We start from the raw sequence: 72,089 nt of genomic DNA, 5'->3' as shown, positions 1-72,089 counted from the left end.
ACGTGATCTGATGAGTTTAGACATAGATCATTCATCTATATATGTGATGTTAAAATTAGACCCCACTTCTATTTCTGTTTGGGTTGTATGTAGGTTATTAACTGCAGTAATGTCTACCAATATCTTCAGGAATTCTTTTGATCGATAACATGACATTTTGGCAATGAGCAGATGAACTCAACTGAACAGATGTCAATTGGACAATATAACCGTCAAGAAGTAGTTAGATCTTATGAGAACAACAACAACGGGGCCTCACTTTAGAAACAATCTGTTGTTCTTATCAACAATATTGTACCTTACTTAAAGATACATTATGTAAGATTTAGATAAAGAGCTAGCCATTCTTGCTATAATAGTTCGAAAAAAGATAATGTAAAATGAATAATTTGAAAATTTCATTCAAATTACTATATTGCGAGCGAAGATATTAGCCTTTTAATGTTCGACAAGACGTGTGCAATAATTTCAACCACCGTACTGGTTGTTCGAAGCTAAGTCTGGCTCCTCCATTTTTAGCTTAAACCAAAATATGGCTGAACTGTTCTAATCTATTTAATATCGGAGAAATTCGATGCCCTTGACGGTTCATTATGGCCTTGATATGTTAATTAATGTTTAATTAATAATTTAGATAACATTTCAGGCCCAAAGAAAGACCTGCAATAGGCCGAATTAGCTCTTGCATAATGTATCTTTAATCTATGATCATCCACGTTACGTATGAAAAACATGTCCGGCATTTCTGGCCTTCATCCTGTTGGTTTAAGCTAAGGATTAGATTTCAGAAATAAAACATCTTAATTAATTTCATTGTTTATTATTTCAGGTATTTATTAAAGAAAGGCGGCGACTACAGAAGTAAGACAGACAAAGGAGAAAGGCCGATAGATTTAATCGAACCGACAGATTTTCAAACCATCAGTGTCATGCTCGCTAAACCGAGCACCCTTAAAACCGAATCTGATGAGGAATTCGAAGATAATGACAATGAAAATGAAAATGACGTCAATGAAAACAGGTGACGCGTTTGAAAGTTTAGTGTTTACAAGTGCGTGTAATGACAATGAAAATGACATCAATAAAAACAGGTGACGCGTTTGGAAGTTTAGTATTTACACGTGCGTATGTTTATAATAAACTATTGGAAACAGGTGCCAAATAAAAGTGTTCTGAGCTTATTATACAGAAACAGTAATGTTCTTGGAATGAAAACAATAATAACTACATGTAAGTGAACAGTGGTACATATATATGGAACGACAATATCTCGTTAGTTTCGTATTTAACCGGATGACGTCATAGGTATTACTAATGTGGAACGACAATATCTCGTGAGTTTCGTATTTAACTTGATGACGTCATAGGTATTACTAATATTATATGAATGTACTGAACCAAGTTTTACCTCTGTTGTTCTAAAACCAAATATTTTGTTTGGAAGAACGGCAAGTTCCTGTATTATTACGTCGTTCACGGAGCTTCGCTTAAAGATGCAAAATATGCGATAATGAAATGAACATTTTCAGTCATAGACTAAGAATTCTTTAAAAAAGAAAACAATCTATGTTTTAATATAATTTATTGTCATAGAAATCCATCATCGTAGACCTACTCCGTTAGGCATTTTAATATCATCATCGTCCTTGTGTGCTACTTCTGGTTCATGTTATTTACTGGATAACCAAGAGTGTAATATTTAATCGAAATGTAATGTAGCGCTGTTTTACCTTGCATCCCGGTAGATGAAATGTAGCGTCGTTTAAATATATTGCATCTGGGCAGATGAATTGTAGCGCTGTTTTACCACGCATCCGGGCAGATCAAATGTAGCGCTGTTTTACCACGCATCCGGGCAGATGAATTGTAGCGCTGTTTTACCACGCACCCGGGCAGATGAAATGTAGCGCTGTTTTACCACGCATCCGGGCAGATGAAATGTAGTACTGTTTTGCCTTGCATCCGGGCAGATGAAACGTAGCGCTGTTTACCTTGTATCCGGGCCGATGAAATGTAGCGCTGTTTTAACTTGCATCCGGAAAGATGAAATGTAACGCTGTTTTACCTTGCATCCGGGCAGATGAAATGTAGCGCTGTTTTACCTTGCATCCGGGCAGATGAAGTGTAGCGCTGTTTAACCTAAATTGCATCCGGGCAGATGAGATGTAGCGCTGTTTAACCTTGCATCCGGGCAGATGAAATGTAGCGCTGTTTAACCTTGCATCCGGGCAGATGAAATGTAGTGTTGTTTTAACTTGCATGTAAAAATACGACAAAAATAGTCATTTTTATGTGTGCTACCTTTATCGAGGGATCTTACGGTTGATGTCTAGGGCCTGCTACAGAACAATGCTGAATTTATGAATGATATCAGAGGATGACCTTTAAGAAAAAACATTATCAGCTTCCTTCAAGCTGACCCTGTCAATCTTCTCTAATAGGCCAGACTAGTTCCGACGTTTCTCCTTTTCTGAATAGCGTCGTGACGTAAGATATAGCCTGACGTCATTTAGAGCTGGCCCCGAGTTCACAAAGCATTCTCAGACTAAGTTAAGAATTTACTCAACTTTCCATCACTGTTTATAAGAAATATCTTTGATCCAGAAACACAAAACTTTGCACTTAGTTTCTTATTGACGTATTTGATGCATTTAAACAACAAAAGTTTTATAACGGGCTATATTTTAGTTAAAATATGGCGAGCTATTTTGAGTAACTTCTTAACTTAAGTCTGAGAATTCTTTGTGAAATCTGAGCCTTATCTAGACTGACAGAGAACATCAGCCCTTTGGGATTTCTTATACCAGACAAGTTAAAGAGTTCTATTCAGCCATGTTTACCCCACCTTTCACTATCCTTTGGGTTCTTTTTCGTTGGGGTTATTTGAATATGTGTTTTATTACATTGGTTATTATGTCTTTAATGTTAATATTTATATTAATATGTTTAATTTGTTATCACTCTATACTCGGTGCCTTACGTCATATATTATAACTCAGGAATTTGAGAAATCTTCGAATAAAATCTAGTCCTTTCCTCACGTTAAAGTATTTTAAAAACATTTTTTAAAGTTGGAAATAATCTGATTTTATTGAGAATTATTTTAAAAGCACTTCGGTTTATACAAAATAACCAGTTGGTACATTCATCAAAGAGAGATCCGTGTACTTCATACTTCGAGAATAGATCTCTGCCCTAAATGGCCGCCATATCCAAAAATTAGTATAATGTTTTGTAATGAGGTTCTACTCCGTTTCACATTTGTCATACACACAAAGACTAAATAAACTTTTTTCAATTTTATTAAATGGAAGCAGAATAAATACTTAAAACAAATTTTTTGAAGTATTCTTAGTGTTTTCCACTAAAATCATCGATTTAGGAATTAAAATGTCCGTCAACTAGCTTAGTGTCTGTTATCAAGCTGAGCTAACTGTAGACAGACAGTGTAGGTTTAGTATGCAGTTGGTATTGTTATTGTAGATTCCTGATTCTGTTTCCTTATAAGGTAAACCATTCATTTGTAGTGATTATTTGTCGAGCTAACAGATCACTATTGGAGTTTAATATTGCACCAATTAAATAAATAGATCTATCAAGCGGCGATATACCAATCTGTTTTACAGAGGATTACAAAAGTCTTCTAATATATTCACTGTCGATCAGTATACCTTGGCAATGATTTGTTTGATGTTTTGGGTTGAGGGATGTGGGGGGGGGGGATTGCATGTTATGTCAGTCTCCACAGGTGAATAATCGCCGAAAATATAATCTTTATAGTCCGCTATTTTCTGATTAAATAAAGATGGTGTTTTACGTCCTCTTTTCTATGCCAACCGCGGCAACCAGACTAATGAAGACGGTCATTCGTCATGCAGGAAACTTCGGACCTTGATTAGTTACCCAGTGAACCACCGTGGCTCCTTTCGTAGTGTACACGGGGCCTTGTTTTTTCTTCCTATCGGAACGACTAAACGGTGTTCCTTGCCAGGGGAAACCACGCCTGAAAATCCCGAGAAACTATCTTCAGGGAACGAATCTGTAATTGCTTAGTACTTTTAAGTCAAATTAGACAAAAAATAATAATTTGTTACCCAATCGCCATTGCAACAATAGCTGTAAAATTTGTTATAACAGTTGGGGGCGCAGTGGCTCAGTGAGTAAGATCCTAACTGGTTTAGCTGAAGGTCAAGTGTTCGATCCCTGCTTTGGCCGAGAAAGTTCCTTGGGATTTTTCCAGCGGGGTTTCAGCATGTCAATGGTGCAGCACGGAGTGCCTTAAACGGGCAGATTTCTAGTCGTTCGGATGCGACGAAAAACCGTGACAGTTCGAATTCGATAAGAGTACTTCGTAGCTCTGCTGTCTGGGCAAAGTTTTCCCATAACACACTGTGGCGTATGCCTGTCTTCATTAGACCAGGACGTTAAACCCCATTTCATTTCGTTATTTCAATTGTTGACCAGACTCTATATATAACTCTGGTGCAGAATCATATGAACAGCCAATCTGATTAAAACACAGATCCTATTTCGTTTCGTTTTTTATAGCTCAAAATTTCGTTTTACTTGTCTTTACTACACTAGGGTCTGGAAGAGTGGTTATATTACCGGCGTTTTGGTTGAAGTCAGGGATTAGCCAATGAAACGGTCTGTTACGGCGAGTTCTTGACGTGCGATGCAAGGAACTGTCAACGCTGATTGATTAATCGATGTCTAACGTCATAGGGTCAAAAGCCGCCCGTACGACCCCTGGCGCGACCTTCCAGCACAACCTGTCAGATCTTCATGTAGTGTAGGTCATTGAAAGTAAAAGAAACGAAACGAAACGAAATATAGTTCTGTATTTTAATGAGATTGATGAACTATTCACCTTGTATGTATAGTTTGTTATTACAGTTAAACGTCGATTTTGTGCTACATTATAATCACATGCATGTCTCTATTATCAATGTAGATGATTTCATTATTAAAAGAAATAAACGTAGAAAAAATATTCTTTTATTCTTAACGACGCCTCCCGTACACAATTCCTGGCCCCGTCCCAACTATAATTTGCAGTGGCTCCCATTATAAGTATCAACACAACACTCAGTGTAATGTTCTGCATCTTCAATACATGGCTTGATCTCGCTTTAACAATGCACATCTTATCAAGGCCTTCACGTAATACCCTGCATATTACGGCACTAATTGTGAGCTTGTGAGCCTATCAGATTACTCGATCATCGAGAATACCAAGTCTCGCGCTTTCCAGCTAAAATGTCTACCTGTGATAAAGTGCAAAGTTCAAGGTTCGTTCAAAGTCCAGGTTTCCGCGGAGGTCGCTATGCCACAACCTCAGACTGATCGCTACTTTTCACGTGTATGCAGATAACGTAACTATAAGTTTGGGAATTGTAAAGTAATCTAGCAACGTCCAGATGTTTTAAAACTCGCAGTCGTTGCTTCAGGAACATGAATGTTCTGTTGCTAACTATGTATACAACTCTATAACACCAATCATGACGTAATGTGGCTTCTATACGTGTGCAATATTCGGCACAGACTGTAGAATTCTATAGTTAGATAGCAGAGGTCGACCGTAGCCATGTTTGAAAATGGTGTTTTGAAAAAAGTGTTAATTTTACGTCGTGTGTATTGACCGATGGGTCCCGAAAAATATATGTCATTTTTCTTAATCAAGCGGTCATGACCGGCATATACAGCCGACCAGGAACACCTGAGCTCTACATTCTGAAATCTGCCCTTACCCCCACTCCCTCCCCTCTACTTGGCCAAACCTGATTGGGAGAAAGAAAATCCACAATACGTCTTACAAGCCAATGAAAGTCTTAAAATCTTTGTTCAAAAGTATCTTTGTAAAAGTACAGCCATGTTTACAAGCCCGTGGACGGAATAAAATTATATGGATTTGATTACCTTTACTAAAATATCTTCGCCAGGGGAAATGAATGTGATTTTCGTGGGAATATTCAGAGGTAAAATCCAGGGCCGTAACTAGCTCAGAGCAACCAGGGGGGGGGGGGGGGCGAGAAGTGTTCTCAGGGGTGCTGTAAAATTGACGGACAATGTATATCAATTTTGTCGAAAAAATTTTCCCTGGGGGGGGGGGGGGTGCGGAAAAAATTTCCCTGGGGGGGGGGGGGGGGGGTGTCTGGTAAAACCTTTGAAACTGTGGGCCTATTACAAACAATAGTTACGTTTGGCGACAATATTGGGATGGGAAAGCTATTTTCAAGACCGATTTAGCTGAATAGATGAATTGGTCTGAAAAAAAGTCAACACAACCAATAGTATTTGCAATCTTCAAACAGCTGTCTTTCCTGGCAGTTTAACGAATGCTGGATGGCGAAACTTGTGTGGAGAATGTAGTATTTACTGCATGTAGGGGAGACAACTACATTAAGGAACTACGATTGTGCATATACATGTAGATTTACAGTAAAATACCGTTGGATTCCATTCCAGTCTTACTTAAGGTGAGTGAGAGAGAAAGAAATGGGGTTTAACGTCCACTCGACACTAGGTCATTTCTGAACTAACACATGGTTCAATTTTATTTCAATAATTCGCTTGCGCGTAGAGGTCTTTAGCAGTCGTAGGAAACCGGAGGACCCAGAGAAAACCTATGAGGTTGGACAGACGACCCTACTCCTTGTCACGTACAACCAGGGAATCAAAACTAGGCCAGTTGACTCAATGACAGACCTTACGATACAACGCGCACACGCTAACCAGTCGGCCATCCAACCCCCCTCAGTGGTTCCATGAAACAGCAAATTGACCTTCAGTGTAAATAACACCATGATCAACACAGTAAGAAAAGAAAGTCAGGGTTTAATGTGTAAGAATTATTTATTTATTTGTTCAACAGTATAGTTCACAGAAGTTTTGGCACAATGATAGAAAAATAGGAAATGTGGACATCATCATTTGAATATAACAATTATAAATATTTCACCATTAAATCCTTTAATTGGCAAGGATTCTTGAAAGACAAGATTGGTAAAATAATAAATATTTATATATATAAGTCGAACACGACAACAATAATTGGTAATTATTTATGGATAATTAATTAAAGGTTATGGATAATCAATTATAGATTATGGATAATCAATTATAGATAATCAATTATAGATTATGGATAATCAATTATAGATTATGGATAGTCAATGACAGTTAATCAATTATAAATAGTCAATTATAGATAGTCAATTATACATAATCAAATATAGATCATCAAATATAGATAACCACTAATCAATTACAGACAATTAATATTATGTATAATCAATTACAGATAATTGATAACAAATTACATGTACACATAATCATTGTCCCTTATAGATAATCAATCATAATCAATTATAGATAACTAATTATAGATTATAGGCAATCAATTATAGACAATCAATTACATAGATTTGTAGATAATTATTTGTAGACTTTTAGATAATCAATTAGAGATTAGTAGGTAACCAATACCACATTAGTAGATCAATTATAGATAATCAATTAGAGATTAGTAGGTAACCAATACCACATTAGTAGATCAATTATAGATAATCAATTATATGTAATCAATATACGTAATCAATATACGCAATCAATAACTAATCAATTACTGACAACCAATTATAGATTATCAATTATAATAATATATATTTTACTTGTGATAGTACTTATCACAATAACAACATCATATAATTTTATAATTTATAAAAAAAAAAATGAATTTGAATAATGGGGGATTATTCAGAAAAACACCAATCTTAAAATAGTTGAGAGGTTTTCTTGAATAATTTAATTTACAATAATAATTATATATTACCAACATTTACAAGTAACAATAACAATTTTGAGAAGAAAATAAGAAAGAAATGTCATTAGATAGAATAAGTGGTTATTAATGTCTATGCCTAGCGATACTCATAACTGGCCTCCCTGAAAAAATAATGGCTTGTCGTTCCTTTCCAAAAATAAATACAAATAGTAACATCAAGCTTTTAATATTCAAAAAATGGGTGAAAGATGAAGAGTTCCTACCAGGGGAGGGAGTGAAGGGGATAGTGGGTTAGCCAGAAAATGTGGAATTAAGATCACAGTTTTATCTGAAACTACATGTAACTTAGGGAACCCGTATTCAGATTTGTTTAATTGTGCAGTTTGGAATGATTTACGATTGTCGTTAAATTGCTTATATACCCCTAGTTTGGGAAGTGGGAACAGGTTTTTATCTTAAACTTAATTTAAGGGAACCTCTATTCCTCTTATCTTAATTTGACCGAATTTGGAATTATTCACAACAGATGTTAATTTGCTTTTACAGGTTACATTTTTCTGGTATTTCGAGTTTTTTTGGAGTGGTGGTGGGGGTGTATCATTTATTTTGGATAGACTATCTAACAATCCGAAATCAGTGCAAAATAAACCTAAGTCTGGATATTTTGATTATTTTTGGTGGAGGTGGGGTTTGGGGTGGGGTGTGTGTCTGTTCGAAATAACATGCAAGGTGGGGAAACAACTGAGCGCCAACTGTCATGGGAATGGCTTAAGATTAGAATTTACGAGATCACAGATTAAGGCATTGTCATTGAAAATATTATCAAGTTTGTTCCCGCTCTCCATTGTCTGTAGACGTTCCCCCACAATAGGTTACACAAAGTACACCAAGCAACAGACCAACACATATTTGAGTTCAGCTGGCGCTCATTCTAGGAATGCACTAATATAACATTAAAAAAAAAAGAACAACGAAAAATTATTGCACTAAAAAAAGAAAAAATAGCCAACAAGACGTCATGAAAAATATCTGCCAGAGAATAATAGTCAAAAATATCTGACAGAACAGTCAAAAATACCTGACAGAACATAGTCAACAGAACAGTCAAAAATACCTGACAGAACAGTCAAAAATATCTGACAAAACAAAGTCACAAGTATCTGTGATAGTTACAGAACATAGTCAAAACAAGTAGACATTATTAAATCAAACACTTAAAATCTCCAGCGACTCTTGTAGACTGGACAGCCTGCACTAAATGACATCAGACTGGTTCCTGCGTCACTCCTTTTCTGACTTCAATATTCTGATATCTATATGCAAGTCAGAAAAGGAGTGACGTAGGAGCGAGTCTTACGTATTAGAGCAGGTTATCCAGTCTACGCCTCTTGTACCTAAACAATAACAGGAGTGACGTAGGAGCGAGTCTGACGTCATTTAGAGCAGGTTATCCAGTCTACGACTCTTGTACCTAAACAATAACAGCTCAAATATACAATGGATTAGAAGCAAATGGTATTTGACGAATAACCAGCTTTACGGCTTTAAGCGTTTTAGCACTGACAAACTTAATATTAAATATTAATACAAAATATTATACACTTCTATTATATCTACAATCAATTAACCATGACAATGTAAAACAAAGTTAATTAACTAGAACAATGTTAAACAAGTCAATTAACTACAACAATGTATAATAATTTAATTAACTAGAAAAATGTTAAACTTGTAAAAAGTAATTAATTAGGGAAGGTAAATCTATTAATTAAATAACTATAACAACAATATGGGTGTTAATCCATTCATTAATTAACTTGGAACAATGTTAACAATGTTAATCTTTTCATTAATGAACTTGGAACAATGTTAAACATGTTAATCTTTTCATTAATTAACTTAGAACAATGTTAACAATGTTAATCTATTCATTAATTAACTGGGAACAATGTTAAACATGTTATTCAGTTCATTAGTTACCTGGAACCATGTTAATTAATTAACCTGGAACAATGTTAAAGATGTACATCTGTTAATTAATGAAGACAATGTTAATTTGTTAATTGATAAATTACGAAAAATTAACGAAGACAATGTTAATTTGTTAATTGATAAATTACGAAAAATTAACGAAGACAATTCTAATTTGTTAATTGATAAATTATGAAAAATTAACGAAGACAATGTTAATTTGTTAATTGTTAAATTACGTAAAATTTAAACATGCTCATCTGTGATTAAAGCCACTGATCATCATTGGAGTGATTTTGAATCGAAATGAAATGGGGTTTAACATTCTACTGTTCTCCCCCGAACTGGGCTAATGCAGACGGACATACCCCATACGGTGTACTATGAGGGAAATTTTGTCCAGACAAATTCCCACTGCCAAGGGATCTTATTAGATTGATTTTAGTGTTAAGCTAATCAAAATTGAAGTATCTACTAAAATTTGGATTTTATCTTAAGTTAAGATTTCAAGAAACAAGGCCCTGATTTGAAATAATGATCAGTGGCTTATATCTAAACACTGACATCTAAAGAAAAACCAAAAGATTATAAAAAAGAACAAGTAATACTACACTAAAATTTGTGACTATTAAATGCAAAGTCATAAAAAAACCTATATACAAATAAATATGTAGCAACGACATCTGGCTACTATTTAGCAACCATAATCAAGTACTATTTAGTAACCATAATCAGGTACTATTTAGTAACTATTACTCTACTATTTAACAACAATAATCGGGTACTATTTAGCAACCATTACTAGCTACTATTTAGTAACCATAACCAGGCACTATTTAGCAACCATTATTAGCTACTATTTAGCAATAATAACCGGGTACTATTTAGCAACCGTAACTGGCTAATATTCAGCAACCATAACCTGTTACTATTTAGCAACCATAACCTGTTACTATTTAGCAACCATAACCTGGTACTATTTAGCAACCAGAACTGGCTTCTATTATGTTAGCAACCATAAGCCACTACTTTTGGTCTGTTAGTTACAATTCTATGGCAACCTAGAAATGTTACAGTAACACCCCCATGGGTTCCTATGGTACAATATTTGCAGCAATAGCAAATGAGTATCCTTTGTGCAGTATGAAAAAATTTAAACATATATTTTAATTAGAACTGTATTTCTATTTAACCCCGCTAAGCAAGGCTCCTACTAGCCCTAAATAGAGCCATATATAGATAGAGTTTGGCCAACTATTGTCTTAGTTATTGGGAAACAAAATTTCTTTTTGCCTAATCTTAGTGCTGTGCTATTGCAGATTTTGCTTGTTATCCACTGGATTTTATACAGAATTATCATTCCGTTATTATATATCTGTTCTGTTCTAACAGTGAGCTATTAAACTTAAATATACGTTATGCAAGAGCTAAATCTGCCTATTGCAGGTCTTTCTTTAGGCCTGAAATGTTATCTAAATTATTAATTAGACATTAATTAACGTATCCAGACCATAATCAACACTCGATGCCATCGCTGGCCCGTGATATTTACTGGATTTGAATACATTTTGTGATGGATGATTTAACGTCAAAATGGATAATTGAGACTTTGTTCTTTTATCATACCAACGTTAGTAATAATGATCGTGGCTAGGCCTAAAATTCAATGGTTAATATCTCGGTTCTGAGTGAAGTAATTTGACTGAAATTTTCAGCACTGTCAGCTTACATCTAATATCCCATAATGCCCCTTTAACGACTGGGTAACCAAATAGTGACCATGGCCAGATTCTCTCTATATATTGCTCTGCCCTAAACTATAAAATCTAGTTTGTGCTCTTAATACACAACAATTCTTTACTGGCCTGGAAATAACAAAATGTCCGACACTACTGAAGTTATACAGGTCACAATTCTATGGAAGACAATTACTGCTTATTACTGAGCGACGTTTTGACTAGGCTTCTCTAGTCATTATCAAGCAATGATAAAATGTATATTTCCATAGGATTGTGACCTGTATACTCCAGTTCAATTACTAAATGCCATTGAAACAATTACTGAAGTTCTTTGTACCTGATATTGAAAACGAACCAAAAACTCTGGACAACTGGTCTTACTAAGAGATGTTTATGGTTCTACCTGATATTTAAAACGAACGAAGAACCCTGAACGACTGTCTTACTATAAAATGTTTATGGTTCTAGTATAAGCATTGTTTCAGACAATATATACATCATCATATGCTTATTATCATCAAAAACATTAAGATGACAAAGCAGATTATAATGATGATAAAGTCTTCATCAACAACACTTAGGTATAATTGTGATCATTATAGAGTTAAGAATCTTATCTAGTCTACCGGTAGTCAAAAAACTTATGGCTACATATGGCTATCTATAATTTAGATCTAGTCTACCAGTAGCCAAAAAACCTATGGCTATATATAGCTATCTATAGATCTTGTCTACCAGTAGTCAAAAAAACCTATGGCTATATATAGCTATCTATAGATCTTGTCTACCAGTAGCCAAAAAACCTATGGCTATATATAGCTATCTATAGATCTTGTCTACCAGTAGTCAAAAAAACCTCTGGCTATATATAGCTATCTATAGATCTTGTCTATCAGTAGCCAAAAAACCTATGGCTATATATAGCTATCTATAGATCTTGTCTACCAGTAGCCAAAAAACCTATGGCTATATATAGCTATCTATAGATCTTGTCTACCGGTAGTCAAAAAAACTTATGGCTATCTATAATATAGATTTAGACTACTGGAAATCAAGAAAACTTATGGCTACATATGGCTATCTATAGATCATGTGTACTGGTAATCAAAAATATTATGGCTACATGTATATGGCTAAAAATATTATATGGCAAAATACATATATGTATATGGCAATCAAATCAAATGTCACTATGGTTAATAAAGTACTTTGTTAACCCTTTGGTGCTAGGATCGTGTCCATAACTAGTTCTGCTAAGGTCACCTTAAACCACCCAAACCATATGAAGAGCTGCGATGCCTCCAGTAACTAGTACATGGTCCTACTAAATAGGAAGCTATTCATATGGCTGGTGGTTTGAGGTGGTCTATGGAACAGTAGTTTCTGACTGTACAAGTACCATTGTAGGGTCAAGATCTAAATATTAAGGCCATCTGAAGATTTCGTCATGGTCATGAGATGTAAACAGGGTTAGGGCACGTATTTGTTCCCGAGGATTGTGGGTTCAGGTTAGCGTTAGCCCTGTTTACATCTCATGACCTTGACGAAATCTGCAGGTGACCTTAATATTTAGATCTAACCCCACTGTAGTATCTGTATCAGAATTCAAAAAGTGAACCTATTGTATGCTCTATGGAATATGTCATCAGATAAACAAGTAAACCTTTACTCGTCTATATCAGGTAGATGTGTTAATATAAATAATTGTTCAACCAAAAGAAAGATGCAATTTTCTGTGCTGATTTTTTTTCTTTTTTTTAGTGGGATGACGATAAACCAGTAAGAGAACCTATAACATGGGATCCTATTGGATAAACCAGTAAGAGAACCTATAACATGGGATATCCAATTGGATAAACCAGTAAGAGAACCTATAACATGGGATATCCTATTGGATAAACCAGTAAGAGAACCTATAACATGGGATCCTATTGGATAAACCAGTAAGAGAACCTATAACATGGGATATCCAATTGGATAAACCAGTAAGAGAACCTATAACATGGGATATCCTATTGGATAAACCAGTAAGAGAACCTATAACATGGGATATCCTATTGGATAAACCAGTAAGAGAACCTATAACATGGGATATCCCATTGAATAAACCAATCAGAGAACCTATAATATGGGATAACCCATTGGTTAAACAAGTCAGTCAACCAATGTAGCTAGATATCAGAATTCAAAGATGGAATCTATCATAATCTGTGTATCATTTAATCTTGTGTATCTAGCGCTAATTTCTTTCACGTTCTTTCAATATTAAATCTTTTAAAAACTCGAAAAAATGGTTTAAAATCACCAAAAATCATCTAATTTGTACTTGTGTCCAGAACTTCTCGGTCACTGTTGGAAAATAATCAACGCAATTGATTATTGATGTATAATGATTAATTTTTGAACAGTGGTCAGAAAATTAAATACTTGTAAATTGGAGACGCATTATCAAAATTAATCACTCAGCTTTAAACTAGACGCAAGATTAAATAATATCCAGGTTACAGTGTTGCATTACATATAATTGTATCATGTGTTAAACCTTTACTCGTTTTGTTCCTGTAGATGTGGATGAAGATGTGTTAATATAAATAATGCGATATCTTTGTTCGACCAATAAGATGTATGTGACGTCAGTAATGACATGTAGCTGTTCTCTAAACTTCGCTCTTTTAACTGATAATCTAAACGATACTCCATTTCTGAAAAATACAAATGAAAACATCATTTAATGAATTTTTACAAGAGAGAACATTCTGCACACAGTCAACTTTCTACCTTGAGAGTAGATCTCTGTAATGAATGGTCACCATATTGAAAAATTGGTGTACTATTTTGTTATGTGGTTCTAATCCGGTTTACTTCTTTAAAAAACTAAATAAACATTTTCAGTTTCATTAAACATGAAATTTTAATCAGAAGACATACTTCTCAAAACTCTTGAAGTATACTTAAAACAGCATTAGGTAAGATTAGATAATGAGCGACAGTTCTCGCTATAATAGTTAAAAAAAAACCCCAGATAATAAAAAGAGAATATGCTGAAAATTTCAATCAAATTACTTCCCTTTGAGCCAAGCTATTGGAGATACAATTATAGCCTAGTCTCGACTGTCATTACTATCATTGTTACGATAATTAACAAAGTCTCGATTATCCATTTTTACATTATTTTCATCGACCACAAAACGTATTCAAATCTACTAAATATCAGAGCCATCTGATGGCATCAAGAGTTGATTATGGTCTTGGTAAATTAATTAATGTTTTAATTAATAGTTTATATAATATTTCAAGCCAAAAGAGAGAGAGAGGCAGATTTAGTTCTTGCATAATGTATGTTTAATGTATTGAACTAAAATCTGCAATGAAAGAATTTAAATGTTGATCAACTAGAGGGGGTAAGTTTCATATGAAGAGCGTTTCACCTGGTGGACGATTGGTACACACAGTTATGATGACCAGACCTAGAGTGTCCACAAGAATTTTCAAAGTGATCAAGGGCCATAACTCTAGCAGTAATTATCAGAAATCATTGACAATCACTGGGCTTCTTCGTCTCACGACCTTAAACACTGTGTTGAAATTTAAAGTCAATCGCATATTAACTTTGACCTCTAGAGCGTCCACAAGATTTTCCAAAGTGATTAAAGGCCATAACTCTGGCAGTAATTATTGGAAATCATTGAAAATCAACAGGCTTCTTCGTCTCATGACCCTTAACACTGTGTATATGAACTTCATTCCTCTAGAGCGTCCACAAACAATTGTGGACAGACAGACGGATGGGGGCGACGGCAATATATGACCACATTTCAGTGCCGTTAAATCCTGAACAGGAATTGAGGAACAGGCTAAGCTTATCAACTCATCTCTCCAAATATCACATATCATATGTGTATCTTTATGTTTTCAACGAAACACCCAACAAATGCACAAAATTCTTGTTAAGGGCTGTAGGGTTTTATGAAGCCACCCTCAAGGATTCTCGATCTAAAAGAATCATGCACAAAATAAATATATCGGTCATTTGGATTTTCTCAAACAGAACTTATAATTTCTGTAGTCAAATCAAACACCATAAATAAAAAGAGACCTGAAAATAAAATCTAATAAAAGCTAATCCCGAACACATAAACTACTCTACATATACTAAGGCCTTTCTGTGTTACCCAGATAGATACACCAAATAGGAATTTAAACAAAAGACCGAATTATCAACCGTCAATACACGTCATTCAGCTGTCAGGACCTGTCACATTTTTGCATTGCGTCTTTATTGTAATTGAATACTGCGTTTTCCTCTTTTTATTGTTGGGGGGTTGGGTGGCTGATTGGTTAGAGCATGCAAGTTGTATCACAAGGTCTGTCATTGAGTCAACTGGCGTGGTTTCGATTCCCTGGTTGTAGGTGACAAGGAGTAGGGTCGCCTCTCCAACCTTGTGGGTTTTCTTCGGGTCCTTCGGTTTTCTCCCACTGCTAAAGTTCCCTACGCACAAGCAAATTATTGAAATAAAACTGAATCATATGGTAGTCCTGACATGCCCTAGTTTGTGTCGAGTGGACATTAAACTCTTAAGATATCTTGACTGGAAACAAATCCAAAACATGATAATAATAATAAATCTACAAAAGTCTGTTTGTTTCCAACGAAAAACAAAAATTTGAGCACATGAATCATTTATGCAAAAAATGCACAATACTACATGTCTAAAAGAGCAGACAGTTGAAGAAGAAAAGGAAGTTTAAGTTTAATCAGCAGCCATATTCTCAGAAAAATGGAGTATAGTTTCAATTACAAGCCAATATCGCAGAGTCTAGTTTCAACCACTGGCCCAAACTAAAAATTTTGAGAGATCGGAGGCCTTGGTCACAAAAACTTACATCCGCTAAAATCAATCGTAATTTAAAGGCGCTGCGACTCTTAAATTCATGATTTTAGGGAGTTATGTTTTCGAGAATAAAACCTCCAGTCAGAAAGATGAGAATGTTCATTAAGGCCACACCAATTTTGTTCTTCAGGAATATCTATTAAATTTCGCTCGCTTCTTAGGAACAGAATAAATAAAATTAAAGAAAAATAATTGTTTGCTCTGCTCATAGACTTGTAGTTCTGATTATTAAGTTTTGAAATATTAAAGATACATTATGTAAGATTTAGATAAAGAGCTAGCCATTCTTGCTATAATAGTTCGAAAATAGATAATGTAAAATGAATACTTTGAAAATTTCATTCAACTTATTCTATTACGAGCGAAGATATTAGCCTTTGAAGGTTTGACCAGACGTGTGCAATAATTTGAACCACCGTACTGATTGTTTGAAGCTAAGTCTCTCTCCTCCATGTTTAGCTTAAATCAAAATATGGCTGAACTGTTCTAATCTATTTAATATCAGAGAAATCTGATGCCATCGAGAGTTGACTATGGCCTGGATAAGTTAAATAATGTCTTATTAATAAATTTAGATAAAGTTTCAGGCCTAAAGAAAGACCTGCAATAGGCAGATTTAGCTCTTGCATAATGTATGTTTAAGTTTTGAAATATTAAACTAAAAATTTATTCCTGAGACTCAAGTGGTAACTGGTTTATCAAGGACCAGAAGAACTGAAATTCAATTTGGCTTGGCCTACGTAAGCGCTTAAGAATAAATAAGACCCTGAGTACACCAAGAGTTGTCTTCCATTACCAAAAATAGTAATACTCGTCTTACCACAGTTTACACATTCTCTCTCTACGTGAACGGTTTTGGGTTTACTTCTTCTAATGACACATACTGCTGTTTGATAAATAATCAAACATTATAAACATCAACATAATTCAAATCTCACTGTCTGACTCCAATAATAATAGTTATTATCTCCCTTGATATTATACCTTGCTATCATTAAATAACAACATAACGTCATGCTATATGTACCTTAATGCCAATCTCCCTGTCTGACTCCAATAGTAATAGTTCTTATCTCCCTTGATATTATGCCTCGCTATAATTAAATATCAACATATCGTCATGCTATACATGAACCTTAATGCCAATCTCACTGTCTGACACCAATAGTAATAGTTATTATCTCCCTTAATATTATACCTTGCTATCATTAAATATCAACATATAGTCATGGTATACAATAATTTAAACCTGACTGACTCCAATATTAATAGTTCTTATCTCCCTTGATGATAAATATAGTGGGTGATCGATTCATAGTCCGGAACGTCCCGAATTGACAGAATTGCAATCGAGTGACGCGGAATTCAGCCCTGTCACAGTTCTGTCAGTACCAACAGCTGAGGTGGCGTGAGTAGAATTGTGACGTATTTTAAGCCGGCACATGCGTTGTACTCCGAAATTCTCCTTTTCACTCGATTGACACTATTTTCGGAATTGAGAGAATTTAATTCCGGAACGTTCAATCCAGTATTCCCATTGGGTTTGCTCGATTGTCAGTTCAGAACATCCCAAATAAACATAATTGCAATTGATACAGTTCTGTCAGTCCCGACAACGGAGGTGGTGTTAGTAGAATCGTGACGTAATTAAACTCAACGAGTATGTTTCAGCTGTCATAGTTGGTCAATATATTTTCTTATGCAGTCAGCGTATGCATTCTAGCCCCAAATTGCCATTTTCACTTAATTGTCACTATTTTGGGGATTTAGAAATTCAATTCCGGAACGTTCAGACGAGTATTCCCTACAAGTTGCTATCAAAATATATCAACATTTGGTGATCCCCGATTGTCAAACGGGAACACCTGGAATTGACAGAATTAAAATCGCGTGACACAGAAATCAGTCCTGTCACAGTTCTGTCAGCCCCGACAACGGTGGTGGTGTGAGTAGAATCGTCAAGCTGTCATGGTTGATTGATATATTTTCTCACATCGAAAAAACTGTGCTCAGTCTTGAATCTGGTTTTAGTATTTTTAAAAGGAATAAAGTTAGTTACAGTGAATATTTCCGGTTAATTTTTAGTTGTCGTTACAAATGTATCAATATTGTTTGTATGTCTGGTGAAGTGGAACATAAGTATAAAGTGTTTTAGTCAAGGAATTAACAATCAGCCTAGAGCAAAGAAGTATATGAAGAGCCCCAGGGAAGAACGATCTAAGTCATTTTTTCAACGAACCCCAGTTAATGGCACCATCTGGTAGCAAATTGTATAAGCTTTCTGTGGAACAATCAATTTCAGGTAAAAACGATCAGAGTCACATCTAACCAAGGCTCTTCTGAAATGGTCTCCCAGACAAATAAGTCCATCGTACCCTTTATTTGACCTTAATTTGGCTGAAAAGTGGAAGTCAGTTGTTGTTCTGGTAATTATGATTCGTATTAAGTTGTTCTCGAAAAGACAAAAATGTGACTTAGATCGTTCTTCCCCTGGACTCCGCATATATCTAGCTCTCTTATTACTGCAATCTGATTAAAACACAGATCTTGTTTCGTTTCGTTTTTTTATAGTTCAAAATTTTGTTTTACTTGTCGTTACTACACTAGGATCGGGAAGAGTTGTTATATAACCCACGTTCTGGATGATGTGAGGGATTAGCCAATGAAACAGTCTGTTACGGCAAGTTTTTTGCGTGAGGTCCACGGAACTGTGGGTAACGCACTAGAAACATCAACACTGATTGGTTAATCGAATGTCTGACGTCATAGAGTCAAATGCCGCTCGTATGACCCCAGACACAACCTTCGAGTACAACTGGTCAGATCTTCATGTAGTGTAGGCCATCGAAAGTATAAAAAAAAAAAAACGAAATATAGAACTGTACTTTAATCAGATTGTTATTACTATCCTCCTTACCTACTAACATATCATCTACCTGTAATTTCCAGTCCCTTCCCTGCTAAAATATTGATGTTTATTAGGCCTACCTGTTCAAACCCCATCCAACCCCTCCCCCACTAATATATTGATGTTAATTAGACCTACCTGTTTTATCTATATCTTTAGGATCCAGATATTCTACCTGTAATTTCTGGGCCTCATTATCAAATTTCTGTAGCATCTTTAACTCTGCGCTCAGTGCTTCCTCATCTTTGGATTTACGACCAGACAGCCATTTAGCTAACAAAACAAAATAAATTTTAATTGTATTTTAGGTAACAATATACAAGCCATGCTGATGTATGTCAATTTCAAGCAAAATAAAAAAACAACCTGAAATTCAAATTCCCATTATATTGTGGTTTTTTTTTAGGAGAGAGAGAGAGAGAGAGAGAGAGAGGTTTTAAACATCCACTCAACCCCAAAATAGGTCATTTTGGGAATAACATGTAGTTCAATTTTATTTCATTAATTCGCCTGCGCGTAAGTAAAAGGGTCTTTAGCAGTGGGAGGAAACCGGAGAACCCGGAGAAATCCCACAAGGTTGGACAGGCGACCCTACTCCTTGTCACGTATGACCGGGGAATCGAAACCACACCAGTTGACTCAATGACAGACCTTGTGATACAACTTGCATGCGCTAACCAATCGACCACCCAACCCCCCAACAATAAAAAGAGAAAAACGCAGCATTCAATTACAATAACCACGTTAACCATTTGGCCATCCACCCACCCTGTAATCTACAGATTAATCTAACTTACAAAAAGAGAACTTTTTTGATGATTGACTGCTGGTTTTCTCGGAGGCCGAGTCTGAGTCACACTTATCGTATGGATCACTAACTTCTTCGATCTTTAGAGATTTATTATTTATCTGTTCCTCGGACATGGTTTTTAACGCAGCGTAAGCTCTCCGTGTTAACTTGACGTATGGTACTTTCTTTGGTGAATTATAATGATGAATGGGTAAAGGCATTATGGTAGCATAGTGTTTCAATACAAGAGGTTCTAATCTGTAAGCCTGAAACATATAAAATATGATATTAATTTCACTCAGTAATTTAATATATTTATTAATAAATGGGTGAGGGGGGGGGGGGGTCGAAGCTGTATTTTGTGGTGTCTTTTTCTATCAAAAATGAAATGAAATGGTGTTTAACATCATACTTTTTTGCTCCGACTGGGCTAATGAAGACAGGCATACACCATACAGTGTACTATGAGGGAAATTTTGCCCAGACAGCGGCACTATGGCCTACTCTTATATCAAATTCCAACTGCTAAGGGATCTTTTACATGCACAACAATGTGTACACAGGACCTTGTTTTTTTGTCCCATCTGAATGACTAGACAGCTGTCCTTGTCAGGCCCTCCACCCTGCACCACTGACCAGGGAAAACCATGCCTGAAAATCTTGATGAACTTTCTCGGTCAACACCGGGAGCGAATCCGCAGCCTACAGTCTAGCGTGCCTGCGTGTCACCCACTTAGCTATGTTTATCTTTTGAGATGTATTGGTACAATCTGGCTGGTCATGCCATTAAGGTTATCTAAATCTAGAGCGAGAGACAGACAGAGAGACAGAGAGACAGAGAGAGAAATGGGGCTTAACCTCCACTCGACACAAACTAGGTCATTTCGGGACTAACACATAATTCAACTTTATTTCAATAATTCACTTGTACGTAGGGGTCTTTAGCAGTAGGAGAAAACCAGAAAATTCAGAGAAAAACCTACGAGGTTGAATCTAAATGTAGAGAAAATACTTACGACAGGATCAGAAGGATGATAAATATTAAAGAGACGTTTACACACCGACGATGGTATAATATGTTCCTGTGTTCCCGTTCCCTTTGGTCTCATACCTCGTAATGCTAAAAATACAGCAAGTGGTGAACCAAGGCAAAATAGGTTTTCTATCTGAAATTATATTAAAATAGGCTTTCTATCTGAAATTATATTAAAATAGGCTTTCTATCTGAAATTATATTAAAATAGGTTTTCTATATGAAATTATATCAAAAGATAGGTTGCCAGGCAACGTAACATACGCCCACAGCAGCTATATCTTCCGGGCAGTCAACAAGAGTTGTCACATATTTTTACTTTTTTCGGTAATGAAACATTTATAATACATTAAAATCTGATTAAGAGTAACAACTCATTAAGTAATTATCAGAAAACCATTAGAATTTGTTTGTTTTTTATAAAGTTCTGCCCCATGCTAACGTTTAGTATACAAAACTTTTAACATCATGGATTTAGCTGTTCAAGTCATAAAGATTCTTGAAAATCAATATACTTGTTCGTCTCAAGATCTTAAACACTGTGTATAAATTTAAAGTCAATCGGATATTAACTTTAGCCTATAGAGCGTCCACAAGCAATTGTGGACGCCAGACCGACCGACGGACTGACGGACGGGGGCGACAACAATATACAACCACATTTCAATGTGGGCGTATAAAAACCTATCAGAGATTATATTAAAAAAAAAATCTGAAATTATATTAAAATAGTTTTTTTTATCTGAAATTGTATTAAACTACAATCAATAATTCTTCATATATTTGGGTAAAAAGGAAATTAAGTTTAATGTTTTACCTTCTGCTCCAGTTTGGATAATGAAAACTTAAACACTGTGTATAAATTTAAAGTCAATCGGATATTAACTTTAGCCTATAGAGCGTCCACAAGCAATTGTGGACGCCAGACCGACCGACGGACTGACGGACGGGGGCGACAACAATATACAACCACATTTCAATGTGGGCGTATAAAAACCTATCAGAGATTATATTAAAAAAAAAATCTGAAATTATATTAAAATAGTTTTTTTTATCTGAAATTGTATTAAACTACAATCAATAATTCTTCATATATTTGGGTAAAAAGGAAATTAAGTTTAATGTTTTACCTTCTGCTCCAGTTTGGATAATGAAAACTCCATGTAGCCTACACTTATTTCTATTTCTCCGAAAGACTAGACACGTTTCGTTGCCAAGCCCTCTGCACCAATGACAAAGGGAAACCAGGCTGGGAAATCCCGGGAAACCTTCCCAAACAACAGCGAAATCGAACCCAGGAAACCCTAATTAGTGCAACAATGTCATCCTTATTAACAAGCCACTCTGGCTCTCGTTACAAATATAATAGAATAACTTACTGTAAAATTGAGCATTGGTGTAGATTTTTGTTTCTCACGGACTGAGGCTTCGAGTTCATTTACTCTAAAAATAACCAAGTTATAATATTTAATATCAAATAAATACTCTAGTATCTTTAATATACATGAAAGTAAAAAACCTGTGTATTGAGAATGAATGCTGGATACAGGAATATCTTTAATTATATAATAATATACATGCAAGTGGAAAACAATGGAGAGAGAGAGAGAGAGAGGGAGAGAGAGAGAGAGAGAGAGGGAGGGTTTAACATCCACTCAACATAAACTAGGTCATTTCGGGACTAACACATGGTTCAATTTAATTTCAACAATTTTACGTCCTTGTCATGTAGAACCGGGGAATCGAAACCACGCCATTTGACTCAATAACAGACCTTATGATACAGCACACACACATTAACCATTCGGCCCCCTCAACCCCGCACAATGGAGTGAGAATAAATTGGGATTGTAAAACTTGTCTAAGCACTACATTTGAGACCAACATGTTGTAATATGTGAGAATTGACTTGAACAGTGATTTTTCCATTGACCCTTCTACAAATTCCAGCAGTCAAGCTTTCCTTTGGAATGACTGCACGTGTACACGAATGAATCTCAACCTCAGTCGAGGCATATTTTACCCCACGCCGTAACAAAGTTAAAAGAGGGATGTTTCCATAGCATATCTCATAAACCGTTAAAGATATATTTATGAAACTTAGTACACAGTAGTTCTACCTTCTGCTAATTAGAAATTTTCTCAGATTTAATAATCTTTGTGTTTCTATGGAAACAGTTTTGATATACAAGCATGTGGGATGTTGATGACTGAAATGAAATGGGGTTTAATTCCCAACTTTTCAGCGCCGACTGGGCTAATACAGATGGGTATACGCCATGAAGTGTTCTATTAGGGAAATTTGGACATGCCAGCTGTGCTAAGGTCTACTCTTATTTCCAATAAGGATTCTTTTATGTGCACGTGAGGGTATACACAGGACCTCATTTATTTTTGTCCTATCCAAACAACTATACGTTATCTATTTCCAGGCCATCTGTCCTGCAATACTGACTAGGTGGAACCACACCAGAAAATGCAGTTTCTTGGCCAACACAGGGATCAAACAGGACATTTAGGTTAGCTAACGTCTGACTGTGTTATCATGGCTTCTGTACCTAAAGATATTTTTAGACCAAGTAATGATGCCTACCTTCTTCTAGCTTTGTCTAACTCTGCTATTAATTCATCTGAACCACATGGTTGTTGTCGCTCTTCATTCTATAAAATATACAATCAAATATTCAGATCAAATATTATACAAGATTTAGATCAAATATAATACAGAATTCAAATCAAATATTGTACTGGATTCAAATTAAATATAATATAGGATTCAGATCAAATATAACACAGGATTCAGGTTGATTATAATACTGGATTCAGATCGATTATAATACAGGATTCAGATCAAATATAATACTGGATTCAGATCAAATATAATACAGGATTCAGGTTGTTTATAATACTGGATTCAGATCAAATATAATACAGGATCCAAATCAAATTATAATACAGGATTCAAATCAAATATAATACAGGATTCAGATCAAATATAATATAGGATTCAGATCTAATATAATACAGGATCCAGATCAAATTATAATACAGGATCCAGATCAAATTATAATACAGGATTCAGGTCGATTATAATACAGGATTCAGAATGATTATAATACAGGATTTCGGGACTAACATATGGTTCAATTTTATTTCAATAATTCACTTATGCGTAGGTTTTTTTTAGCAATTGGAGGAAACCGGAGAACCCGGAGAAAACCCACGAGGTTGGACAGGCGACCCTACTCCTTATCATGTACCACCAGGAAATCGAAACCACGCCAGTTGACTCAATGACAGACCTTATGATACAGCGCGAACATGTTAACCATTCAGCCATTCAACCCTCCAAATTAAATAAAATACTGGATTCAAATCAAATATTGTCAACAACAAATCATATGTTTAGATTGTTTTTATTGTAAAAACCAGTATGAGTGCACTATATGAACTAGGAACTGAGCATGACGTCATCTCAGCAATCTTGGAATTATGACTTTTATCAAAAATTCGAAGTTTGTCAATGAATGCACAATTGTCCAAAGAACAAACTTACTATAACGGAGGTAACAAATTGGTCGTACATCTTTAATGGATTCCATCCTGTGATTATATCATAGGTTATCACACTTCCTGTATAATACACAAACAGACGTTCATTTAAATATATCACCATAAACAATATACACCACAGTTGATGGAATGAGGGGATTGGGGGAGTTGGGAGGGACGGAGGGAAAGAGTGCTAATGTCCACTACACACAAATGAATGATCTAAAGTGCACACATTAGAACCAGTAGTGATAAGCCCACGAGAGAGAGAGAGAGAGAGAGAGATAGAGAGAGAGAGAGATGGGGTTTAACGTCGACTCGACACAAACTAGGTCATTTCGGGACTAACATACGGTTTAATCTTATTTCAATAATTCACTTGCACGTAGGGATCTTTAGCTGTGGGAGGAAACCAGGGGGCCCGGAGAAAACCCACGAGGTTGGACAGGCGACCCTACTCCTTGTTACGTACAACCGGGGATTCGACCCACGTGAGAGGCAACCCACAAATACAAAACATGAAAAGGTCATATTTCACAAACAGTTCTAGGTTGTCTGTTACACACACCTGATATCATATGCTTTCAATTAAATAAATCAATAACTTACCTAAAGAATGAGCAATTATTGAGACTTTGCCTCGATTGGCCTCAAAATAAGGATGTCGTGAACAAAACATTTTGTAAAGTCGGTTTAGTTCAGACTGAAGGCTGTGGGTGATCTGAAAACCAAAAGATTTAGATAAAGAGCAGATCGTTCTTGCTATAACAGTTCCAAAATAGATAATTCAAAAATAATATATTGAAAATTTCATTCAAATTTCTTAATTCTGAGCGTCGTTATCACTGTTTGAAGTTATTATCGCAGCAACGTCACTTGTTAATCGAGTCTCAGCCTCGCTTCTCCATTGTTAAATTAAATCATTAAATGGTGGTCATATTTTAATCTGTTTACATCTGCGCCACCTTCTGATGACCTAGAGAGTTGATCTGAAAGAAATTAACGCCAAATACGCAGGATTGAATGATACTCTGGTCTCAGTGACAGTGGACTTGTATCATAAACTAGCCTCTGATCTATACAGTGGACTTACTAACCTCTGATCAATACAGCTGACTTACTAGCCTCTGATCTATATAGTGGACTTACTAGCCTCTGGTTTTATACAGTGGACTTACTAACCTCTGATCTATACAGTGGACTTGTATAATATAATATATCCATGGCACTAGAGTTTAATATATTTCTTACACCTTTCATCTTGTTAGGAGTTATATTATCAACAGTATCTACAAAAAAAAATAAAAAATTTAAACAAGATTCTATAAACGGAAATAAAAAAATTCGCAGGATTCAAGATAGTTGCTAATCATTTATCAGAGAGAGAGAGAGAGAGAGGTTTAACGTCCACTCGACACAAACTAGCTCATTTTGGGACTAACATATGGTTTTTTTTTAAATTTTATTTCAATAATTCGCTTGCGCATAGGGGTCTTTAGCAGTGGGAGGAAACCGGCGGACCTGGAGAAAACCCATGAGGTTGGTCAGGTTACCCTACTCCTTGTCACGTACAACCGGGGATTCGAAACCATGCCAGTTGACTCAATGACAGGCATATGATACAGCGTGCACATGCTAACCATTCGGCCATCCAACCCTCCTAATCATTTATCAAGACCCCAAAGAAATGAAATGCAATGGGGTATAACGTCGTACTGTTCTGTTCTGACTGGGCTAATGAGGGAAATTTTGCCCGGACAGTGGCCCTATGGCCTACTCTTGTATCAAATTCCAACTGCCAAGGGATCTTTTACGTGCATGTCACATTATCTTATCCTTGACCCCAAAGAATAAAAATTGATTTAGTTTGACCTAAAGTCTGTCTCACACGGGCTTGTGTATGGCTCACTACACAACACAGCTTCACAGTTTCTTTGTGAGTAGGGGGTCTTTAGCATTGGAAGGAACGGGAGGGACCCGGAAAACCCATGAAGTTGGGAAGGCAACCCTACTCCTTGTTACGGACAAGCTTGGGATTGAAACCACGCCACTGGACTCAATGACAGACCTTATGATCTAAAGTGCCATGCATTAGACCATAGGTTCAAAACCTGTTTTGGGTGGCGACCCCATTCCAGACCCAGGATCAGATCGCAACCCCTCGAAGAACAAAGTCACATTTTACTATGAAACATCACTTTTATTATTGTTTACTTATTAAAAGTCTGATAACAAATTATTGATTTTTTTAATCAGTGTGATGGTTGCACCTGTTTTTCAGAGAATAGAGAAGTAGTTATATCCATATATACCTTGTGTTGTGTTTTGTTATGAATCGATTATCACAGGTAGATATTTCTGTTGGAAAGCGCGAGACTTGGTATTCGCGATGATATTTTCTATCGAGGAATCTGAGAGGTCTAGAGCTGGGTCCTAGACCAATCGAAATTAGTGACGAAAAATGTAGATTGTAGAGTGTTATGTGAAGGCCTTGATAAGATGTACGGAGTTAAAGCGAGATCAAGCCTTCTATTGAAGATGTATAGATAGCATTTTTTAAAAAAGTTCTCAGACTAGTCCGCAACCCCAAGAAAAGTGCTCGCGACCCAGAGGTTGGGAAACGCCGCATTAGACCACTTGAATACCGAACCCTGCATGCTACAATTGGAAAAAGGAGAAGAGCCTTACAATCTGATTAAAACACCGATCCTATTTCGTTTCGTTTTTTGTAGTTCAAAATTTCATTTTACTTGTCTTTACTACACTAGGATCTGGAAGAGTTGTTATAATATAACCCACGTTCTGGTTGATGTGAGGGATTAGCCAATGAAACAGTCTGTTACGGCGAGTTTTTGGTGCACAGAAACGTGGGTAACCCATTAGAAACATCAACGCTGATTGGTTAATCAAATGTCTGACGTCATAGGGTCAAAAGTCGCTCATATGACCTCTGATGCGACCTTCCACTACAACCGGTCGGATCTTCATCTAGTGTAGGCCATCAAAAGTATAAAAAAAAAATGAAAAAATGAAATATAGATCTGTATTTTAATCAGATTAGTAAATCAATCTATTTTTCCCCGGCGTTATTTACTTTACCTCCGTCAAGTTTTAACGATGACCTCCATTCAACCGGCAAAAATTCAGCTCTCTGGTTGGTTGAATCAAAATCGGGAAAAAATTTATATTTTAAATGGTTGACTTTTGTACGGAGACTGAAATCAAACAAAAAATATCACTGTAATAAGTCAGATCTACACCTAATTCATCTGAGCAGTCTGGCAGTAATTATCAGAAATCATTGAAAATCAATAGACTTCTTCGTCTCATGACCTTGAACACTGTGTATAAATTTAAAGTCAACTTTAGCCTCTACGTATACAGCGTCCACAAGATTTTTCAAAGTGATCAAGGGCCATAACTCTGGAATCAAAGCCATGCCACTTGACTCAATGACAGACCCTATGAAGTAATGTGTATTAATTAACCTTACGGCCACCATATTGCTCTCACTAAATGCCCTTTAAAGATATCATTTGTAATGTATTGGACGTTTTTAATGTAATGTATAAATATTATCATGTGTAATATATTGGACATTAAATTGTAATAAACAACAACAACATATTGTATCAGAATTTACTTCATTTCAAGTTTAAAATTCATTAGATTTTGAGTGTATTCCCATTATATCAGAATTGAATTAATCAATTCATTCAAAGTTTAAAATTTTATTTAGTGTAATCCAACTGGATATTACATCATTTAAAGATTAAAATTCGTCAGATTATTTAGTGCAATCTAATTGTACATGTTTTGGAATTTACTTTATTTAAAAGTTTTAAATTCGTTAGATTTTGAGTATAATCTAAATGTATCAAAATTTACTTTATTTAAAGTTTTAAATTCATTAGACTTTGAGTGTAATCTAATTATATTAGAATTAATTTGATCAACAATGACTAATTATATTGATATGACTGAACGACACAATATAACAACCCACTTATTCTAAAACAATGGAAGAGAAATCATATTCTGTCAATCAGCTGTAAATTATATGTCACAGGAAATCATGCTATCTTTCCACCACCTACACCAACTACTTGAGATACTTCAACAAGAGTTTGTCCATTAAAGGAGGCAAGTCTCTAACTCAATATCATCCACAGTTTTCAAGGGTATATAAAATAGCTAATTAAGTCTCTAAATCAATATCATCCAGTCTTCGACATTGCAAACTCGACTAATTGGTGATCATGTTATCTTACTGTGAAAAGATGAGCTTCTGATATCTAAGTCAAGGAGTTCAAGGAATGCTTCAAAAAATACCATACTCTAGTAATTAGCACCTCAACAAGCATAGATATTTGATAATTATATGTTTCTGGTTATTTTGAGAATGAGGGTGATATAGTGTCCCTTTATATTATAAAGTATGTACAATACCCTTATTACAGGGGTTTTAAAGGTATTCAATGAATGTGTTAACCCTTGTCGGTGCACGTTGTGAGTATAACATATCAGGTATCAAGGGGTCCATATGGACCCCAGTTATAATTCAAAGTTTTTACGTACAGATACATGTATGTCTGAATTAAAAGGCTGGGGTTTAGTTTTTATTTGTATTCATATTTGACAAGTGAAAAACAACTAAATCATTATACAAAAACATTTTAGTGACATTTGGAAAAGATTTAATAATTCTCACAAAATTGCTACTTTGTGTACTATGTGATAAAGAGGTTAAATGGCTATTCACGCTTGATACAAAAACCATTCAATATTTGGAATTCATCATTTAATTTTTGGTATTTGTAACATGCAGGTGTTAAAAGAGAGAACACTCTGGCATACACAATATGGTATCAGGCAGCAAACACATTAGCAAAATCCCAACTGTTGTAAGTTAGGGGTCCAATAACCCCTTGTTCCCCTCAAGTTTTGGGCCTGATTTGCATGTAACATAACTCTGCATGTGAAAAGCAGATGAATACCAAACTCTTCGCTACGTGTAAAAATGTATAGGAGACAAAGTCACTAAATTTCAGAAAGCAGTGCCCATTAGTTATTACAAAACACTATAAAACATGTGCATGGGGTCCACAGAGACCCCACGTTCACCGACAAGGGTTAAACAATAATACACTCTTAAGTATCTTATTAGGTGTGTCCATTGTGAGTATGATTTAAAATTAATTACATTTTATTTACAATTCCTCTTTAACATTTATGTACAATACCCTAATTTAATACCCTATTTTTTGTGGTATTGATAGAGTTCAAGGTTATTTTGGGTATGATATTATATATATAAGAGTGTTAGTGTCTCTTTAAATTCTACGTACAATACCCTAATTATGGTCCTAGTTTTCAATTTAGTTGAAATTAGTTGTACCTGATAATGGCTTCTGTCTAGTGATGATGGGTAGAAATGAAGCTGATAATGGCTTCAGTCTAGTGAAGTCAACTAGAAGCCAATTAATGATGTTACATAAATGACAAATCTTACGACATCACGGCCATTTCATCTGACCAGAATTACCCACGGAAAAATCAATATAAATCTGACATATAGCAAGTGTCTGACCGTCCATTAATGGGATTATTACAGATATTTGATACAGTTAGATAATAGTTATCGAATGGTCATACTGACCAGTTACACCCAGAGGTTGCAGTCAGCAAATTAGAGAGAGAGAGAAAGAGAGAGAGAGAGAGAAAGAGAGAGAGGGGGTTTAACATCCACTTGACACAAACTAGGTCATTTCGGCACTAACATCTAATTTAATTTTATTTCATTAATTCGTTTCCCCGTATGGGTTTTTTAGCAGTGGGAGGAAACCGGAGGGGAAAACCATGAGGTTTGACAGGCGAGCCTACTCCTTGTCACATACAAGCAAGGAAGCAAAACCACACCACTTGACTCAACAACAGACCTTATGATACAACGCCCACACATTAACCACTCGGCCACCCAACTCTCCAGCACACAGAGGACTATTTACTCTGAGAATAGATCTCTGTCCAAAATGGCCGCCATATTCAAAATTTAGTACTGGGGTATTCTATTTTGTAAGGATGTTTTAAACCACCATTTTACCATCTTTCAAACACACAAAGACTAAATAAATAATTTTAAAAATTCTTAAAGTAATATACTTAGCAGAGAGAGAGAGAAAGAGAGAGAGAGAGAGAGAGAGAGAGAGATGGGGTTTAAGTCCACTCTACTCCATACTAGGTCATTTTAGGACTAACACATGGTTCAATTTTATTTCAATAAATTGCCTGCGCGTAGGGGTCTTTAGCAGTGGGAGGAAACCGAAGGACCCGGAGAAAACCCACGAGGTTGGACAGACGACCCTTCTCCTTGTCACGTACAAGTAATCAAAACGACGCCAGTTGACTCAATGAAAGACCTTATGATACAGGGCACGTGCTCACCATTCGCCCCCCCCCCCCATTCCTTGAAGAACATGAAGATCCGTAAATAAGAAGTAAATAAGAAGCTCCACGTAGTGCCTAAACTGAAAACCGCCATGATAGTGTTGTGTTTAGATGCAGACATAAAATTTTTTTTGTCAAGAATGCATTACACCCACCCTACCCTACCCTAAATTTAAATAATTAACTTACTCTCTACAACATTTAACGATGCTTCCAGTTTCCATTTTCTGTCCGATACCATGTATTACAAACACTAGGTGCGTTATGTCTGGTGGTTTATCATCCATTATAGCTTCATAACAATACGCCCGATGTAACCTAGTACCAGCTGAAACATAGTAACAACATCGTAATCATTATAGATACGTAACAATACACCCAATGTAACCTAGTACCAGCTGAAACATAGTAACAACATTGTAATCATTATAGATACGTAACAATACGCCCGATGTAACCTAGAACCAGCTGAAACATAGCAACAACAGCGTTTTAATCATTATATATAGCTTCGTAACAATACGCCCGATGTAACCTAGTACAAGCTGAAACATAGCAACAACAACGTTTTAATCATTATATATAGCTTCGTAACAATACGCCCGATGTAACCTAGTACCAGCTGAAACATAGTAACAACATCGTAATCATTATAGATTCGTAACAATACGCCCGATGTTACTCACTGAGCAATCTGATTAAAACATAGTTCCTATTTTGTTTTACTTGTCTTTACTACACTAGGATCTGGAAGAGTTGTTATATAACCCACATTCTGGTGTGAGGGATTAGCCAATAAAATGGTCTGTTACGGCGAATTCTTGGTGTGTGATGCATGGAACTGTGGGTAAACCACTAGAAACGTCAACACTGGTTGATTAATCAATGTCTGATGTTGTGGACTCTAAAGCCGCTTGTATGACCTCTGACGCGACCTCCCACTACAACAGGTCAGATCTTTATGTAGTGTAGGCCATCGAAAGTATAAAAATCGAAAAAAAATGAAATATAGATCTGTATTTTAATCAGATTACTCACCGAGCCACTGTGGCTCCTAGTAGTACTATATCTAGATTGCGAAGATGGGTAGCTATAGTATATATATGGGGAGATAAGTTGATCGACTTTCTTGTCTTAAAGATACTTACATTTCTGCCAACCAAAGGAATGGGTGACTTTTCTCATAAATTTGGAGGAAGCAGATTCACTGAAGAGGAAGACTTCATTGGCTGAATTCCAGTCAATGTGAAATTCATGAAATTTTATGTTGTGTATCACTGAAATAGAGCAAATAAGTATAAGTTGTTATAGAGATGAAATAAAATGAAATGGGGGTTTAACGTCCTACTGTTCTGCTTCGAACTGGGCTAATGAAGACGGGCATACGCCATACAGTGTGCTATGACAGCGGCACTACTGCCTACTCTTTTGTATTTATCTTCCGTAAACCTAGAAATAATTTTACTTTAGGTTATCTTCATATATATATGCTTCATTTGAGTTACCATAACTAACAAATACTTACTGTACTTTTATATTTATATAGGAACCACATATTGCCATATGACACAGGTTAAAATCAATGACCTGTTGTCCTCTAATATACATGTAGGTACAGGTCTAGAGCATTAAACAACTTATATGACACAGGTTAAAATCAATGACCTGCTGTTTCTCTAATATAGATATCTATATAGGTCTCGCGCATTAATCAACTTATCATACGACACAGGTTAAAATCATTGACCTGTTCTATAATATAGGTATCTAAAGGTCTACAACATTAATCAACTTATAGTATGAATAACAATATGAAATATAAATTGGCCATTATTCAACCTGTCATCTATTGTCTGGTTTCTAACTACCACATAAAGATTTTTATTATCAGGAATATTCCACAGTGTTCTCAAGAGAGACTGGGTGACAAAATAAAACAGGACAGATAATATAGATGAAAAGAGAACTCAAAAGGGAATTAGAACTTTCGAAATCTTTGACAATAATATCTGAGTTGCCATAATATGACATAAAATTGATAATATAAATGAAATGAAATGTTCTGCCATAATCCAGGGGAAGTTGTCCGATATGCGCAAGTATCGAAAGGAACCCAGTTATAAACATATATTTTAAATCTTATCAAAATCAGATAAAAATTGTCCACAACCTTTTTATTACATACTTTTACACTATTTGCGTACAGGGAGTGGCCATTTTGTTGGCCCATTTCGATCTGATTTTCACAAAACTCTAAGTCAACAGTCTTTATGGTCTAATGGTGATATAATCGGATGAACAGGGCGACAACAATGTACATCCACTTGACAATGTGGGCGTATAAAAATTGTACCATACGCTAGTCCTGAAAATGACCTACCAGTAGTTTTATCTAAATCTTACATGACGCATCTTAAAGATTGTCTCAGAAATTGAGGGAGCTACGAGGGCTAAGTGAGTAAGAGGCGCTGTTCGATCCCCGCATTGCCCAAGAAAGTTCATCGGGATTTTCCTGCGTTGTTTCCCCTTGTCAGTGATGCAGGAGGGAGGGTCTGACAAGGACAGCTGTCCTGTCATTCAAATGGTTCGAAAAACCGAGGTCCCGTGTATACATTGGCATGCACATAAAAGATCCCTTGGCAGTTGGAATTCAATATAACAGTACGCCGTAGTGCCACTGTCAGGGCTAAATTTCCCTCATAGCACACTGTATAGCATATACATGTGTTCATTAGCCCAATTGGAACAGAACAGTGGGACGTTAAAACCCATTTCATTTGTCTCAGAAATTGCTTAGGATTTATAAGAATACATGTATATTAAAACTCTATTTTAGTAACAAATACTTCAGTCGGTGTATTTAATACAAGTTAATTCAAATCAAAATAAAAAGTGTCATTCTAAAGGGTTATTGCCATGGTTACACTTTCTTATCTTCTGGGCAAATTCTCATAAAACTCTAGAAATGGGGAAAAAACTAGACAAGGTTTGGTGTTTTTATCTGTAAATGAATCCATGACAAATAACTCTTCATTGTGTTCAATATATATTGTAAAATCTGTCTCAGTATATTCTCAGATAGAGAAATGAAGCCACTCAATATCATTTAGATCATTTAATGACTAACATGTGATATATTTTTATTTAAATACCCAGTACTTTGTTTGTCAATAGTGTCTTAAGTAGTGGGAAAAAAACTGGAAGATCAATAATGTTATGTACATGTAGCATCCTCCATCCTACTCAGGGGGGTTGGGTGGCTGAATAGTTAACAAACGGTCTGTCATTGAGTCAAGTGGCGTGGTTTTGATTCCCCACTTGTACATGTACGTGACAAAAAGTTGGGTCAAGCCTCGTGGGTTTTCTCTGTGATCTTCCAGTTTCCTCCCACAGATAAGACCCCTATGCGCAAGCGAATTATTGAAATAAATTAGAACAATATGTTAGTCCCGAAATGAGCTAGTTTGTTACGAGTGGACGGTAAACCCCATTTCTCTATCTTTCCCACTCTATTCCATGTCACATGTAGACACCTGGTTTTGAAACCACACCACACGACTCAATGACAGCTGAACCATATGATCTATGTGATATTTGACCAATCGGCCACCCAACCCCCTAAAGCCCTCATCACACCAAACTAGTTCTCACAACGTTCTGGGAAAGACCATAGAAAAGCATATTGTGTTTCTTGCTACCCAGAAATCACACTGCATAGTGGCATAGGAATCTCCTGTTGCGAGATGACACAGTGTGATTTCAAGCTTCATCCCAACTACAGTCAGAACTAGTTTGATGTGACGGGGGCTTAAAGGTTTAATAATATATGATATATTACCAGGTTTTGTTCCTTTCCCACCAGGCACTGATGGTACATCAACTATTTTCTGTCCCATAAATTTAGCTAAATGTTCTGTCTCTAATTGTGTAGCATAACCTTCCTGTAATGGCTGCCATGTTCCATCGTAAAACCATGTTCCCCTCATAATATTGGATATATCACCTGAAATATAGAAATTTGTTCGTCAGTTATTTATTTAACAAATGTTTAATACAAATTAAACTAACCATGGACTGAAAACTGTATTCAAAATTCAAACTAACATGTATATCTGATGAGATAAAGTATTTCAAGCAATGCACAAGTGCACCCATTAGACCATTCGGTCACCAACCCTCCATGATGGTTAAAAGTAAACACCATAGTTGTAATATGTATAAGAGAGAAGGAAAGAGACAGAGAGAGAGACACACACACACACAGAGGTAGAGGGAAGAGAGAGAGAGAGAGAGAGAGAGAGAGAGAGAGAGAGGTCATAAGTTTGGACAGAAAACCCTACTGCTTTGATCTTACTGATATTCACATACAAGCGAGAGACACACACACACAGGGAGAGGACAAGAGAGAGAGAGAGAGAGAGAGAGAGAGAGTGAGAGAGAGAGAGTTCATGAGTTTGGACAGGCGACCTTACTGCTTGCCACCTACAAGCTGGGAATTGAAACCACACCACTTGAGTCAATAATAGACCTAATGATCTACATGTAAGCACAGTATTAAACCATTCGGCCATCCTCATGCAGTTACCGTTATACACCTGAACTCACATGTACATTATTACTTTTACATGTACATGTTATACATGTATACTGTATGCTTCATGAAATAGGATGGCTAGTGGTCAGTATAAAATATATAACTTTATATGTACATGTATATACATATATTGTATGCTTCATGAAATAGGATGGCTAGTGGTCAGTATAAAATATATAGATTTATGTACATGTAACTTCACGTACACAAGGATAAGCTATCATATTTAATATTAAAATGGGACCCTGGCTAGTGATCAGTATGAAATATATATTTACCTATACAAGGTTTAGCTATTATGTACCTACAAGAATTAGCTCTCATGTACATATCAAGGTCTAGCTATGTACATGTACTTTTGTACAAAAGAGGTAGCTATCATATACCCATACAAGGTTTAACTATCATGTACATATACATATACCCATACAAGGATTAGCTATCATGTACATTACCCATACAAGGTTTAGCTATCATGTACATGTACCCATACAAGGATTAGCTATCATGTACATTACCCATACAAGGAATAGATATCATGTACATGTACCCATACAAGGATTAGTTATCATGTACATACCCATACAAGGATTAGCTACCATGTACATGTACCCATACAAGGAATAGCTAAGATGTACATTACCCATAAAAGGAATAGATATCATATACCTTTACCCATACAAGGATTAGTTTTAATTTTTAAGTAGATCCATCTACATGTATTTATAATGAGTAGTATATACAAGGATAAGCTATCTACATGTATCATTAGATATCAGCTACATGTATATACATGTATATCATTATAGTAGATCCATCTACAAGTACATGTATTTATAATGAGTAGTATACAAGGAATAGCTATCATGTAGCTACAGCTCCCGTCAAAAGGCAAAACCTAGTAACTCACATTTTTCTTATTTTGAGAAAACAAAGGAAATTGTAATGAATGAATATCAAATGCCAGCTCATCCACTGATTTGACTACTATTGAGTTACTAGGTTTTGCTGTGGTATACTAGGCAAATGAAGGAAGTTGCTAGGTTGTGTCATGGGTGTAACTGCTTACAAAATCAAAAGATTGGAATATCTATTACAACAACAGGAGGCACATACCCTAGTAACTACAAATTTGGTCCTAACTCAATTCTGATAAAAAAAAGTGAGTTACTAAGTTTTGCCTTTTGACGGGAGACATGTACATGTATCATTATATCAGCTAGTAGCTAATATGTCATTATTTCAGCTACATGTATATTAGTAGATCCATCTGTGTAATGACCTAATATAAAATCTGTGGTGATAAAACCAACAATCAGTGTTAATAGTTGTACAAACCATTAAATATAACATGAGTCATACTATACCTAACAACATGATATAAAATAACCTGAATGGTTAATTATTAAAGGTCATTTAGTCAATAATAACGAGCGAAGGATGTTGTTTCCTACAGGCACAATCCTACGGCCTTCTACCAAGAAAAATTTGTACTTTTGTCCAGACATGTTTAAAGATGAGAGAGAGAGAGAGAGATGGGATTTAACGTCCATGCGACACAAACTAGATCATTTCGGGACAATCACATGGCTCAATTTTTTTTCAATAATTCGCATGTGCGTAGGGGTCTTTAGCAGTAGGAGGAAACCGGAGGACCATGAGAAAACCCACGAGGTTGGACAGGCAACCCTACTCCTTGTCATGTACATGTGTACAATCAGGCAATCGAAACCATGCCATTTGACTCACTGAGAGATTTTATGTTACAACGCTGCACGCACGTATGTCCAACCCACACAGCCATCCAACCCCTCCATTAGATAAAGAGCTGGCTGTTCAAAAACAGATAATGAAAAATTAATCATCATTGCTTGATAACGGTGAGAGTATCCTCATTGAAAGGTTGCAGTTAAACATACATTATGCAAGAGCTAAATCTGCCCATATTTTAGGTCTTTCTTTAGGACTGAAATCTTATCTACATTATAAATTAGACATTAATTAACCTATCCAGGCCATAATCAACTCTAGATGGCAGTGCTAGCCTGTGATCTTTAGTGGACTGTAAGCCGATTTACTGCATAACTTTCCTTCTCGATTAAACAAATTAAATGGATAATCGAGACTATGCTGTTTATCATACTGACTTTAGTAATGATGACCGAGGCTTATGGGAATTTCAGTCGCTTAGTTCTCGGTTCATAGTGGATCAATTTGAATGAAATTTTCACCAAATTGCCTTTACATTATCTAGTTTTTAATTATTATAGTGAGAACTGCCAACTCGTTACCGAATCTCCCATAATGTATCTTTAATAAACATCCATAAAGCTGTCTGTTATAATATATCGCTTTCACTAAATGCCCTTTAAACATTAAAGATAGGAAGAATTAATATATTGAAAATTTCATTCAAATTACATTTTGGGAGGAAACCGGGGGACCTGAAGAAAACTCACAAGAAAGACCTGCAATAGACAGATTTACATGTAGCTCTTGCATAATGCATCTTGAATTGAGCATCTTTCTATTTTAACACAATGTCATTTAAAGCCCTAGAGGGGTGTTGGATGGCCGAATGGTTAGCACCTTGGCGCTGTATCATGAGGCCTGTCATTGAGTCAACTGGGGTTGTTTCGATTCCCCGGTTGTACGTGACAAGGAGTAGAGTTGCCTGTCTAACCTTGTGGGTTTTCTCCGGGTCCTCCGGTTTCCTCCCACTGCTAAAGACACCTATGCGCAAGCGAATTATTCAAATAAAATTGAACCATGTATTAGTCCCGAAATGACCTAGTTTGTGTCGAGTGGACATTAAACCCCATTTCTCTCTCTCTTTTTAAAAGCCCCAAAGCTCTTGTCTATCACTTTAAAACCAGTGTGGCTTTATTCTATCTAAAAACAATCATTTAAAGAAATGAAAAAAAAAAAGAAATGAAATGAAAAGAAAAACGTCCTACTTTTCTACACCAAATGGGCTAATGCAATGGCTAATGTACATGTCATGTAGTGTGTTACATTAATTGTACGAGGGAAATTTGGCTAAACAGTTTTGCTACAGGCTACTGCAGTACCATAGAGGGTCTAGTAGAGTCGCAGCTTGCATTCTCTTTTCTTCTTGTGGACAGCTTGTTTGTAAGGGCATTAACCAGTCATGGCAACCTTTTAAATCAATTTCCCTCATATCAAACTTTATGGCATATGGCATATGCCAATATTCATAGCCCAGAGTAGAACATTTCATTTCATTTCATTTGTTAAAGTAGCCAAGTCTCTAACTCAATTTCATCCAAAGTCTTACACGTTGATACAAATTATTTACCAGGAAAAAGTAGGCTTCTGATATCAAATATTTAAGACAAAATAAACATTTTACCATTGGTACACGAATCGTGTACCATAGTGCGTTTCAGCGTCATTTGTAACAAGTGACCAGAAAGAACGAGGCTAGACATATTCCACAACTCATGTCAAGCGGTGACACTATAACTTATCTAGAGAGCATGCGTAATAAACTGGAATAACCAGACGCTAGAAATTGCTATTCGGTTGAGACTCATGGAGTATTTCGCTGGACATAACTGATTTGAAATTAGAATCAAAACGGAAACAATTGAATGTAAATCAGTTTATATACAATCAGATTACATTATTATATGCATTGCGACCCATTCGTGTCAATTTCTAGGACCCAAATATTAGCGATTTAGCTCCTTTAAATACATGTAATCAATCTGATGATATCTAAGTACCGACTAAGCTGTGAAAAACTAGATATTGTCAAGATAAATGCCAATCAACAGCTTTAAAGACTCGTGTGTTTTCTAATATCTAAAAGTAAACTTGCATGTCCGTGTCACGTCTGATCCATCTGCTATCATTGTTTTCTCAAAATCAATAAAATTTCTTCAACGGCACAAAGCAGCATTAATAAAGTAGCTATATTTGTAAGTCTCTAACTCAATATCATCCAAAGTAGCATGAACTTATTTAAACATACATTATGCAAGCGCTAAATCTGTCTATTGCAGGTCTTTCTTTAGGTCTGAAATGTTATCTAAATTATTAATTAGACATTAATTAACTTATCCAGACCATAATCAAATGTCGATGGCATCGCTAGCCTGCGATCTTTAGTGGGTTATGAGCCGATTTACTTCACGATTTAACGATTAAATGGATAATTGAGACTATGTTATTTATCGTGCTGACTTTAGTAATGATGATCAAGGCTAGGCGGAAATTTCAACCACTTAGTTCTCGGTTCAAAGTGGATCAATTTGAATGAAATTTTCAGCAAATTCCCTTTACATTATCTAGTTGTTAACTATTATAGTGAGAACTGCCAACTCGTTATCTAATCTCCCATAATGTATCTTTAATTACCTACACAATATTCCACAGAATTATCTTATAGACATGACAAATCTTGTCGAACGTGTTTCATTGTTTGACAGTAAGAGAGACAAGTCAAATTATACACCTGAAAGGTATTCATTATAATTACATCCTGTTTTCTATAATCAGTCGGAACAGAACTGTAGGACATTAACCCCAATTTCATTTCTTACAATAATCACAGGAAGACATTATTGACAAGGAAACAGATATAGTTAAATATAGTAATTACCATGATCACCCCTCTCCCCCAATTTCATTTCTTACAATAATCATAGGAAGACATTATTGACAAGGAAACAGGTATAGTTAAATATATTAATTACCATTACTTGTTTTCTACATGTACTAACAATAATTATAGAAAAATATAAGTTGCCAGGCAAGACAATATTGCTTAAAGGTATTAATTTCCTATGTGTCTCTTACTTATAACCATAGGAAATATAAGTTGCCAGGCAACACAATATTGCTAAGACTTTTTCTGCTCCGACTGGGCTAATGAAGATGGGCATACAGCATACAGTGTGCTATGAGGGAAAGTTTGCCCAGACAGAGTACTACGGTCTACTCTTATTTCAAATTCTAACTTTCAAGGGTTCTTTTACGTACACGCATAGGTGTACACAGGACCCAAGTTTTTTTCCAATCCGAATGACTATACATTTTCCCTTTGCAGGCCCTTCATTCTACACCACTGATAAAGACGAACCATGTCGGAAAATCCCATTGAACTTTCCAAACAGGATCGAAAATGGGACCTCCAGGTTAGCGAGCCAATGTCTTATTCTTATTCACTGAGCCACTGTTACTCCCTTAGTGCAGGGGGGTTGGATGGCCGAATGGTTAGCACGCGCGCGCTGTATCATACGGTCTGTCTTTGAGTCAACTGGCAGGGTTTCGATTCCTCGATTGTACGTGACAAGGAGTAGGGTTATACGTGGGTTTTCTCCGGGTCCTCCGGTTTCCTCCCACTGCTAAAGACCCCTATGCGCAAGTGAATTATTGAAATAAAAATTAAACCATATGTTAGTCCCGAAATGACCTAGTTTGTGTCGAGTGGACGTTAATCCCCATTTCTCTCTCTCTCTCTCTCCCTTAGTGCAGAACAATAAAATGTTAACCACAGGATTTCATTTATTAAGGAATGATTATCCAGTCCTTAATCTTAATGAAAAATGACCATGCTGAGAGGAATATAATCTTGATAATAGAGACTACAATCAACATCACTTATCAAGTACGCTTGGGTGACTGATTTTATGAGACAAACATCAAATTGTTCCATATAATGATGTGTCGACGACAATTCCATTAATTAATGTTATAAATGTACAATAGTAGTAAATGTAGATCAACAAACAGTATCAAATCAAGTGAATGGATCCGGGGGGACAGCTGTAAGCGTTCCTTGCGCTGTACATGTATAGTCCTGGGCCTGTAAAAATACAGGCTTTACTCAAAATAAAAAGAAGTTGCTTTACAAAAAATATTTTATTGCGACCAGTCTTGAAGGTGGTCATCTTTTGAATGGCGATAGTACATGTATTACATGTATATCATGAATCATAAGCAGGCCTGGAAATAATGGTTTTACATGTACATTGTATGTACCTGACAAAATGAAATGAAATGAAATGGGGTTTAACGTCCTACTGTTCTCCTCCTATACTGGGCTAATGAAGACGGACATACGCCATACAGTCTGCTATGAGGGAAATTTTGCCCAGACAGCGACACTACGGCCTACTCTTATATCGAATTCCAACTGCCAAGGGATGTTTTACATGCATTTCAATATATACATGGGACCTCGGTTTTCATCTCATCCGAAGGACCAGATAGCTGTCCTTGTCAGGCCCTCCGTTCTGCACCACTTACAAGGGGAAACCACGTCGGAAAATCCAGATGAACTTTCTCGGCCAATGCAGGGATCAAACGCCCGACCTCCAGGCTAGCGAGCCAGCGTCTTAACCAACTAGCCACCGTGGCTCCCGCCTGACAAAATGTCAGACACTAATGAAATAGTACCTGACATTTTCAACTTAGTGCTGGACATGTATTAATAATATCAATAAGAAGGACAAATCAGTGCCGGACAAAATGACAGGCACCAGAGGTTTAGTGCCTGACAAAGCCTGAATCTGTGCCTGACATTGTCAGTGACAGATGCCTTACATGATTCTCAAGGATATAAATGATACCATTTATTGATAGATGTAATAGGGGGTGGGGTGGGGGAGGATGGCCAAATGGTTAGCGCATACAAGATGTATCATAAGGTCTGTCACTGAGTCAACTGCCGTAGTTTTGATTCCCCTGTTTTACGTGACAAGGAGTAATCCTGTTTTTCCAGGATTTTCCAGTACTGGAAATTAAATTTTCATTTTTCCCTGATTTTCAACGAGTGTGCAAACTTTACATACACCATGCACCACTTTATGCATCAATTGGGGGAAATTTTGACCATACGGCAGCGATACAGCCTATTCCAACTGTCATGGGTTCTTTTACATGCAATCAATGTGTACAATGGACACCTGAAAAGCATGACACCAAACAACCACAACCAGGAGTGAATCCTAAACCTACTGATTAGCAAGCCAGCACCTTATCCACTGAGCCACCACGTTACATGAATACCAAAATAGACATATACTTAACTATTGCAATACATCTATACGTGAACAATCAGAGAGCTGTGCTTAATATAACTTTAATTCATTCATACACAACCTCAATGATTCATACATATGACACCCTTACATTGATTTTAATCAAACACAGGATGTATATCATGTATGGCTAACCAAACCAGGATATTATTAGTATATTGTAAAATCTCCAGTCCTCTTATACTTATTATCTTTCTACTTGAGATATTTTCAGACAAACATCGATTTTATTTTACTGATGAGGAAAAGCTAAAATAAAACAGACTACTTTGATTTGTTGTCCTTTTCTCCCGGAAATAAAAAGAAACTAATTCAAAAAGAAAATGTAATTATTGTCTCTACTCAAGAGCTTTCTGTTCCAAATAATCAAGTCTGTAAACTTTTCATTTTAAATTAACGGGTTCTTAAACATGTTAACGTTCAGAGAATATGCTTCGAATTGTCGCCTAAATAAATCAGTAGCTGTTTTTCTATAAGTACATGTATGTGTTATAGTGTATTTATCTACCCAGTTACTAAATGCCACTTAAAGGATATAATTTCAGTATGTTCATATTCACAGGATCAAGGGAAGTTTCTTGAAAAGAAATGAAATGAAATGAAAAAAATGAAATGAAATGGGGTTTAGCCCGGATGCAACAAAACAGCAGGACGTTATTAAACCCCATTTTATTTCATTTCATTTCAGAATTACAAGCAAGCCTTCTAGTTGTTACAGCTCAAGAATGACATCAGTTTCCAATATAACACAACATGTATCTGGTCTTCTTGTAGTCAAATGTTTTCAGGCAATACCTGGTAATAAGATGACCTTACCATCAGGGTTATTGTTTAAAGGCAAGTTTACTGAATAAAAATGGTTAAACATACATTATACAAGAGCTAAATCTGCCTATTGTAGGTCTTTCTTTACAAATGTAGGTCTGAAATGTTACAAATGAAATGAAATGAAATGGGGTTTAACGTCCTACTGTTCTGCTCCTATACTGGGCTAATGAAGACGGGCATACGCCATACAGTGTGCTATGAGGGAAATTTTGCCCGGACAGCGGCACTATCGCCTACTCTTATATCGAATTCCAACTGCCAGGGGATCTTTTACGTGCATTCCAATATATACACAGGACCTCGGTTTTTTGTCTCATCCGAAGGACTAGACAGCTGTCCTTGTCAGGCCCTCTGTTCTGCACCACTGACAAGGGGAAACCACGTCGGAAAATCCAGATGAACTTTCTCGGCTAATGCAGGGATCGAACACCCGACCTCCAGGCTAGCGAGCCAGCGTCTTAACCAACTAGCCACCGTGGCCCCCCTGAAATGTTACATAAACTATTAATTAGACATTTATTAACAAAACAAGACCATAATCAACTCTTGATGATATCTTATGTGTTCGATTTTCTCTTGATTTGAATCTGATCTACTGCTCAACGCCAATTGATAATTACATGTAAATGCAAAAATGGATTATCGACACTATGTTTTTCTATCGTATCGACTTTAGTAATGATGAATGAGGCTAGGCCTAAAATTAAATCGCTAATATCTTGGTTCACAGTGAAGCAATTTGATTGAAATTTTCAGCATATTCTATTTGTGTTATCTACTTTTTACATATTATGACGACAACTGTCAACTCTTTTATCTAATCTCCCATAATCATGCTCCTTTAATTCAGGCTGAAAGACTCTTGCAAACCACTAACATGTATCATTTTCCTGTGCATCTTTAATTTCTGAAGCACTGTTATACTTTTCAAAGATATACAAATACATGTGACACAAACTACACTGTATGTCATTTCAGGACAAATACATGGTTTGACATATTTCCTATAATTCCCTTGCAGGTATCTGTCTTTAGCAGTGGGAGGAAACTTGAAGACAAGAAGAAAATGGCAGACAACATGATAATTACAGCCTTCAGCTGAAGTCTATAAATCAAAGTATATATACAGTATACGAGTTAATTGTATATCATATACATGTAAGGTGTCTTTATCCGTGGGAAGAAACCGAAAACCTACGAGATTAGACAGGCAACAGGCTAATTATAATACAAGTCAACAGGCATGTTTATCTGTGGGGGGAAACCGAAAACCTACGAGATTAAACAGGCAACAGGCTAATTATAATATACAAGTCAACAGGCATGTTTATCCGTGGGAAGAAACCGAAAACCTACGAGATTAGACAGGCAACAGGCTAATTACAATACAAGTCAACAGGCATGTTTATCTGTGGGGGGAAACCGAAAACCTACCAGATTAAACAGGCAACAGGCTAATTATAATATACGAGTCAACAGGCATGTTTATCTGTGGGGGGAAACCGAAAACCTACGAGGTTAGACAGGCAACAGGCTAATTATAATATACGAGTCAACAGGCATGTTTATCTGTGGGAAGAAACCGAAAACCTACGAGGTTCAATAGGCAACAGGCTAATTACAATACGAGTCAACAGGCATGTTTATCTGTGGGGAGAAACCGAAAACCTACGAGGTTCGATAGGCAACAGGCTAATTACAATACGAGTCAACAGGCATGTTTATCTGTGGGGGGAAACCGAAAACCTACGAGGTTCGATAGGCAACAGGCTAATTACAATACAAGTCAACAGGCATGTTTATCTGTGGGGGGAAACCGAAAACCTACGAGATTAAACAGGCAACAGGCTAATTATAATATACGAGTCAACAGGCATGTTTATCTGTGGGGGGAAACCGAAAACCTACGAGATTAAACAGGCAACAGGCTAATTATAATATACGAGTCAACAGGCATGTTTATCTGTGGGGAGAAACCGAAAACCTACGAGGTTCGATAGGCAACAGGCTAATTATAATATACGAGTCAACAGGCATGTTTATCTGTGGGGGGAAACCGAAAACCTACGAGGTTCGATAGGCAACAGGCTAATTACAATACAAGTCAACAGGCATGTTTATCTGTGGGGAGAAACCGAAAACCTACGAGGTTCGATAGGCAACAGGCTAATTACAATACGAGTCAACAGGCATGTTTATCTGTGGGGGGAAACCGAAAACCTACGAGGTTCGATAGGCAACAGGCTAATTACAATACAAGTCAACAGGCATGTTTATCTGTGGGGGGAAACCGAAAACCTACGAGATTAAACAGGCAACAGGCTAATTATAATATACGAGTCAACAGCCAGTTGACTCAATGACAGACCTTATGATACAGCAAGCACGTGCTTTCCATTCGGCCATCCACCCCCCTATCAAAGTAGCTGATTGTATATTATAATATTGTATATGGTTATTACATAATCTGTAAGTGGCATTTAGCGATTGGGAAACAGAACACGATTTCTATGGGAAAACAAAACAAAAGCACGATGTTTCAACAAGTAAATGGCTTCACCATGCATATCTTATATATTAAGCTCAAGTTTACTAAATGTCATTGTACTTGATAACGATAAGAGGATATTTGTCGAAACGTTGTGCTTTTAGAACAACACCAGTGATGTTTACCCATAGATATTGTGTTGCTAATGGAGAGAGAGAGAGAGAGAGAAAGAGAGAGAGAGAGAGAGAGAGAGAGAGAGAGAGAGAGAGAGAGAGATGGGGTTTAACATCCACTCGACAAAAACCAGGCCATTTCGAGACTAACATATGGTTCAATCTTATTTCAATAATTTGCAGGAAAACGGAGGACCTGGAGAAAACCTACGAAGTTGGATAGATGACCCTACTCCTTGTCACATACAACTGGGGAATCGAAACAACGCCAATTGACTCAATAACAGACTTATGATACAGCGCACACATGCTAACCATTCGGACATCCAACCCCCCGTTCTGTTAATGGTAATTACAGCTTTTGTTAAAAGTTTATAAATCAAAGTATTACAGTACAAATCAAGGTTAAGTACCAAATTCCCCCGAATTAAAAAATCGTGTGAGTCAGTGAATCAATGTGCTCTGCCCATGCTCTAAATTCCGCGAATTTGAGTAAACCGCTGACCACTGCGATTTTTTAAAACCACTGCGGAAATTAACACAACAGATCCACCGCGAAATTTAAAAAGTCAGACTTTTCACAGACGTACCGTCAATACATGTATAAGAATCGATTGTATACACCATTGAAGGGCAAACATTTTAGGTGAAGGGCCCAACACAAAGTTTTGAAACAAAGTTGCGAATTGGGCAACTATGTGATTGAGTGACGCTGCAAGCTATAAATAGACCTACAAAGATTATTAATCCTACAAAGAGAAGCATCTGATTAGAGCTTGGATCTGATCCTACAGAGAGAAGCATCTGATTAGAGCTTGGATCTGATCCTACAGAGAGAAGCATCTGATTAGAGCTTGGATCTGATCCTACAGATAGCAAAGCCTGTTTAGTTAGAGTTTGGGTCCAACAATAAGAAATTTTGATTTTTTATTTCATTTAGAGATAAAATTACTCATAAATTTTCAGATGTAGTAGAAAGGTCTGGCAGGCCGAATAACAAGGCTTTGCAGGCCAGATTTGGCCCATGGGCCGTAGTTTTCCCACCACTGGTATACAGCTTATTAATGATCAGAAGTCTATTGTATTATCAATAGTGCCGTACCATTGTGTATTATACAATATAAAAGTACATGAAAGGTTAAATACAATGTATATTCACTTCCTGATCATAACATCAATAATTCATCATATATTGGAAATCAATCAACATCAAGAACAATATGGCATTACATGATGTTCATTGTAGGTTCTAGCCTTGCTCTAATAAATCTAATGAATCAACTACAAGTACTACATGTATTGCTCTCATATGATGTTCACTATAGGTTCTATTCTTCTAGAAAAAAAGAGGAAAAGAGAGAGAGAGAGAGTTTAACTTCCAATCAACACAAACTAGGGGATTTCGGGACTAACACATGGTTCAATTTTATTTCAATAATTCGCTTGCGCATGGGGGTCTTTAGCAGTGGGAGGAAACTGGAGGACCCAGAGAAAACCCACAAGGTTGGACAGGCGACCCTACTCCTTGCAGAGAAGAATTTTTGACAGATGGAATTCAATTCCCTGTACAGAGTATCTGGCGTGTGTCCGACTTCATTAGCCCAATTGGTACAGAAAAGTAGAAGTTAAATTAAACCTCCGTCCATCCTCGCTTGCTTTAATAAATTTACTGAAATCAACTGCAAATTTGTACTAAATGTTGCCAACAAAATAGCCTTTGATAAAACACATTTTCTTTATAGCGAATACAAATTACTACCCTCAGGGAATCGCTACACAGTGCCAAAAAAATTCAAAACAAAAAGATGTCAGTCATCGTTTATCCCCCAAAGCATATGTACTGTATACTAAATCAAGCAGTATCAGACGAAATGCAATAGGCTGTGATTTGTTAACATGTATCTATTTATTATTTTGTATCAAATTCCCCATCTCTTCTCTATGTCTATGTTTAAGAATTCCTGTCAGGTAATAAAGAATTATTATTATTAAATGAAATGGGGTTAAAACATTCCACCTGGTTAGTGATCTAGAACATTATTAACTGACTTACTTGGACGGCTTGATTTGTCTGCCCGTAGGCGAGTCAGTTTCTACCTGGGTGACAGAAGCTGACCTACATTGTACATTATTATTATTATTATTATTTTTACAGCATATTTATAGTGCACCCTTTCATATAACCTGTTCAGAGGCACTTTACAAAATGACAATGTAATCATAAATAAACAACAAGATTATGGACATGTTAACGATTGTATACAGAGTCAGTTAAAAGCCTATTAAATAAATGTGTTTAAGTTGTTTTTTAAAAAAATATAGAGATGTACAATATCTTAAACTAAATGGTAGATTATTCCATAAAACAGGTGCATGTATAAAACTAATGTGAGGTAGAAATTAACTGTAACATTCATGAAAATGTACCACCATTCATATTATCTTATACATTTAATAATATAATAATTAGAAAAATAGAAAGAAATGGGGTCGTTTTAATTTCAATACACATTCATACTGACCAACTTCAGACAGCGGCATACCTGTACGGAAGGTGCAACCAAAAATGTGGGCAAGAAATAAAATGAAATGGAATGAGGTTTAACGTCCTACTCTTCTGCTCCGAACTGGTCTAATGAAGACAGACATACACCATACAGTGTGTTATGAGGGAAATTTTGCCTGGACAGCGGCACTATGGCCTACTCTTATATCGAATTACAACTGTCAAGGGATCTTTTACCTGCACACCAATATGTACACGGGACCTCGGTTTTGATCCCATCCGAACGACTAGACAGCTGTCCTTGTCAGGCCCTCCACCATGACTCCCTAAAAATTGTGGGCAAACATTGCACTTCTATATATTCAGGTGAACACATTTTAAACATTAGAGCCATTTTTATCGACCACTGATTAAATAAAGTTATTTGCATTCAATCAAATTGTCATCTTTAACGTCCATCCACGCCAAATCAATCACCCTAATCAACAAAATTATCGACACCGATTTCTGAAGCGATTACCACAAATTGCCAAATCACCTCTAGGTGTGATTTGACAATTTTTTCAACTATGTCCAGCTAATTATTTACAGCTAATCAGCGCATTTAACGAACTCGTCAAAGTACTTTGAATTCGATTATACCGTCAAATGACATCTACAGTAAATTCAAAATAGATTTGGCAAGTTGATAAAAAAAACATAGCAGGGTTAAATTGAAACAAGAAGTTTTAAAACTAATATTTCAATCTTTTAATGTAGTACAAAGAATGAATGAAAGAATGAATGAATGAATGTTGTTTTATGGCAAATCAGCACCAACCAGTCTATATTGTGCCAAAATAGTACAAAGAATACATGTATTACTAATATATATAAGTAGAAAGGCAACCCCTTTAACCAGAGAAGATAGACGAACTCCTGGTAGATTATAAACTAATTTATTCTAAACATTTCGGACTAAAGGAGGTGTCCTTCCTCAGTATTTATAGGTAAAATGATTGTGACGTAATAAGAGCGTTTAGGGTTGGTAGTGAGTGAATTGGATTAATCCTGATCGGCTACATGTACTTTAGATCAACTTTACGAGAGTTGTTGTAGTCTTCTATCACTTATTAATATATATTGTAATAAAAACTGTGAAAGTCGTGATATTACAAAAAAAAATAATAAAAATAGTGAAAATCAGGTACATGTACCACAACATGTGTATCCACAGCCCCCCCCCCCTCACACACACATAAAGAACCAAATATTCCTGTAAGTCTTAACATGAACTGGGTATGGCGTCCATCAATTTTATCATCATGACATTTTAATTTTATATTTCTTTTGAAAGAATATTTGGAAAACAGGACTTCTTTACTCCATTAAATCAAAATGCTTCCCCATAAAAGAAACACAGTCTTAAGAAAATAGTAATTACTTCATTGTTCAGGAAAAAACTGAAAATCCGAAATGTACCTTTCTTTCATAAACAGACTAAAAGAGCAATTACTGCATTTTACAGGCAGTGAATAGAATATGTCGGGTTTTTTTTAAAGCTAAGAACAGATTTAATCCTTGAGTGGCTAGGGTTAGGGTTAGGGTGATTGAGCACATTAAAAAACACAACACAATTTATATGGAATACAATCACTACTACATGTGTATAAACCAGTGATTGTATTCCATATAAATTGTGTTGTGTTTTTTAAAAACAGATTACATGTATCTGACTTAATGTGTTTTTTAATGAATAAAGATTGTCCGACTTGTTGTTAGAAATCATACTTGCAGGTGGAGACGACGGCTTATTACGTGTTTCTCATGTCATTTCACATCAGAACGAAGTTTAAATCAAAAATCAATAATGCGTTTTGCACAAACAAATACATACATACATGTTGTACAAATGTTACCTTAACAGACTTTAATGCTGTCTTGAAGGTTACACTGTGAGTCATGTTCAAAAGAAGCATTGAATTTAATTAATTTCATGTCTTCGGAGGTTCTAAAAATAATCTTAAATTCAATTTAAAAACACAACAACAACGACTCAATCGTCAACATCCTAACCTTCAAGGAAAGCTTAAAAAAATAGAATATTTTAGAACTACTAATCAAAATTAAATTTATGTTACCTTAACAGACTTTAATGCTGTCTTGAAGGTTACACTGTGAGTCATGTTCAAAAGAAGCATTGAATTTAATTAATTTCATGTCTACGGAGGTTCTAAAAATAATCTTAAATTCAATTTAAAAACACAACAACAACGACTCAATCGTCAACATCCTAACCTTCAAGGAACGCTTAAAAAAATAGAATATTTTAGAACTACATGTACTAATCAAAATTAAATTTATGTTATATTTTGTGTATGGAACTCATCAAATTTGTGATCTGTTAATTTTGTTTTAAGTGTGCTTTTTATCTATGTTACATGTATAATATCCTTTCTTAAGCGCCACAAAAACAGTCAAACTGACTGAATGTTCAGCACTCTAGAAAATAAATCTTATTATTATGCTTTGGAAGATACTGGAACAGATAATTTCTGGATAATTGTCTAAGAATCTTGATGTAAGAGAGTATGTTTGTTTAGCATTACAGTTGAAAAAAAGCTCCCCATTATTTCAGTATATTTATTTTATTGTTGAGAAACACTGACACATCACTGTGTAACTGTGTATACTACATATAGTTATAGAAAGAGAGAGAGAGAGATGGGGTTGAACGTCCACTCAACACAAAATAGGTCATTTGGACTAACATATGGTTTAATTTTATTTCAATAATTCGCTTGCACGTAAGGGTCTTTAGCAGTGGGAGGAAACGGGAGAACCCAGAGAGGTTGAACAGGCGACCCTACTCCCTTGTCACATACAATCCGGGAATTGAAACCATGCCAGTTGACTCAATGACAGACAGACCTCATGATATACAATAGGATCTGTGTATTAATTAGATTGGTTATGACTTAATAGCTCTTGCAATTTTTTTGCGAGTGTGTTTGAAATTACTCTCGAAAAGTTTAGCCCAAGTTATTTTTATCACACTTGCACTTTCTATCAAAATGAAGCCATGTACATGTAGTGTTTGACAACTCATCCAATATTATTAATATTTTCAAGCCTCTTATTTTCACTAAGAGTGGGATCGAATGACAGACATAATGATATAAAGTGGTATACTAAACTTATGCTGTCTCTCTGCAACTAGAGAACAGACACTTAGCTACTTGACAGACATTTTAATTCCTAAGTATAATTCGCAATTTTGAGAAGTATTTATTTTGTTTCCATTTAATAAAATAGAAAAGGTTTATTTAGAACCACATAAAAAATAGCATTTTAATTTTTAGATATGGCCGCCATTCAGGGCAGAGATCTATTCTCGAAGTAGATAGTCCGCTGTGTGCAGAATGCTAAAGTGCATGCATTAGACCAGTTGTTCTCAACATTTTTTTTGCCAAAGGCACACCTTGAAACACATGAAAAAATAGCAGCACACCTGGCTAAATATATATGAAAAATATTTGAATTTTGCAAAAAAAACCCATGGCAAATCATAGACAGCATACAACCATAGACACAGACTACTGTATGAACCTTCCGATCTTATAAACGAATTTCTTCGATTATGAACAAACTACTTAACTTTGGTTATTATAAACTTACCTGTGTGTTTGAAATCAACTCCCGTTAAATAAAATCCATTGCACAACTAAATATCCTAGCAAATAAAAAGGTTCTCTCTTGTAAAATTGAACTCATCACACACTTGGACATCGAGAAATACAAACATGGAAGCTAATTACGTCACTTATCGGGATAGATCATTTCGTACAAGGGGGTCGCAGCAAGACTTGTTTATATCGTAACGGTATTTGGCTCTTTTCCGCCAATCCAAATTTGTGTATGAATACACTATTGCTCTCGGACCCATGAGTTTGGGCGTTTACAACCATAAATACGCCCGTAGTCCGTTATTTTGTTTTCTTCTTGTATTAATTATTTGGTTAGAGAGTTGGGTGGGATTATTTCTTTTGAACACAGGTGCAGTAAAAAGAAGAACGACATTCGTTTTACGGGTCTTGAATCTCACCCTTAAATATCTTTACTATTTCCTGATGGCATTTTGTAGATCGCGATCATGCCTCAGCCAATCAACGCTTTGAATTCTATTACCGTAAAAGGTACCATGCCATATGAGTTATTGTATGCTACACAGATGCAGTGAAAATGGTTAAATTTGGCATGAAACTTTCACAAGTTTTTCCCACGGTCTGCATAATTAACACACAATAATACACGCAATCTGCGATGCCTTTCTTTTGTTTTAAATACATTTTTATAAAGACGACAAACGATATTTAGACACCCCGAACTGTTCTTTTCAAGAATGTTTCGATTTCAGTATCTGTCGAATAAACAAAAAAGAGTAATTTAATCAGGAATATTATTGACATGAACATTCGGAACGTGAATTAAATATGGAAATTATTAACAAGCGGTGACCTTTTTTGTTTTTGTTTTCCCGGGTAATCATAAAATTTTATAAATAGACTAATAAAAAGAGAGAGAGAAATGGGGTTTAACATCCACTCGACACAAACTAGGTCATTTCGGGACTAACATATGGTTTTTAATTTTATTTACATAATTCACTTGCGCGTAGGGGTCTTTAGTAGTGGGAGGAAACCGGAGGACCCAGAGAAAACCCATGAGGTTGGACAGGCGACCCTACTCCTTGCCACGTACAACCGGGGATTCGAAACCACGCCAGTCGACTCAATGACAGACTTTATGATACAGCGCGCGCACGCTAACCATTCAGCCATCCAACCCCCGGAAATGGACTAATAACCACAGAGCATTAGGATTAAACCCTGTTATGAAATATGATCAATTAAAATTATGAAATAGAGTGTGTTTATTTGTAAATGTTAGCCACAATGTTGCCTATAATAATTGGCATGCAGGGATTTAATATAGTTTATGAAAATATACATGTAATATACAGGATACAGGGTATTTACAATTATGGGTCGATGATTATGTGAAAGCAATATTTACGAGTATACGTGTAATCAGTGATATATTCATTGTGAATAAAATTTAGTAGACTGACAATCAATTAATTGTTTCCGAATTAATATTATTGTCTTGAGTTCCTAATCTTGTTGCCCAAACTTAAACATTCGAAAAGGTTGTGTGCTGTTTTGATAGCAGCACATGTGATTGTTAAAATTTGTCAATCTTTACCCCCCTTCAAAATATTACGACGGATTAGCTCACCACGTGACATGTGCAATGTTGTGATGGAGACTGTCGAAAATACAAGCAAAAACATTGACTTTTCAAGAGAGAACTATTTTTTTCGTTAGGATATTTAATTGTTCCATGGATTTTATTCAAAGGGAAGTGATTTCAAACACATAGGCAAGTTTTTAATAACATTTATTCAGTAGTTTGTTCACAATCTAAGAAATCCGTTTATAATTTACCACTGTTCAGACAGTAGTCATAGACACATACATGTAGAATGATTCAAACTAAATAAAGAAAAACACACAGCTATGAACTTATTGGTAGACACCAGTGAATACTCAATTAGGATCATGTTTTTTTTGCATTTTCTCAATCTGATTAAAACACATCTTCATTTCGTTTTTTTACAGTTCAAAATTTCGTTTTGTCTGTACTACACTAGGATCTGGAAGAGTTGTTATATAACCTGCGTTCTGGATGGTGGCATTTTGCGTGCAATGCTCGAAACTGGATAAACCACTAGAAACATCAACGCTGATTGATTAATCAATGTCTGACGTCATAGGGTCAAAAGTCGCATGTGCAACCTCTAACGCGACCTCCCACTACAACTGGTCGGATCTTCAGGTAGTGTAGGCATTCGAAAATATAAAAAACAAACGAAACGAAATATAGACCTGTATTTTAATCAAACTGGCATTTTCTTAAAATGACTCAAGCTATGAAGTTACCAGTAGAAACCATTGAATACTCAATTGGGATCACACGGTTTTTTTTTGCATTTTCTTAGCGTGCCATTAAAAACCACTGGGTTAGACCATTCGGCCATACACAGCATACAACCATAGACACAGTCTAGTCATAGACACATAGAATGACTCAAGCTATGAACTTACCAGTAGACACCAGTGAATACTCAATTGGGATCACACGTTTTTTTTTTGCATTTTCTTAGTGTGCCGTTAAAAACCACGGACCATTCGGCCATGATATCAGTCATTGTTTTTTAAGGCGAGCGATCGCTCTCGAGCGCCTCCGCTCACCTGAATGTTGACCGATGGGAGGTTCTTTCCCTCTCCTTAAAATCGAAAATCACTCTCCTTTACAAAGTCATAGGGGGTTTATTATCATTTATGAATGCAGGAATGACCCCCTAACATGCAGTTATTGATCTTCAGAACCATTTCCCATACACACAACTAATCTTTCTCCTTAATATCAGATCACTCTCCTTCATTTCTAAATCACTCTTCTTATCGAAACTGGGAGAGCTTTTTAAGGGGAGCGATTTTTTCAATTTGTTGATTAAGGGGAGTTTTTTCGGCTCTCCTCTAAAATACAAACAACAACGACTGTGATATCAAATGATAAAATTTGCTCACCTGACCAATATACAGGTATGCATTGTTTACTGTCGACATCCACTTCATACAATCCACCACGCACTAAAATTCTCTCCTTTACGTCTATATCTTTACTCACATCGGATGAATTAATAGCCAGCGCTCGATATCGACACTCTATCCTCAAAGAATCGTAACCAATGAATGGAGTCCATTTTTTCTCACCCTCTTGTTGGTAAAACCAATTAATTTCTTCTGGACGAAGATGATCAACGTATTCTTTCTTGGGAAAAAGATATTTCTTGTGACTCGGGGATGGAGGCAGAGAGGATTTCGTTCCCCCACTGCTGGTTTGAGAATTATTGTCATCATCGTCATCGGTATCAATCGGATGAGTAAACGGTTCCAAAGATGGATAAATCTGATCCAGAGAATTAATGCTTGATGAAGAACTTTGTGACACATTCATGTTTCCATCCGAATTTGATTGATCTTCCATTTTCTCAAAATTCTAACACAACTGCGGACACTAAAAAATAACTGACTTAACTAAAATTCTTATGTCTAAATTGACGACTAGGTTATTACTTTCTTGATAACAAATCTGTACAATTCAATAAAACAAAAATTCTATAAATGCTAAATCTATACACAGGAACTTTGATCCTGATCTGCATGTCAATCAACTCAATCACTACATGTAACTCCCACCGTGCACTGTAGGCCTATAATAAGGTGACACCTTAATGCTGATACGTAATTAAATTCATCACTTTCATGTAAATAGATTTATTAATTTAAAGCTCATTGATTTTCCTACAGATGTGTTGGCTTTACACGACAGCTGCCATTTTCTTTGAACAGGATTTGAACCAGCTAATTATATTGTTATTTAATAAACTAATTCCTTTTTTTAATTTGAATTAATGGAATTGATAATTGAATTGATAATAAATATTAAATGTATGCTGGAGAAGAACAGTCATCAATTTATAATCAAATCATTCATTCATAATAATGAAATGGCATTGTCACGATAACTTGATTTAAATTGATGTTACACTTACAGTACCTCAACGTTAGATCTTTAATCAGTAAATAGGCTGTTTCGTTTACGATTGTTTTTATTTTTTAATAAGGTGCGATGTTTTCACTGCTTTAAATCTATATTATCACAATTTCTAAAGTAAATTAAGCTTGACAAGGACATCATCCTGTGTATTTCATTTCACGTTCCAGATGTTTACACCATTTCCGACTGAATCTACACCACTTCATGCAATCATATCAACCTGACATATCCTTCCAGTCACTGTCTCTGTTGATTATCAACTTCAACCTGGCACGTGACAGTCATGTGACATGATATGTTATCTTGCGGATTAAAAATGGACTATGAATCATTTTAGTTTCACTCATTAATATAGGGACAAAGTTTTCTAATTAGTAAAAACACAAAATTTCAGTATTCTGCAAATGGAATCAAACACGCTGATTTGATTCATAATTTCTCATGAATTGCCAAGATCCACCTGCAAAAGTGGTTTCTAGTTCTTGAGAATATCCGTAAATTGATATAACATACAGTCTTGATTATACAGACGTACTGATCGACTGAAATAAAATTAAATCATTTGCGTGGAATGGTTACACCTCATTTCTTAAGAAATTTCAAGTAAAGTATACTCACAACTAATAGGTACACCTATACATATGCCAAGTCGAATATAACTTTATTATTTTCAACATATTCCAATCCCGTTATTCTAGGTGACGTAATCGAAGTTATCTCCCCTGATTGAATATTTGAACCTATGGAATTAGTAGTGTGACAATCGGGGCTAGTAAAATGTCCGCAAGAGTAGCAGCAGTGAAGGGCTTGTCTATGTGGAAACAGGGATGGCATGAAGTCCCTGAACTTATGTTAACTGGCGTACTTACTGCTATGTCCTGTGTGGGTTTCGGAGCAGTTGTATACGTACACAAGAAAGCCGGGTTCGCTTATGCAAATCGTCATAAGCTCTCGTACACGATAATTCGACCGGAGGCCGTTGACAAATCACTTGATTACGATTCTTATTACAACTAAATCCTTACCGTCATTATCATTAAGTAAGTTTATCAAGTTAAATATTCACCGAAATCACTGTGTATGCTAACAATACAAATGCCTGTATCTTCTGATTGGTAGCTTACTACATTATGATAATGCTATTACTATTTATTGAATGATATTTGAAGGTCAATGAATTAGATTATTCCTTAATCCATTTGGAATTTTGTTCAGGAGATTATTTTATTTCATTGTTTTTTTGAGTGTCCTCAGCTAAATCACATCGCTCACATTGCAACCCATAAAACATTTGGAAATTTTCTGGGAAATACCTCCCACCCGTTCGGAACCATATTTCTCAGTAATGAAATTAACTACAGTAGGCTACAGTACAGTACATGTCATTAATACATCGATAGCCAATAGCAATATTGGTTACCAATATGTTTTTGTGAAGGACACAAAAAAAAGTATTTCTTGAACTAAATTCCAAACGGGATTAGATTATTCCATAATAGGCTTAATTAAAGGGTGTAAAGAAACTAGATCATTTCAGTACTAACCCATGCATGGTTCAATTTTATTTCAATAATTCTCTTGAGCGTAGGGGTCTTCAGCAGTGGGAGGAAACCGGAGAAAACCCACAAGGCTTTGCAGTAAACAATTTTTCTGCTAAGCCAAAACCAAAGTTGTAAAAACAAATATAAAGTGATAAATGTTATTCACATAATCAATCATATTATACATTTAGGCTTTGCAGTAAACAATAAGTGTCCAAGACCAAAATTGTGAAAACAATAAAACTATTCAAAATAAAACTGTGTTTTGTGGTAAACCCCGACTTTATCGAAGTATTGCAATACTGCAATAATTTTTGTCAAGTATCTCTATACATGTATATTGCGATACAATTTCTGGCCGCAATACACAGTCCTATTAAAAGATAATTTCTGGACATGCTTCAATGAGGGTTCTCTCGTCTTTATCAAGGAAAGAATCAACAAAATGATGGCAGAAATAAGTAACTTTAATTCAATATAAATATGTCATGTATAACTTCTAGGTTTGCTGAAGATGAAAAGTTAATATTGTATTTTTGATATTTACATGTAATTAATAATTTTTCTCGTTTTTTTTTTTCAGGTTGTGTATAATAGTTTCGGATTGTTATATTTTGTGTTTTTGTCTGCTAACTTCAATTCTGTGAAAATGTGGCCGGTAATAATGGGGTTTGTGAGAACTTATGCGGTCTATATAACGTGGCCTGTAGCTGCTGTAGTGGGAGTGATAGGTTATAATTTCGAAACTATCATACGAAAAGATAAAAATACACCATGGAAAACCAAGAGTATACAAGAGGAACGGGATGAAAGAAAATTAAAAGATTTTGAAGAAACCAAAGACTTTACGGAAGTTGATAGTTTAAAAGATAAAACTTTTGTTCCTAAAACTATACTTGGTAGAAATGGCTAGTTCTTACTGTGTCCTGATTTTATTAAATAAATTTTTCAAAAAATGTACTATTTGACAAACTTGTAACTAACGGCAACCATTTATATGGAAACAGTTAAATAGATATAATAATAAAAAACATTATTTGAGATTCATTTATAACTCAGTCTGATTAAAACACAGATCCTAACTTGTTTCGTTTTTAATAATTTAAAATCTTGTAGTTCAATACACACAGAATCTGGAAGAGTTACTAAATAACCCACATTCTGGTTGAGAGAGAGAGAGAAATGGGGTTTAACATCCACTCGACACAAACTAGGTCATTTCGGGACTAACATATGGTTCAATTTTATTTCCATAATTCACTTGCGCGTAGGGGTGTTTAGCAGTGGGAGGAAACCGGAGGACCCGGAGAAAACCCACGAGGTTGGGAGAAGAGAGAAAGAAATGGGGTTTAACGTCCACTTGACACACACTAGGTCATTTTGGGACAAACGTATGGTTTAATTTTATTTCAATAATTCGCTTGCGCATAGGGGTCTTTAGCAGTGGGAGGAAACCGGAGGACCCGGAGAAAACCCTCGAGGTTGGACAGGCGACCCCACTCCTTGTCACATACAATTGGGGTTTCGAAACCACGCCAGTTGACTCAATGACAGGCTTTATGATACAGCGCGCACGTGCTAACCATTTGGCCATCCAACACCCCATATTCTGGTTGATGTGAGGGATTAGCTAATCTGATTAAAACACAGATCCTATTTCGTTTTGTTTTTTTATAGTTCAAAATTTTGTTTCACTTGTCTTTACTACACTAGGATCTGGAAAAGTTATATAACAGTTGTTCTGCTTGATGTGAGCGATTAGCCAATGAAACAGTCTGTTATGGCATGTTCTTGGTGTGCAATGCACGGAACTGTGGTTAACCCACTAGAAACGTCAACGCTGATTGATTAATCAATGTCTGACATCATAGGGTCAAAAGCTGCTCATACGACATCAAAGGTGACTTTCCAGTCAGATCTTCATGTAGTGTAGGCCATCAAAAGTATAAAGATAGGTTGCCAGGCAACAAAACATACGCCCACAGCAGCTAAATCATCCGGGCAGTCAACAAGTGTTGTCGCATAATTTTTACTTTTTTTGGTAATGAAACATTTAAAATACACTAAAATCTGATTAAGAGTAATAACTCATGAAGTAATTATCAATCTGAAGTCAATCACAGATAACTTTAGCCACTAGAATGTCACAAGTTTTTTCAAAGTGATCAAGGGGCCATAAGTTTGTCAGTAATTATCGGAAAATCAATCGGCTTCTTCGTCTCATGACCTTAAACACTGTGTATAAATTTAAAGTCAATCGGATATTAACTTTAGCCTCTAGAGCGTCCATAAGATTTTTCAAAGTGATCAAGGGCCATAACTCTGGCAGTAATTATCGGAAATCACTGAAAATCAATAGGCTTCTTCGTCTGTGTATAAATTTAAAGTTAATTGGTTAACTTTGACCTCTAAAGCGTCCACAAGATTTTTTGAGGTGATCAAGGGCCATAACTCTGGCAGTAATTATCGGAAATCACTGAAAATCAATAGGCTTCTTCGTCTCATGACCTTAAACACTGTGTATAAATTTAAAGTAAATCGGATATTAACTTGGACCTCTAGAGCATCTACAAGATTTTTTGAATTGATCAAGGGCCATAACTCTGGCAGTAATTATCGGAAATCGCTGAAAATTAATAGGCTTTTTCGTCTCATGACCTTAAACACTGTGTAAAAATTTAAAGTCAATCGGATATTAACTTTGACCTCTACAGCGTCCACAAGATTTTTTGAAGGGATCAAGGGCCATAATTCTGGCAGTAATTATTGGAAATCGCTGAAAATCAATAGGCATCTTTGTCTCATGACCCTAAACACTGTGTATAAATTTAAAGTCAATCGGATATTTACTTTAGCCTCTAGAGTGTCCACAAGCAATTGTGGACGACAACAATAGACGACCACATTTCAATGTGGGTGTATAAAAAAACGAAATGAAATATAGATCTGTATTTTAATCAGATTGGGGATTAGCCAATTAAATGGTGCGTTGGGTTGAATTCTTATGACCTGGCAAGCGGAACTGTGGGTAGACATTTGCAGCAACGGAAGACAAGTCAAAGCAGATGTATTTCTGAATACCTACCTGAAACACCAACGCCGATTGGTTAATTGAATGAATGACATCATAGAGTTAAAAGTCGCTCGTATGACTCCTGCAGCGACCTTCTATCGAAAGTGGGAGCCACGGTGGCTGGGTGGTTAAGACGCTGGCTCGTTAGCCTGGAGGTCGGGTGTTCGATCCCTGCATTGGCTGAGAAAGTTCATCTGGATTTTCCGACGTGGTTTCCCCTTGTCAGTGGTGCAGAACGGAGGGCCTGACAAGGACAGCTGTCTAGTCCTTCGGATGAAACGAAAAACCGAGGTCCCGTGTATACATTAGAATGCACGTAAAAGATCCCTTGGCAGTTGGAATTCGATATAAGAGTAGGCGATAGTGCCGCTGTCCGGGCAAAATTTCCCTCATAGCACACTGTATGGCGTATGCCCGTCTTCATTAGCCCATTATAGGAGCAAAACAGTAGGACGTTAAACCCCATTTCATTTCATTTCTATCGAAAGTATACAAAAACAAAAAGAAATATATAGGCTGAATTCTCAGGTTGAAATTTCGTCATCCTTGCTCTTGCTAAAGTGGTCTATAAAATCGGACAATCAATAATCGTGGAATCATCACGTGAACAAAGTTTTCCAATAAAATTTGTAAACGGGTCAGAAATTGATAACTTTTTTCTTTATAGTGTGGAACCATATTTGCATACATATAGGTGTGAGTTGGATCCTGAACAGCGATTTTAAATTTGGCCAATCATTGGTCCTGCTTGAGGGGTATGCAGTCAAACGGTATGGGGTCAAGTGCCATAGAATTTGTAAACAAAGCCATGTGCACGATTTACTTTACAAATTGCTCGTTTACGAAACTAACAGAGATTTGATGAGCCAAATTAACAGCCCATTCATGTAGGGAAAAGGTGTAAGAGTCCCAAAAGATATTTTGATCGACATCTAACTCAATATCAATTTCATTGGTTTCAACAATGAGTATATTTTTACATGTCAAACATTTACACAAATCAGTACATGAAACTTTACCCTTAAAACAAATACAGCGTCCACTGTTGCATCCGGTTTTACAGTTACACTGAACGACGTCAAGTAAGGATTTGGGAGCAGGGTCCTTAGTCATCCATACATTTTCCAATCCATTATTATGAACATATTGTACAGTTCAACCATTATTGTTTGGCGATGCTTTTGCATCCACTGACAAAGATCTTTTGTGGATGCAAGCCTTATACTTGGCACGCAATAAATGCTAATCCAATTCATCACTTGTTGGTGACATATTTTGTTTGGATGCAGTTTTTATGCAAAATAATTTATGACCCGCTTAATTTACATTTTGAAGATTACTTAAGTTACATGTAAAGATACATTGCCATGAAAATATTTATTGGGTGGTTATTTCCAATAAAAGTATGGCAAATTTGGTATATATGGAAAGTATAGACGCCCAATCTTACTAGTAAAATACTAGAATACTCGAAAAAAACACCCATGGGGCAAGCACTGGGAAAAAATGTCAGGGTATCACTCACAGGCAACCCAACTGTTGTGTGACGGCTTACTTTATGATAGCTTGACTGTGGGAGTGGGAGCGATTGTTATTTCTTGATCAAATGGTTAGGTGGTTTGGGGAACATTGAGGGGTGTAAACGTACAAAGGACTCCGCAATTAAGTGGCGGAAAAAGAAGTTGACAGAAAATAATTCAAAAATTTACTTAGGCCTCAATATATATAGTAAATGGACAGTACATGTAAGTATTGAAAAATACATTCTGAGAAATTCCCCCCCCCCCCAATCAAGTTACGTGAAAACATGGCTTCTAAAAACAGACAAAATCCCCTCAGTCCGGATATTACATATTATCTGATAAAGCCAATAATTGTAGGAGTTGATGAATAATGGCCAAGTTTGTGTAATATTGTCAGTAACTGTGATGCACCGGTAAGATGTCTGGGATCTGTTTCACGAAATTTTTAACCAAGATAAAAATCCAAATTTTAGTAATTTGATTGGATAATATTAGATTGATTTTAGTGCTTAGCCAATCAAAATTGAAGTATCTACTAAAATTTGAATTTTATCTTTAGTTAAGATTTCGAGAAACAGGGACCATGTTGTTAAGCCAAGACTGAGTGCTTTAAGAGTTTTATTTTCTGCCACCTGATGCTAAATAGACTATATCTCGACATATAGATCGTATTTTGGGGTTAATATAGTCTGAAACATCCACCATTTCACTTAAGGTGGGCTCCTCTGATGATCCTGTGACCCATGAAATAAAATTAAATAGTTCCAAAGGTACAATATCCCGTGCACTTTTCATATTACGGTCTGAAGATGTTGGTGGCCATGAAGATGCTACTCCTGGTTTATCTGCTAATGACATACATGTATTAAGGTCTGAAGATGTTTGTGGCCATGGACATGCTACTCCTGGTTTATCTGCTAATGACATACATGTATTAAGGTCTGAAGATGTTGGTGGCCATGGACATGCTACTCCTGTTTTATCTGCTAATGACATATTAAGATCTGAAGATGTTGGTGGCCATGGACATGCTACTCCTAGTTTATCTGCTAATGACATATTAAGGTCTGCAGGTGGTGGACATGCTACTCCTGGTTTATCTGCTAATGACAAATTAAGATCTGAAGATGTTGGTGGCCATGGACATGCTAATAAAAATTTAATAATGAGAGAAGCATCAAATAGTGTCTTTTCCAGATTAACATCAAGGTCAACATCACTCTCATTAGTACCAGTTCTCTCTTCAGTTGTTGAAAATCGAAGGGTGTCCATGAAACTCTCTACTGGCAAGGCATCTATGTACACTAATTCACTCAAATTTTTTCTATGTTGAGAACAGAATGTTAGTTGAGGAAAGTCTTTCTTTATTTTATATTTTAATCGATCAGCCCTGAAAAGATTTGTAAATTATGATGTCACTTAACACATATTCTTTTATGAAACAAAGACCATACATGTAGTATTTTAAGCATTAAACAAGTGCCTATTGTACAAGAAAATTTCAGATAGCGATGCATAATATGTAATATACTCATAAGGTTTTAATTTTTGGAGACTGGGTCTAAGAGGGGCTGTCACCATGGAGTACCCCCCCCCCTCCATCCCTCGCTATGACACTGAACACATCTTGAGCATGCCCAGTCTTTATACATCTACTTCAGCAATAAAATAAAAGAGGAAAGAAATGAAATGGGGTTTAACATCCTACTCAGCTAATGAAGACGAGCATACACCATACAGTGTGGTATGAGGGCAATTTTGCCCAGGCCTACTCTTATATCGAATTCCAACTGCAAACCAAGGGATCATTTACATGCACGCCAATGTGTACCTGGGACCTCGTTTTTTGTCCCATCCAAACAACTAGACAGCTGTCCTTGTCAGACTTTCTGTCTTGCACCAATGACAATTGGAAATCACGTCGAAAATCCTGTTGAACTTTCTCGGCCAATGGAGGGGTCAAATACAAAAAGAGGAATGAAATAAATACCTGATAAACTTTGCATTTTCACCAATTTTATCTTTAACCATATTGTTAAACATCTCTGTTAACTTGGTCATCGGTAATATATCTTGATTATCTATCAGTTTCTTTTGTAACACATCTTCACAAAACATAGCATAGACATCAGAATAGAGTTGATCATGTTCATTAACAGTACTGAAATATAAAATAGACATCAGAATAGAGTTGATCATGTTCATTAACAGTACTGAAATATAAAATAGACATCAGAATAGAGTTGATCATGTTCATTAACAGCACTGAAATATAAAATATTGACATTTGAGTTATATTAACCACAAATAAGTACACATCATAATTATTAGAAACACTGTAATTGGTCAAGCATTATGCTCTTTACGTTCTTCACTTCCTTTGTGTCTACCTATGTAGTGAGTAAGAAAAGGTTCTTTCTAAAAACAGTGCCTAAGTGTGTAAGACACTGGCTTGCTAGTCTGGAGGTCACTGGTTCGATCCCACTGTTGGCCAAGACGGTTCATTGGGATTGTCCAACGTGGTTTTCCCATATCAGTGGTGCAGGACGAAGTGTCTGACAAGGACAGCTGTCTGGTCGTTCGATAGAACAAAAAAAACGAGGCCCCGTTTATACATCGGAATTTTATATAAGAGAAGGCCATAGTGCCGATGCCCGGGCAAAATTTCCCTCATAGCACATCGGCCACCTTCATTAGCCCAGTCGGAGCAGAACAGTAGGATGTTAAACCCCATTTCATTTCTTCCAAAAATGGAGAGGAGACAAAAAGATACATGTAGAAAAAAAAACTATAAAGCCTACCTGACATGTGGAGATTTATCAAATAGAAATCTACAATAATTTTTATAGCAAACACGATGATATTTTACATTAATAGCTATACAGTCGCTGTCTCTAATGTGATTCAGAATACTATCATCTTTCTTCTGTTCGGCTGCTTGAAGCAATGAACCTGTAAAATATATAAGCTTACAAAAGATATATGAATTCAAATAACACTTGATGTCATTAAAAGCTGATAATAGCACCAAGAATCGTTCTGATTATTCCGATTTCTTGAAACAATTATAACAGGTACGGTACTGTACATGTAACTATGAGAACGTAACTAAAAACGCCGAGATATTCTGAGGTGCTTGTTTTTAGCTATGATTGGATGCCTTTAACTTTAAGCTCCAAGTGGCAAACTCAATTTCTTTATTAATGCATGTACCATCTTAAAAATAAGCTAATTTTATACTATTAGTACTTATTACACATACACAGCCTAATTTACTGAAACAACATTCATTTATCAGCAAATATTGACAATAAAGTAAATCAAGCGTTGTTTTTATCAAAATTGATTCGGACCTTAATAATATTAGTACTGCGCAACTCTGATCAGATTAGTACTTTGATTGGCTATTGCACACCAGACCCCCCTTATGTGTTACAGACGTAAATTTAAAATGTCGGAAAAAGCAATCTACTGGCGCTTTGATTTAAAAAGAGGGGATTTGTACCCATTTCAGGTAGGATTATATGCTTAATTGCAGTTGAGTGTGGCAGAAATATTATGAATAACAATAATCAATCGTTGTTTTGATTAAAAATAATGTCAATTTTGTTTACAAATGCCGGGTGCGAATCGCTACAGCATGTGCTACGTTGAAGTTAATAGCACCATTTCTTATCTCGAAACACAGAGGGTTGAGAGATAAGGTTTGTTATCTACTGTACATGTAGGCAATCAAATCCGACACTTATTACCTCCCTTGACAAATACTGGCTCAGATTGCATTTATATTATAAGTCTAAAGTTACAACACATTTAGTAGTTAAAATAAGGCTAGTTTTTTCACCAGATTTATCAATCAAAACAGCAGTCTAAGTGTTATTGGTGCTTCAAATAAAATAATACCGTACATAATATCTAACCTGCTGTTTTTGATTCGCACTGGACTAGATTGTCCCTCTTTTGTGTGGCCCCAACTCGAACATACTTGGATTTTTTCTTGCAAATTATACAGATATCTGGTAAAACTGACTTCCCTAACTCTGATGAAGTACTAGTAGTAACAAGTACTGCGCGATGATGTGATTTTAATTTCTTTGGTGGGATCATTGAAGGTGTAGGTGGTGAACGAGACACACTTTTAGTTTTTAAAATTAAAGTTGATGAAGGAGGCGTAGTAGGGGGCGTAGTAATACTAATAGCAGTTGTAGTTTCGGTTTGACAGACTGTAGATGCTGCCTTCTTCTTACTCTCTAGTTTTGCTTTTTTCTCGCATCTTTTAATTGCTTTTAAGAGCCTTGTTTTGTCCGTAAAACGTCTATAGCACGTTGGGTGAAATCCGAAACCACTACCGACTGTATCTTCAACATCTTTTGTAATCAATCCATTTGTATCAAAAAATGCTGCGATGCACTGGTCATTTCCATCCAACTGTAACCATTCTTCAGCTACGTCACGACATTTGTCCCATCTTGTCTTTGTAAAGGGTTCTGCGCCTTCGTTCTTAACACTATCTAAGTGAAGAATACAAGTTAATTGAGCTTTTGTCGCCATTTCGTTTAGCGTGGAGCTTCGTTCGTTCATGCGGTTCAAGGAGCTCGCCATTTGGTGTTTATCAACAACACAATTAAGCGAATGACATGATTGGTCGATTGTGGAAAAAATTATCACGTGACGCGGCGAACGACTTTGAACTCTGTCCAGTGACCTTGCGCACAATGAATTTTACTATTAATAAATAATCCGGATTTCCAAGAAGAATATCATCGCTGAACTAATACTATTAAATTTTGTGTTGAACAACATGGCAAACGAATATCACTTTATTAACTAAACACTGATAAAATTTCATTTAGACCGGCTTTGTAGGAGCGAAAACATATTTGCAATCTAGTGGTACTTATAGGGGCAATTGGCCTTATCAGTATTCTGGGTCCATATTCAAAGGTTTTTATTTTTCCACTTAACCAAGTGTCTTACCGTAACTCGGTATTCAAGGGTTCTATTTTACATTTACTTGGCTATGTCTCTTATCAAAAAGTCCTACAGAATACCATAGGCGTAGGAGCCGGGGGGCAGGACCCCCGTCCCCCCCCCCCCCAAAAAAAAAATTATTTTCGGGCAATGAAAAATTCGACGACCTTTTTTTTCTATTTACGTTTAGAGAAAAAATATAACTAACTTATTTCTATGAGATCCACACTGCCCGAAAAGTATTTTCTCGTCTTTTTCTTGTCCACTGCAAGCCCGAAAATATGCCCGAAGCTCTCTTATGATAGGTATGCCCGAAAAAACGGTATTGCCTGAAAATAGGTATTGCCCGAAAAACGACAGAGGAAACGAGCCAAATGGAAAACTGCTAGGAAACAGCCGGTTGCCAGGGTGGATTCGCCCGTTTTCGGTGGTGCGGCAGTGACCAAAACACTATATCAGCTGATATAGTGACCTTGCCTGACTATTTGAGAAACTGGACGAAATTGTGGACATTTTTGCTGGACGTCATGGCCGTGCCTCTCACTTTTTCTAAAAAGACTATTGGACTACTTGAGAAACTGTACGAAATTGTGAACATTCTGCTGGACGCCGTATGGACGTGCCTCTGAATATTTCTAATATGTTTTACTTTTGTTCCCCAGTCCTCATTTGTACGATCAATCTTGTGAGACGATTATCTCTGAATATCAAAATATTGTTTAATTAATCTAATACCTAGTTTTAGAATTATATTGATTTATATTATATTATATTGATTATATATAATCAATACAATATACTATATATTGATCATATTGATTTCGATATATATACTATATTGATTATATTATATTGATTTCGGGCAATTTTCTCTTATGCCCCCCTGAATTACTTTGAGCTTCAACGCCTATGCAGAATACCAGTGTAGTATTCTATAGAATATTCTAAGGGCTCACTTGCGCTTTTGAAAGAGTGTGTCTATTCTTCGCGTTCAATCAAATCTATACAAAAGCACAGCAACGTGACAGCCCTTCGTTTAATCTGGGGTCTTCCCTAAAACTTTGGACAGTGATTTAAGGTATTAAAAACGGCGAAAGTGTTGTTCGTCTCAAAACAATAAGTCTATTGTTCATATTATATCCACAGAGTAAATATCGTGTTGACAGTTGATAGCCTTATTTGTCACACAATTAGTTTTTCTGCAATATTCTGCTATGCACTGGTTAATTGGGCATAATAAAATCGTGAGTCATGACGTATACAACGTTATGTAAACATATTTGGTCCAATTTGGAGCTCTGTTTGGTATTGTTACGCAGTAAGCTATTGGTTGTTAATCGGACTATTGACCAGTCATAATTTAGAACAAGAATTTGCTTTGTTTACAGCAGTGCGTAGTGGGATTAGCTCTAATCAAACGAATCACTGCGAGGAGTATGGTAAGACCTTGTTTATTTCATTTCCCTCTCTCTCTGTTGCATACATGTATATAAGTGCCATATAAATACTTTATCTTCTAAATATTTGTAGGACATTGCAGGTAATAAAAAAAAAGAAAATGAAATCGTTACCAGTTTTTCGACAATGGAGTCTTTGGCAAATTCTCAATAATTGCTTAAAACTGGAAGGTGGAAAGAATCACATATAGCATCGCTGACTGGAAAAAATAATGAAACTTCCACAGACTCGATTCTAGTTCTATCATTTATTAACTGTGACTGAATCAGTGAAATAATATTACACAGAGGTTGAACGGGGTGTGGGGGGGGGGGCATATCTGCTTATTTGATAAAGAGTTTTTTGGGGTTTTTTTTTTAAATATAAATTAGATAACATTTCAACTAACACAAAAGTGTAATAAGTTATTTTCTAGTCCGTGTCCGGGTTTATACTCTTGCCCAAATGTTTATAAAAAAAACATGAAACAAGAATCAAGATGGCCGCCAATCGGGTCTTCCCCCGCCAAATCAATCCGCCTTACCTAGGTATAATTTAAAAACAGATTCTTACCTGCTGGTTGGCTCAAGTCGAGCCGTTTCTGGTTTAATGTGATTCTGTAATAGGAGTATTTGAACAACATCGTATACCGCCGAACAACTAATCGGGCGGATCAAGAGGGGGGGGGGGGTACCTGCTCAGCTACATAATTTTTTTTGTAAATCAACACTTTTTATGAGAAAAGTTTCTCGGCCGTGTGCTTTATCCTTTATCGTCAGATGTGGGACAGGATGGGCACTCAAAGCACGAGATAATGATATAGACATTATGTGATATCACAATTAATGCTTTGCATCCATGAAATTGAATCACAATGTCATTGTATTAATTCATAATAAAAATTGACGTCAAACGAGGTGTTGAATTTCTCTGTTTAAAAAGATCAATGTGTATGTGTATACGCCAACATGCCGATAGAGACCATGCGGGATATTTGAAAATATTTACTATCAAACATGATCGTATTAAAAAGAATACCTTCTGATGTAGGCCTATATAATCTTTTATTATATAGGCCTACATCAGAAGGTATTTTTGTTAAATACGATCATGTTTGATAGTAAATATTATATGATTTAGCAACAAATAGGAATAAAAGTAAAGAAGATTTAAAAATTTTTAAAAATATGAAGAAAAAAAACGATGTAAAAATATGAAGAAAAAATCACATGTGACATAGGTAAAGGCCCTCCTGTCCTCATGTACCTGTGGTCAGTTGTGCAAGGACAGGGGGTCTGACAAGTTGGTTTTGGAATTCTAGAGTACATGTATAAGCAGAATTAAACTCCACTGTCTGGGAAAAATCTCTCACATAGTTCACGGCATGGCGTTTGCCCGTATTCACTAAATCATGATTATTCCATATTAAAATGAAATGTCTTTGCTGTTCATATTGTTAAGAATCAGTCGATGTTTTTCTTATCAAGGTCAATTCGTTATCAAATAGATAATACATTATGCGCATTTGTAACTCGCGGTTATATGAATCGATGATATCTGACCACTACGTTCGAAGGTTAAATTGAAATTATATAGTTGAGAACCAATTGAAGGAGGAATAATTAGGTAAGCCAATGTGTAGATATTTGATATTTTCCCCATTGTTTACTCGCGTATTATGGTTTATTTTAAAGCCCCAACGTGCCAGAATAAAGGTTACATTTATAGAGTTTTAAATCGGTCAGTTCTAACATAGGTCATTGACATCACGGGGATATCTTTATTCTTTAAAGCGGAAATTGCACATTTTTAAGTTATATTTTTAAAATTTATTAAAATAAAGCCTGAAAATAGATAGTATCCATAAACAGTCCTACCTTGTTAAAGAATAATCCTATTAATCCTATAATTCACTATTGCCAACTGAGAAATTGGCAAAAATATCATTTTTCTCTTCATTTTTAAACGTTTGAAAAAAAGCTACTCCATGGTGGAGAATAGAAAACAATGGAGGTAATTGGGAGGTAATTGTGTTATTATTTCCTGTGTAAATGCGTTTTAAGTGTGAGAATGACACCTGTGATCGTATAATTGTGAGTTGACAACCTATTGAGCAAAAGACATAGAAATAATTACGTTTTGACTTTCTTAGAAAATTTGCAATTTCCGCTTTAACCCTCAATAAGAAATATTATAGTAATGCGAATTGTGGTATCTCTTTGTACCTGGTACCTTTTGTGCCTTTACTTTAATATAGTACCTGTGGGGGTTTTCTCACTTTGAAAATACATATCTGACTTGTTCTACCTTAAAGAGGACTGATTCTAATTATACTTTCACTAAAGATAAAAACTACACAAGAAAATCTTTATAAGCTTGCAAAACGATTTCTTCCAAGTTTAAGGCTAAATTCTTCCCTACCAGTAATTTGGTCTAGAGCTGGTAGACGTGTACACACTATTTTAGGTTTAGACAGAAATGGGGAATCTCCATGTTGGATTGTGTGTAAAATATTGGCCCCATACACCGTGCCATTGACTAACATAAATTACCCTTACTTTAAAATTAGGTTTCGTTGTTATTAAAGGCGCGGTCCTAGGTAGCACTTTGATATAAGTGGATTAAATGAAATGAAATGGAGTTTAACGTCCTACTGTTCTGCTCCTATGCTGGGCTAATGAAGACGGGCATACGCCATACAGTGTGCTATGAGGGAAATTTTGCCCGGGCAGCGGCACTATCGCCTACTCTTATATCGAATTCCAACTGCCAAGGGATCTTTTACGTGCATTCCAATGTATACACGGGACCTCGGTTTTTCGTCTCATCCGAAGGGCTAGACAGCTGTCCTTGTCAGGCCCTCCGTCCTGTATCACTGACAAGGGGGAACCACGCCGGAAAATCTGGATGAACTTTCTCGGCCAATGCAGGGATCGAACACCCGACCTCCAGGCTAGCGAGCCACCGTCTTACCCACTTAGCCACGTGATCCCCTATAAGTGGATTAAGTATGCAAATCAAATCCCAAATTGTGAAGAAATAGATCACACACCAAAATACTGAAACGTTCGAAAATGGAGTCTGTGTTTACATACCGGGTTA

The 72,089-nt window shown here is 36.1% G+C and overlaps 2 protein-coding genes across 3 annotated transcripts; both read right to left on the bottom strand.

Annotated features, from left to right (window-relative positions):
- Positions 1-12,391: 12,391 nt before the first annotated feature.
- Positions 12,392-56,039, bottom strand: LOC126822349 (phospholipase DDHD1). The gene is made up of 14 exons (XM_050551199.2): positions 55,410-56,039; positions 34,957-35,121; positions 32,267-32,395; positions 31,308-31,446; positions 27,771-27,886; positions 25,854-25,960; positions 25,281-25,392; positions 24,676-24,752; positions 23,713-23,780; positions 22,499-22,562; positions 21,103-21,252; positions 20,094-20,352; positions 19,435-19,569; positions 12,392-14,198 (listed from the first exon to the last, which is right to left on the bottom strand). Exons 1-14 carry the CDS (start codon positions 55,867-55,869, stop codon positions 14,041-14,043), a joined length of 2,139 nt encoding a protein of 712 aa, XP_050407156.1. The 5' UTR covers positions 55,870-56,039; the 3' UTR covers positions 12,392-14,040.
- A 6,821-nt stretch (positions 56,040-62,860) lies between these two features.
- On the bottom strand, positions 62,861-67,209 carry LOC126822361 (uncharacterized). Of its 2 annotated transcripts, XM_050551226.2 has the most exons (5): positions 66,500-67,209; positions 65,381-65,531; positions 64,570-64,740; positions 63,699-63,969; positions 62,861-63,518 (listed from the first exon to the last, which is right to left on the bottom strand). In XM_050551226.2, the coding sequence occupies exons 1-5, from the start codon at positions 67,179-67,181 to the stop codon at positions 63,198-63,200; spliced, it is 1,596 nt and encodes a 531-aa protein (XP_050407183.1). In that variant the 5' UTR covers positions 67,182-67,209; the 3' UTR covers positions 62,861-63,197. The 2 variants fall into 2 exon arrangements, with proteins under 2 accessions (XP_050407183.1, XP_050407182.1); XM_050551225.2 differs by having other exon boundaries at positions 62,861-63,969.
- Between the last annotated feature and the right edge of the window lie 4,880 nt (positions 67,210-72,089).

This window comes from Patella vulgata, chromosome 5 (assembly GCF_932274485.2).
Source record: "Patella vulgata chromosome 5, xgPatVulg1.2, whole genome shotgun sequence".
NCBI lineage: Eukaryota > Metazoa > Mollusca > Gastropoda > Patellidae > Patella > Patella vulgata.
Note: the sequence above shows the minus strand (reverse complement) of the source record. Positions and strands in the feature narration are given on the sequence as shown.

Coding starts and splice junctions, on each gene's coding strand:
- LOC126822349 (XM_050551199.2), bottom strand. CDS start 55,869: ATGGAAGATCAATCAAATTCGGATGGAAACATGAATGTGTCACAAAGT. Junction 25,961..27,770: donor ATCGTTAAAACTTGACGGAG/GTAAAGTAAATA, acceptor TTTTTTTTGTAG/ATACTGTTGATAATATAACT. Junction 25,393..25,853: donor GTCCACTGTATAGATCAGAG/GTTAGTAAGTCC, acceptor TTTGGTTTTCAG/ATCACCCACAGCCTTCAGTC.
- LOC126822361 (XM_050551225.2), bottom strand. CDS start 67,181: ATGGCGAGCTCCTTGAACCGCATGAACGAACGAAGCTCCACGCTAAAC. Junction 65,532..66,499: donor GTGCGAATCAAAAACAGCAG/GTTAGATATTAT, acceptor TATATTTTACAG/GTTCATTGCTTCAAGCAGCC. Junction 63,970..64,569: donor GAAAATGCAAAGTTTATCAG/GTATTTATTTCA, acceptor AAATCTTTTCAG/GGCTGATCGATTAAAATATA.